Genomic DNA, 56,013 nt, shown 5'->3' with positions numbered 1-56,013 from the left:
TTACATTCCAGCTGAGTGACTGCACTAGCAGGCTCCAGTAACACTCTGTTGTCTTAATCTCTCCTCGTGAAGCTTCCACTTTGTATAACTAATTTCTCATTGGAAAAGAGACTTTCTATAGACCAATTGTTGGGGCATGCACCTGAGATGTGGTAGCCTCAAGTTAAAGTTCCTACTCGTTAAAAATATTTAATTTATAAGAAGTGGAACAGCTCCAATAATAAAGACCTCAGAATAATAATAATGCTTCCTACTTCATAAGGGTGTTGTGAGCTACACTCCATTAAAGATTGTGAAGTGTTTTGAGATCTACCAATGAAAAGCACTTTATAAGAAATAGGTATTATGCCTTTTTTGGAACTTAACCACAAAAGTTAAGGTTTTTGTTTTGTGTTTTTATATATAGTTTTCTGACAATGAAGACAGGTTGTGTAGAGCTGGGGAGTGGGGGAGGAAAAATGCTCTGTTAACCTGCATAGTGTTTTTAAAAACTTATGTCAAGGGCACATAGTACTTTGGACGGGTCCCTTATGGGTTGGATATTTTTCAGATCAAAATAAATTGAAAGGAACTATAAAAGGTGCATACATACAAGAAGCTAAGCAAGAGATCTTAGTACCATAACTTTGGTCCTCTCTCTCACCCCAGGCTCCCCCACTTTGCAGTTTTTTTCTCTCACTCCTGTTGTCCTGTCTGAATTAAGTTGGGATTGTCACCTTTATTTGTTCTGTAAAGGTCACATTTTTCAACACTCTAAGAAACAATATGGAAGACAGGTTTCAGAGTAGCAGCCCTGTTAGTCTATATTCGCAAAAAGAAAAAGGAGTACGTGTGGCACCTTAGAGAGACTAACCAATTTATTTGAGCATAAGCTTTCGTGAGCTACAGCTCACTTCATCGGACGCATCCAATAAAGTGAGCTGTAGCTCACGAAAGCTTATGCTCAAATAAATTAGTTAGTCTCTAAGGTGCCACAAGTCCTCCTTTTCAATATGGAAGACCACTCCAGAACACACTAAATATATAAAAGGGAGCCAAAATATCCTTTCAACCACAGATCCAAACAGTGTTTTAAGAAGCACGTGCACATCCTATTTCTTTAATTACTCTCTCCTACCTATTGTGTAAGCAACACCAGCCTTTTGAGCATGCCAGCAAGTATAATCAGAGCACTTCAGTTGAGAAGTGATGGTAGGTACTCTGTTATAATACCAAGGTTTTTTCTTCTCTTGGCAGAAATAATATTGCTAGCTGTTTTTTCCTGTTTAATCTTCAAGATAACTCTCCTAATGGCACTAATGTTCAACTGAATCCCACAACAAAATTGGGCCCAGTCTACAAGCCCCAATTCTGAATTGATTGACATGTGTGAATCACAAACACCACCAATCAGTACAAGGAATTAACACAATTAATGATCAGACTTAATATCTCAAGTATCTGGGTAACCAAATCAGGTCAGGAATTAACTGAAGCCAGAGGCAAATTCACACATTTCTGGTCATGTCCTAAATGAAGACTTATACAATATGTACGTGGTCTTTACATTTCTTTTGGAAACAAGAATGATCAGAAAGTGACAGTGAGACTTGATGCAAAATTCTTTGAAGAGAAAATTTAAAAAAATACTCATATGGGTTCCTCTCACTTTTAATTTTATTTGGCAAAGTAGCAATTCAGATAGTTTATACTGCATTTATTCAAGCTCTTTAAATCCTCTGCATTTCAACTTCTCTTCTCCAAGCCTTTAAACCAGAACCATTGCTTCCTTCACCATGGAGGAATCTCAACTTCCAGACTCTCTCAATGCTACCCCTAGATTCAGATGAAAGTAATGTGGCAAGCATTACTCCTTCCAGTGGAACAGGCATATTAACCCCCAACTGCCTTAGTCCCAGAAGTCTTATAGCTCCTGCAATGTGGGTCTTTTACACAGAAAATTTTGGATTATGTCTACCACCTCACCCAACGTAGGCTAGCTTGTTACACTTTGTCTAGAGAGAAGAATTTGGATACATTTGACTTCTTATTCTGAACATTAAATTAGTGAGAAGAGGGAAAGTTGAGAATTCAGTAAATTAGAATGACAGTGACCAAAAGGCTAAAAATTAGGATTAAGATGGTGTTATCTGCTGAGAGATTTTATGCTGCTGCATGCATCATTTCAGATATTTCACTTCAATACTAAAAATATATTCACAGTTGATTGTCAATTAGCACAACTTTGACATCAGATGCAAACCCATTTTTCTTCACTGTATTTTCTAGAACAAGCACTAAGTGATCAAGTAACTTCCTTAATTTGAAATTAGTCTCCCTTGTAGGATTAATATTGTGTATGTGCTCCCAAGCTTCAATTAAAAGATATGGGGGAGGTCGTATGTTAGACTTCTAAATATCTATATTAAATTATATGACATATTTTACATGGGAATAGGAGGGACTGACATTCACATGAAGGTAATTTACTTGTTCTTTCACATTTCAGAGCCCTTTCAATAATACCCTTCATACTTTCAATGATTAATTCTATCACAGAAAATATGTCTGTTCGAACAAAAGCAGGCTGAATATTTTTCAAAAAGAAACAGTGGCCTCTTTGAACCAAATTATGCAGGTTCTTATTAATTTAGCTCTGCTTCTTTGTAATATAAAACACAAAGAGCTTAAAATGTATTTTACCACTCAAACGCTAATGATCAGGAGTTGCAGGAAGAACATAGGTTTCAGAGTAACAGCCGTGTTAGTCTGTATTCGCAAAAAGAAAAGGAGTACTTGTGGCACCTTAGAGACTAACCAATTTATTTGAGCATAAGCTTTCGTGAGCTACAGCTCACTTCATCGGATGCTTATGCTCACGAAAGCTTACGCTCAAATAAACTGGTTAGTCTCTAAGGTGCCACAAGTACTCCTTTTCTTTTTAGGAAGAACATATGCATCCCTAAAGCAATCCAAGAGCTATACAGTTTTTAATGTGCTTTGGGTTTTCCTGATGTCATTAACTGCAGCAAACACAGAACATAAAACCTGGGTCTTGAGAATGTTAAAAAAAGCCTTTCAATTACTCTTTAAAATGGATATTTGTAGAGTTTGTAGTGTAGTATATATTTATTTGGTCAGGGTTTGGCGATCCATCAGTTCTTCACTATTTATCAGCTTTTTTTCTCTTCTATAAAAATGTAAGTTCCCCTAAAACATTAATCCAATTTTTTCCATCACTACCTGTAGCTGGAAGAAGAATGTAGATTATACTGCAGAAATTTGGTGTCAAAAGCAACTAATTTTTAAATATGGATGTTAATTTTATTGGAGTAGTGTTCTGCATTTCAAGCAGTTACATTTAACATACTGATCCTGATCTCCCATACAAGAAGCACACAATACCCTTTTTGCTTTTAACTTTATTTGGCAAAGCAGCACTGCATAAACTGTTCAGTGATTAGGACATAGCTTACACAGCATTTGTTATGCTAAATTCATATACATATCAGCAGTGAGCTACAAAACAATACTGAGCTACAAGTTTCCTCTAATTTCTTGACAAGGAAGGAAAAAACTATGTCAGTTATGTCCAACCTGAACCATAGAGTTTATAACAAGAGCTGTCACCTCTGATGTCTTGAAGTTTAATATATACAAATGCCCACTTTTAAGATAATAACGCAGCTGACTGTATCTACTACATGCTAGTCTATGACACCGTGTCACAAGCTTTGAAAAGGAAGTTCATCTCATTTTCTTAGTAACATTTAGCAGACATCTGAACATAGAGAACCTGCCATTGTGTATGTAGTGTTATAAGGTGCACAGAAGCAATTTTACCAAGGAACAATGGAGCTGAAATAAAGTGTTCAAAAAGTATCAGCCATCAAAATTAAAGAGTTCACAAACTGTAGGTCTTTGCATTTTTGCAGAAATTCATTTCTTTAACAAGATGAAATTTAAAAAGGCATGTTAAAAGAAACAGCCCAAATTTAAACTTTCCATCAATTCTTTGCCAGATTTGCCTTAAGCCTCTAAAAAAATGAAATAAAAACACCACACTTTTCCATGCTGATAACAGTATAACAAAATCCAAAACAAGCTGCAATGCTGTTGGTTTTCAAAAAGCTTTTAGAACTGGAGATGGGAAGTCCACTGTAACACTATGTTTGGGTCAAGATGATGTAGCTTTTACAATTCATCCCTGCAGAAAGAAAATAAATGCAGTTATATTCTTTTCCCCAAGGAGTTCACTTTGCAGTTTTGATATTAAATCAATGAATGTGCAGCAGTACTCAAATACAGCAGCAAAACTTCAGAAATCTCTTCAAGCATTTAAGCCACAAGGAAAATCAACAGCAATCCATAGCACCTTATACTACTCAGTAAAATACAGCTCTACTGTGCAACATGGGTCCCTGTTCCTTCTCTGTAAAATATATCATTTGCTTTCACAAACAAGTCAATTACAATATCAACAGCTTAAAAAAAAATACATGACTACCTGTTGTCTGAAGAAGTGACTGTCTTACACATTGGGCCATTTACTGGAGAGAGACTTGTTTGAAATTATGGTCCAATTATTCTCGGTACCTGCACAAAAGGCTGCAAAATGTGAAACCTGAGTTCAAAGTTAAATTTTAGTTGCAATGTCTGGTCAGTACTGGGCACATCTCACTCTGAAGAAGTGGAGAGAACTTGGCACTATCCATACGCTATGTCTCTTTATGTCACAGAGCAACTTTATCAGCTCCTGAAGAAACTACTCAGGCCAGGGCTACCTAATGAATGCCTTCAGCAAATGAACAATTCCATTATCATGAGGAAGTTTGATTACTGTAACAGAGCAGTAAGTTTGCCTTTGCCTTCGCCTTCAGAGAATAAATGCTTCATATAATGGCAAAACATTTGCTCCAGTTATGAGTAGTCTACCTCATTAATACTAGAAAAGGCACACATTGTTTTATTAAGAGCAACTTCACTAATGTGATTCTTGGAAGAATACAATAGTATTTCAATCAATCTACTAATGCAAGCCAGCCCACAAAATATATAGCTACATGCATACAAGCAAGAGTGTTCAGATCCCAAAGAGGATGCATTTGGAGTCATAGCATGGAATGACAGCATACACAACTTCTTAAAGTCAACTGAAAGGCTTTTACCTAGCAAGACTAGAGTTTAAAGTTCGAGTTTTCTCCTGAAGTTGTTACTAATTCCTAAAGCAGTCAGGCAGCTTCAATCCTTACAGTAATTGGCTGGTTAGTTTTGGGTCTCAGAGAAACATTTTAAGTGCAATGCAGATGGATTTAGTGGTACAATTATAGACAATGTTGATCAAATGGCTAAACTCTGCTACTTGGTTTAATATTTACAACGGAAAAAAAGTAGATAATTCTACTATTCTGGCAAAGCCTCATGTGCCTAGTAGTTGATGGGATTTCAACACTGAAAGATCTGCAATATCAAAGCACAAAGGCAGTATTACAACATATTAAGATTTGACATTAACTGTGGCAAGATGATTTTTTTTTTTAATTTAAAAAAAAAAAAGTTCTGTCTTGAAACACTGACAGTGGCAGACAATTTCCCCCGGCCCACATCAATGTAATTTGGCACGATTTTGTGTACTATTATTAATGCATTGAGCATATTTAATTTGAAGTTATTTTGCTTCACAATACTAATGTGTTCTTAGTACTCAAATTCATGACAAATGGAATACTGCAGTATAAATAATTTGCCATTTTATTTTTGTTTTGTCCTATGTTAAGCAAATCCTGAAAAAAGGTAAATGTAACTACCTGTAAATACAAGTAAATTTTAGCATGAAAACACCCTTTAAAATTAGTACTATTATTCATATCTCTGCATATTAAAATCTACATTAACTGAATAAAGTGAAGCAGCTGGTGTCTACAGAGTTTTACTTGATCTTCAATGTCGAAATCAAAGAATGTCCATGCTAGTTCATAGTAAGACATGATATATTTTATGCATTTGACTTGTGTTAGTTATTTTCCAATATTACAAGAAGGTAATGAGTAGGCTATATAATGTGCTGTTGAATTAAGTATTTCAAAAATTATAAAACTAAGGTCTGTTTAACCAGGTAAAAATTCACTAGTTTTTAACTTTCCATTTAAAGTAAACTTAAAGCTGTGCACTTAACTGCACATAATCAAAACAGCATTAGTTGGTCTAAACTTCAAGTGTAAAAAGGACTTTGCAGAGTATCAAGTTTCAACTGAAGTTCTGAAATTGAAGAACTAATTCTTTAGTATACCCCCCTGAACAGTGCCCAGATTGGTACTGTAACAGAGCTTTTTTGAATCTTTTTAGGTCTAGTTTTTATCCCTGCAAGGAAGGAGACTTTTCCCAACTTTCCTTGATAAACTATTCTAGAGTCTTCTAGATCTGTTAGAAAGGGAAATTTAAGTGAATTAGAGAAACCTCTCTCTTCCTTACACATTACTACTGACTATGAAAGCCTTGTACAGTGCTGATAAATCCTCTCCATCTTTGGCATTTACACTTCTCCCAATCTCCCCCACTAGTTACTGCTTAGCAAAGGTATACATATTTAGTTTTTAGACTTTAAAACAGTCTCCTCCTTCAACCCCTGGGTACTGGCAGTGTTGGCATTTTTGAGGAGACTGGAGAATCAGCACATACTGAAACCAGTACTGCCAATCCCCAAGCATTCAAAAGACCTGATCAGGGCCTCAAAAAGTAGCAATGATGTTGGCTAAAAATCCTGAAATTTTAAAATAAATAAATGTTGGTTTCTTCTTGCTTGCCAACACTAAAAAGGCGTATTTATGGTTCATGTTTTCAAGTTTTTGTCTGCATCCATAAGGGCCAAAAACATTTTTTTTTAAATGAAAACTGAGATGATCAGGAAATAACCCGATTCTCCCAGCTGGGGATTTAAGAAAAGCATAAATTATCATGACAGTTGGCAACAATGACCTGAAACAACTGAAATCTGAGATGCAGCTAGCCTTGATGTCTACGGGAAGAGAAATCAGAGGATTTAATGATCTGTCTTCATGTGCTAGGAGGAATTTTAACTAAATTAAGCTTCAAAGGTATACATTTTCTCTTTCAAATCTGCAGTTCAGACCTTTTGATGATTTAATACTAGTGCTTTCCCGTTCTTCGTACCACCGAACGTTTAACTATTTTCCCCTAGATATCTTGCATTTTTCTTAGTTGAATATTACTCTTTTCTGCCCTATTTCTAACCTTTCAAACCCCTTTGCATTTCTGTCCTCATTGATGTTTACAACACCTTCCAATTTAGTATCCTGAGCAAATTTCATTAAATTGTCATTACTTCCCCCTTCTTGATTATTTATGATAAATAATACTGGACCCAACACACATACTTGCAGCATCCTAGAAGCATCGCACAGGCCGAAACATTACCTTTTATCACTGCCCTTTGTCTGTAGCTCTTCAACCAGTGTTCAATCCATGTGACAGTGCTCATATCCAAGCCAATTTGAATTGGCCCAAAAATGCAGTATTTTATAAAATCAGTTTTCATCTACTAGACCTGTCAAGATATAGTATGTGTATGCTTGCTTAAGACACTGATTTTTTTATTAAACTGAAAAAATCTGTATTTTGACCGTGGAGATTCCCCTTCCTCTCGATTGAAAATCCTAACCTCACTCACAAGTGTATAGAGCCTATGGGAATCAAACACACACATCTCACTGAATTTCAATGGAAATTGGGCACCTAATTCCCTTAGGCTTACTGAGGCATTGACAATCATCAACATCTTTCCCTAACCAGAGACAGATGTAAAATTATTAACCTTTTCAGAAAAGGTAATTAAACACATTGCACAATTGGGGTGAAATCCTGACTCCACTGAAGTCACTTTTGCTGTCACTCAGTTAGCAGGAAATTAAACTGTCTCATGGTTTTATTTCTCATTTATGAAGTTACTCAGTTTTGAATGTGAATTCTTTAAAAGTCTAGAATGCTTATTTCCATCAAAATACATTAACTACAAAACAAAGCCAAGCCTGCTATACAGACTCGAACCATTTAGTGCTTATGGCCTTATTATCCCCTAAATCCTTCTAAATTATCTCTTCATATAAACATACTACTAGTAACTGAAGTCCTCTGAAGATAAAACAAAAGGGAGATCCTAATTTAGACATTTCTAAAACTTAAATGCTAGATGTCAAAGCACTTACTCTCAAGTATCTACAGCATGTACTGTAACGAAAAAAATTGTTTATCGAACACAATTAAAAAGTCAAACAGCTTGAAAGTTATTTGCAGAGCTCAGTGTGCATGTGTGCACTTCAGTTAATGAAGCTAACACAGTCACAAGTGTTTCTACTCAGGAGGCAAAGGGGGACTGCTGGTTTATTCATTTGCATACTAATGCCTGGTATGTTTTTCAAGATGACAGCTGTGTTGTGTCTTTGCTGGATCAGGGAGCCAACAAACATTCGTTTGTCTTCTCCTAAAAAAGACTTATTTAGAACTGATGCGAAATTGGCAGCTTGCTGAATTAGAGAATATAATATGCCCAAGTGACATGACAAACTTTAGTCGGGTATGTTTAAAACAGGATCTTTTGAACACCGTTAAAACAACCATTTGGTTGTTTGATTGTTTGAGAAAGAAGGGGGTTATAGTCTCTTCCCTCTCTATTATTTTTAGGCCCAGGAAATTAGGTATTCATTTAGAAGATTAGCTATACTGCTTCCTAATAAGGATCCTGAAGGACTTTCCTTACTTATGGAGTCTTGAATAAATTTGCAGTAAAAGTGTAAGTTTCTCAGTTATTTCCTGACCTATTACAAGTAGATCTACTCGATAAAAACATAGTAGCTCTATGAAGCATAGTGCAAACAAACTCACAGTTCATCTCAAGTATCCTTTTATATTTTATCTTAGCTACCTCTGTAAATCTAGCAAAAAAAAAGTTATAACTGATGAGATGTTTAAATTTTAGGAAGTGTTGTGTTCAAAACAATGTCAATAACACTCTTCAGCACCGACAAAAAATCTCAAGAAGCCATGAGTTCAAATGAAACAAAGCACAACCCATGCAGCATTTTTTTTCTGCTTTTAACTTTACTCAGAAACTTAGCAGAACCTCCTCATAGTGATGTAACAATACAGAGAAGGTCACTTTCCATGGTATGGAAGAGCAGAAAGCAGTGACAGCAGCAAAGGCAGCCCTTGCAGTCTATCTGCTTAAAATCCACACCCTTTCACCTTGTATGCGTGTATCTGTGGAAGAAGAAAGTGGAACAGAAAATCACTTCCACCTGGACCATTGCTTCTCTTTATCTGTTAAAGGCACATATATCACTCCCATCAGAGGCTTCATTTTGACACTGCCATCTTCTAGTTTATCATATTGTTCCAGCATCTGGTTTCCACCTGCAGGGCCGACTGGTAATATCAATCTTCCACCAGGTTTTAATTGGTCTATGAGCTACAACACAACATACAAAGATTATTAGAGTATATATGTACAGCAATCCATCTTTGTGCAGTGAATAAAGTCTGGCTTCTCCAAGTAAACAGTTCTACAATATTTTATCATGGCTAATCAAACTGCATACATAAAAAACTATTTCAACTGTTATGCAATAGATAATGGCCTGAGTTACACAGCCAAAATCTATTTTTTAATCAAACTGTATTTGAATGGGATGATACAACTACTGATATTTTAGACCATTTATAATAATTGCCTGAAATGTAATTAACTGATTATCAGTTATCCAGGCTGCAAATAAAATAATCACTTGTAGTTTGTTGTGTTTTTGTAATTTTGGTTTCTTCATAAGAGCAGAAAATTTATTTGAACAACTAAGTTTAATGGTAATCTGTAGCAGACTCATTACTAAGGCCATGTCTACACTAGAGAGCTTACAACATCACAGATGTACCGATGCAGCTGCACCGCTGTAAGATCTCCCATGTAGCCACTCTGTGCCAACAGGACAGAGCTTTCCCATCAACATAATTAAACCACTCCCAATGAGCAGCAGTAGCTATGTCGGCGGGACAGCATCTCCCACTGACATAGCGTTGGTCCACACTGGTGCTTCTGTCACTTTTTTTCCCACATCCCTGAGTGACTTAAGTATACCGACAAAAGTTCCAGTGTAGACATAGCCTAATTTTCTAAACTTAACAGCTCATTATTTGCGGTTGAGTCAGAACAAGGTACAGTCTAAGACTATGTACATACTATAGCGTAAGTCAGTATAAGTTATGTCACTCAGGGGCGTGAGTAAGCCTCCCCCTTGAGATACGCAAGTTACACTGACCTAATCGCCAGTGTGGACAGCACTATGTCGGCAGGAGAGATTTTCCCGCCAACATAGTCACTGCCGCTTGCAGGGGCTGCATCAATGTAGCTGCACCACTGTAAGCTCTGTAATGTAGCAATAGCCTAACTCTGTAGGGCTGCTGACCTTGCTGAGCCGTCATGACCATTTGATCTCGACTTACAAAGTTATCCCAGAAAGCAAAATATTTAAATAAAACGGTAAATTACAGGAGGATAGTCTCACTATTTAACTACTTGGCAATTCTTGCACAACAGCCTTTCTTCTATAAAATATCACCTCTTTCAATGTTGAGGGAATGTGCTATTTTTCTGAGCACAACAGGTTTCTAGCAGAAATGGCAACAGGGATGAAGTGTCTAATTTCCACTGTAACATTATGGAACGAAGAAGTTTCTTACAAAGTTTGAATGGAAGCATTTTACTAAAATAGTAAACTACACATTTTTGGACAATTCCATTGTTGCATAAACGTTAAAAAATTTAAGATTTCCAACTGCCAACACATAGCATTCCATTGCAAAAGTATCAATCAACATCTCGTGATGGCTAACTTCCCCACAACACCCTAAAACTCAAAGTTCCACAGCATCATTCACTGCAGTTTACAGGGATTTTCAATAATAATTTAAAATTGAAAGTCTTAACTAGCACTTAATATACCACTACCTTTACGAAGCTCATATTAGATCAGTGTTTAACTTTGCCACTTCTCACCACTCTCTTGGAGAAAAGGGAGAAAAAAGTTTCCCTTTTAGAACCCTAATTCCCACCATTTATACTCACTCAAGTCTGTGTATTGTCTCATTCAGTTCTTGCCAGAAATGATGGTGGACTTCTTTTTAAGGCCATAAACGTCACTCCTTAGTCACTCCCCTTTCCCAACAAGGGCAGAGCACGTTACCCTCCACAACACTCTCAATCCTTTCCAACCCAGGAAGCAAGGAACCAGACAAGTATTTAAACTTTACACTCTAATAGCTGATAAAAACCAAGGGGCTCTATTAGTTTATCAAGCCAAAAAAATTCAAAACAAAAACAACAAAAATCCAATACATGGAAAACCCATTTTTAAAATATTCTTGTTTAGGGAAAAAGTATTACAACATGCAACATCTTCATGTTGATTGGAAGTTTAATGAAAGGGATTTTTTTTTTTTAAGAGTCACTATGCCTGTGGATATCCCAACTATATAAATCTACCAGCATTTTAATTAAGAAGCTAATATAGAGAGATTAATGAATCACACACAAAACATAAAAGGCTTACTGCTTGGGGCACAACCGGGGCTGCAGCTCCAACATGAATAGCATCATAGGGAGCTTCTTCTGGATATCCCATTCTTCCATCCCCCACTGCAAGAAAGCAAAACCTTTTAACCCTTTCACAGGGATGCGCAACAGCTGAGCTGAAAATTTTCAAGTTATATTCAGCTGCAAATAAGGGGCTAAACTCCATTTTAAACTGAAGTTCTGGACAAAACTGAGTTGTCATACGAATGTGTGACAAGTCACTTTTTAATGTCGTATTTAACTGCATTATGTACGTAGTATCTTCAATCAATGAAGAATACACACACACACACACCACAGTATCTGAAGAACTGTTGGAGCACTAGAAACCACAGGATGTTTAATATAAATTAAGAAAGTAATCCATTTGCTAAAAGAAGTTAACTGGTTGTGATATAATACAAAAATAGAAATAAGGCGCATCCAGACTACAGAGAATATGGATGCCACCACATCAGATACAGGTTTTATATTTTCTACTATTTAAGAGTGGAGTACCATCATCTTATGAATCATTTTTGCACGTTCTAATCAAAGGTTATAACATTTTCCTTGAGAATAACTAATATTTCAAATATTGGTATTTGGAACTGCAACTGGTATTTTTAATACAGTTTTTTTTTTATTTAAGCAACACAATAGAGCATCTGTAAATTTTATTTCCAAAGAAATTTAGAAACATTTGGATTTCTGCAGTCAGCATCTCACTGTGTATTTAATATGAGTACAGAAGTTAACCAGGGCTGGCCTGACTCCCTAATTCAATGCCCAGTGGGAAACAAGAGTTCACATTTGAGTTTGGGCTCAGTCTCTGGGCTGGAGCACCTGAAAGCTCTGTAGACGCAGTGTGCTCAGTTCGCTATCAGTCAATCTGGAGCTCTGGCAATGTGAAGCCTACTAAAGGGAGAATATTAAAAGTTACTGAGGGATGAAACATGCCTTTCACCACACACATTTTACAAAACAACGAAACAAAACAAAAAAGTTAACTCATACCAACCTCTACCTTGCCCAGGCTCCTACTCGAATATCCAATTTAGGTTAGCTATTTGGGGCCCTGTCTACATTAGAGACTTGAACTGTTACAAATAACTACACCATGTCCACAGTAGCCATTCTGTTTTGGGTACATGAAAGTAGTAATTCTGCCCTGTTTCCACACTAAAACTATATGCTTTTTGCACTGTAGTTGCAATGCCCTCTGACTACCTATCCCATAATTATCAGCACAGACCTTTGAGATTTCGAAAAGGCCTTCTGGAAGTCCTGTGGAAATCGTGGTGGGTCAAAGTCAAATTCAAATAATGTGAGACAATCCTACAAGTCCACTGGCAATGCTGACACCATTTATAAGTCATTCTGAGGCCAACGTAAACACTTAGCTCTTGTTCCTTGCTTGGCAAGAAACATTTATTTTGGCACTTTTGATAAGCAGTCATGAAATACTTAAGGCAGCTATGATGTAGCAGTGGAGTATATTCCAGAAGACTGACTCTCCACTAGCACTAACTGTCCAGTTTTCTGAATTCATTACAATGTAACCACCACCAACTACCATCTTCTCTACTGTATCCATGGCCTTGGAGTCCTGGGTCTCTCCCAAAGAGATCCCAAAATCCCAGCATTGTATCAAACATCTGCTGACTTGGTTTTTTATTTAATTTATTTAAAGTACACCCATTTCATAGAGTCTTTGTTTCCCCATGTCCCTCATAATTTGACTGCCAAGACTTGCTATACTATCTATAGCACACAAAAAAAAAATGGACTAGGTAGTTGGTAGAAGCCAAAATAGCAGGTCCAGATTATCATACAATGGGCACATTTTCTACCCTGAGTGATTGATTGTTGTCCTGGGGATCATTATAAGCCAACAGTCCTTTAACTATCTCATAGCACCATTCATCACTACCAGTCATTTGACCACTAGTCATGCAGTTACGTATGACAGTTAGATGGCCTTAGATCTCCAGTAATGGACCCCAGAGCCTGCAAACTGGCTTTGGCATAGCTGGCAGCACATTAGTAGGATAGTCTTCTTAGGAGATATTTTGGTGACAGAACCAGTGAGGTGCAGAAACAAAAGATGTTGGATGCCGTGAAAACATATAGCTGAGCTGCATCGGGTGGTACATCACTATATTCACATAGTTAAGTGAATTCCAAGGAACTCGACACCTGTGCAGTGGAGTGCAAAAAACAGACCAGACAGGCCACCTAAGCAGCAACTGATGCACTGTATGACAATAATGGGAAAACTATTTGCACTCTTAAGGCTATTACAAACGTGATATCTGTGCACTCTGGCACTGTATCAATGGAGATTACCATGGTGAAAGTTAATACCACAACTAACCTTGGTTGAAGAACATCTAAATGAATTGGTGATGCACCACAGGGAGCATTTGTATATGGAAGCAAGGTGAATCTATAGGCATGCTGTCATAGGGCAACCACATGGTGGTTAGCACATAATTTCTCTAGTTTGGAAAAAATCTGGAATGCCTCCACTTTTTGGAGAAGAGAAACAAAAGTCAGAATTTTTGGAGAGTACTTCAGCTACAGGGGCTGAGTAGAAATAGTAAGTGTAAGGTGTATAGTTTACTAGCAATTTTCTTACAGAAGCACCTAGTGACCCAGCACCAAACCATTTAACACACATATAATACTATATTTTTTTTATAATCGAGACTGCTTTTTCCTTGCTATATTTCCATCGCAATAGTTAAATTCAGATTTGTAGTCTAGTAAACATTATGATTGGGCATTCGGCCCTCATTTACACTGATTTAATTATACTGCCTTGGTATCAATTTATATTACCAATCCCTACAAAATACAGACACTGACAGTACATTTTAGAACTAGTTGAGCTGATTACTATTCTAGTACTTTTTTATTTTTGGCCAGTAAGTCTTTCAACTATGACTGCACAAGCACAGAGTGCTGCACTATAATGCTCTAATTTTGTAAGCAAGCTCATTCACACATACAAAGAAGTGGTAAATACAGGCCTGGTTTTAAAAAGCGTTACACTTAAGTGAATTCTTGTTCAGTTTTTGTTTTACTATAGGAATACACTTATGTCAGAAAAGTGCATTTAGTGCACTGACTGTTTTTTGTTTTTTAAAATGCTAGAAAAATCAAAATCATACAAAGGGAAGGATTTTCAAAGGCCTAAAAAGCGAGTTAAATCTTCAAATTTTCAACTGGAGTCGGACACCTAACGCCCTTTGTGTCTGAAAATCTTCCTCAAAGAAATTAAACCAATCAGGTTTCCAAATGCAGGTAATTTGCAGTCAGCTTTTAGTCAGAATATTAATTTAATTAATAAGTATACCATAGTCTTTGATGCTCACCAATCAGTTTCACTCTTCCTGAAGACAGTAATGTAGGATCATCCTTTTTGACATTATTTATTGAGTCATCTACTAACTCTTTGATATGATCAATTCCTACAACTCGTCCTTGGAGACCAACCTGGAAGAAAATCATACAGTTGAATAGTTTGCTAGTTTTGTTTTATTTTAAATGTCATGATTTCCATTTTCTGAGTTCACTTCTTTAAGTAAGTCTGCTCAGTTAGTAAAGCATTACCCCAATCCTAATAAAGCTACTGCTCAGAACCACTAAGTTCTGTTTTCTAGAACCAGTGTACAATATAAGAAGTGTGCCAATAGTTTTATCAGTTAATTTCTTTGTTGTAGCTACTTTTTTTTTTTTTTTTTTTTAAAGATTTTTTTAAAGGTGGTTTTGTTTAAGTTTGGTATCTTAGAGCATTAATACAGATTTTTCCCTTCACTATTAAACAGCTAAAGTCCTACCATACACAACTATATCATCTACTACTGGCAGCAAGAATTTCAAGAACAAGGTTTAATTTCTAACCTCATTTTGCTATGTCCAGTATCTTTCCTGGAAGATTAAGACTTTCTAGAGAACAATTTTAATTCAAAACCAAAAGCTACAAGAGTTGGTTAAATCTGATTTTGTGGTTCTACTATTATCTAAAATTTACCAACCGAGACAGTAACCATGGTATCTGATCATCCCACAAATTTATTAAGTCTAACATATACTAGTTTCTCTACTCCCCCAGTTGAAAGAATGTTTCTCTTTTTTGTAGGGTTATTGCAGAAAAGCCATGTTGAAGCAATAGGTTTTGCATTTTTCTCTAAAGTCCCAAGATTCTTTATTGAGCTTGCTTCTGAAAGAGACCAGGATGACAGTCACCTAAAGCTTTGTCACCTGCACTTGTTAAGTCTCACTCTTGAGATTTGGAGTTCCATTGATCCAGTGACATGTAGCTGTTGAGGAATTAGGACTTGTCAACATGGGGAAACTGAGCGGCATAGCTACAGTGGAATAATTATTCTGCTATAGCCATGGCAGTATAATTTCCCTGTGTGGACACTATTCCTGAATAAAGGTGTCTTCCTAAAGTAGAGTAATTATTCTGGAATCATTTTATTTTTATTTTATTTTATTCCAGAGTAGAGGGTGGAAGTTATACCAGCATAGCTCTATAGATATGCCCATTTCCCCATGTAGACAAGTCCTTAAAAAGGTATAATATTAGCACACGGACTTAAAACATTAACATATGTTAGTGTAAAAGGATACAGACTTTAATATGTGCTAAACTGATCAAGGCTTACACTAGACCTTTAAACATGTTTGTTTACATGTGCTAATGTAATGTCTTAAAATAATAGTTTAGGCATAGGCAAGGTCATAATGAGGTTGTGATCCCATGGAGAGACTGGTTCCTTGATAGGTGGAAACACTCTTGCTAAGTCCTTCAGAAATTTTATGACAGTCAGGTACCACACGGAAGACTGACCCTCTAAAGGTGCATGATGCACTGAGATCACTGCCAAGTGTACTTTCATTGAACTTAGAGATAGGTTTAGACAGTCTAGAATTATCTGTTAAAATTGAAACAATCAGTACCAAGGCTTCAGAGATTTCCACTTCATCCAGTAAATCTGTCCTCTAGAGACCTTGCTACTATTAAACTAAGATGCCTCCAGTAGGAGAGAAGTAACAATGTTCTATGCTTAATATCCATCCAGTAGCCAGGCCATGGGATAGAGGACTGGGTGTAGGATCTTTCCCTAGGCCTGCGACAACAGTTACCAGCAGTAGTGCCTCTGAACAGCCAGGAACCAGAACTGTCTGGGCCAGGTTGGGAAATTAAAATCAGTCTCACTGAGATCTGTTTGATCTTGCAGAGCAAACTGGAAATAGAGCGACACAGGCAAAGTCTACAATAAGCCTCCCTATCTACAGGATCAGAAAGGCACCCGGCAGGGAGCCCAGGCTCAGTTCTCCTTGTAAATAGAAGCTGTGGCACTTTGTCATCTTGTCTCACAAACAGGTCTATTTGAGAATGGCGCTCCTCTGAGAAGATGTCATGGAGAATGAGGTGTTCAACTTTTCAATTTGATAAGCGTCCACTACTGTGTTCTGCAGACCAAGCAAGTGGACAAGCGAGAAATTTGATTTCTGATTCACCAGTTCCAAAACTGGACAGCTTCCTGACACAATGGGGAAGACTTGGCCCTTCCCTCACTTGTTGATCTGGCACATGGTGTAGGTATTGTCCATCAATATTTGAATGTCTTGACCTCTAATGAGAATCAGGGAAGATTCACAAGCCTTTCAGACTGCCCTAAGCTCTATGAGGTTGATGTGCATTTGTCTCTCTTAGGATGTCCACTGACGTTGTGCAAGCAGGTCCTTCAACATGTGCTCTCCAGCCCAAGTGGAATACCTCTGTCACTACTGTTCAGGATGAAAGGGGAGGTGTGAAGGGAATTGCCCTGTAGACAGACATTAGGTCTTTCTATCATGATAGAGATTACTGGGCCAGGAGGGGGACATGGACAGGATCATAGCCAGGTGATATTTGCCTGGGAAGTATACCAACCTCAGCCATCCCTGCAAGCAGCAAGGTGTAGTTGGAGAGATGCAAACAAGTCTCCTAGATCCAGAGTGAGAATAATCAAGGCAAGGGTTACCATCCTGGACTTTAGCTTGCAAATAAATTTGTTCAGCTGTCTCACATCAAGATGGGTCACAATCAGTCTTCTTTGGATGAGGATGTATAGGCTGGAGAAACCCTTTCCCCAATACTAAGGCAGGAAATGCTTTAGTGCTCCAGGAGAAAGGAGGGGATCTCTTATTGCAGAAGATCCTCATGAGAGTGGTCCCTGAAGAGCAATGGGGAAGAGGTGTTTAGCGGATAGGCACCAGAAGAAGTTGTGTACAGTAACCCAACATTACGGCAATGGTATCCAGTCACTGGTCCAAGGTAGCAAAAAAAAAAAAAGAGAAAGGTGATTCCCAAAGGGGAGAGTTGGCTGTGGTTCTGGAGAAATGGGTCCATATCTCCCAAACAACTGATCAAAATTGGTGTTTTGAGAAAGCGTGAAACAGTTGGGTCACTGAGGAAGACACTCTCCTCCTGTGGAAGAGTTGTGTCTTCCTGAGTGGCTCTGAGGACCTCTAGTAGAAGAACAGTGAGACTGTTCTTTGGGGAGCTGCTGTCTGAAGTGCTTCCTACTAAGAGACAGGCCTGGTCTACACTACCACTTAAGTCAAGTCGCTTTAGGGGTGTGTGAAAAAAATCACACACCCCAAGCAACATAGCTTACATTGACCTAGTGCCGTGTCTATACTGTGCTATGTCGGCGAGAGACGCTTTCCCGCTGTCTTACCTTCTGCCTCTCGGGAAGATGGAGTACTGAAGTCAATGGGAGAGCGCTCTGCCATCGACTTATTGTGTCTTTACCAGACCCGTTAAATCAACACCACTGCATCAACCGCAGCAGCGCTGATTTAGCATGCCGGTGTAGACAAGCCCACAGAGTACAGATCCCAAGGAATTGCACCCTCAAATCACCCTCCAATCCTTTAAAGCATGAAGGGCTTCATCTGTCTTCACATTGATGCTGGCAGACCTGGTGCCAGCTCAAGTCAAGGCCCCAGGCTTCACTGAACACTGACGAATGTATAGCTGGATATCAATCTGGATCACCTGTGTTAGTATTATTAAAATTAGAGTTAGATATTAGAGTTAAGAATGTGCTTAGTATTTTGACTTTATGGAATGCTTGTATGATGCTGCATCTATTAATCCTACTTATGATATCTATATCCCATGTTATAAAGTAATGTTTAAATATTTGCTCTAACTATAAAAATGTTCACTAAAACTGTAAATCCACCAAGTCAGGGGAAAAGCATTACCAAGTATGAAATACTAGTTCACCACAAGAGGTTATCTCCTCCCCAACGAAAGGTCTACAGACATCAAACAAGCCACTGTGTACAAAAGACTTCAGTCATTGCTTCCCCTACGCCCCTGAAGAGGATACAAACATAAGCCCTCATCCCATCCCATCACAGCTTGAATGCTGGGGAAAGGGAATAAAAATGCCTGTTAAGAAGGAACTGTTATCCCTATGCTGCTTGAACTCTGAAGAGCAAAGATTTCTAAGCATAAAGAAGGGGTCCCCAGCTGTCTGGCTTGGGTTAGCGCAAAGAACATATAAAGCTTGCATATTATAGCTTCCTAAAGATGATAGCTGCTAAGACTGGATCTCATTTGTGTGTAAATAACTTATTTCTTTTCACAGTTATAAACCTTTAGATAGTTTATTGTAGGACAGGCTACAAGCACTGTCTATGATAAGAGAGCTAGAGTGCACTTGACTTGAGCTATGTAACTGGTCCTTTGGGACTGAGAGTAACGTGATATTGTTGTGATTTTTGGTGTAAGGGACCACCAATCATAAAGGCAAGCTTGCCTGTGTGGCAAGACAGACCAGAGTACCCAAGGGGACTGTCTGTGACTCCATGTTAAGGCTTATATAGTGCTTTAGAAGTTCACAATTGTTATTTGGTTGGTGAAATCTAATTACAGAACATACAACCCGTTCGGAGTTTGTGCTCTGTTGCTGGACAGTTTGCCCTGAGGCTGGCACTCACACTTGTGAGCTGCTCCAGACAGCCTGACAGAGAGAACTTCTGCTTCATCCAGAAAGGAGAATGACAAGGTGACTGGTCCTATGGGTGTTAATGGGGGAAGAAGAGTTTCCTCCTGTTTTTATTGATGCAGACCTGAGCTGTTGGGGGTTCAGGTACCACCTGAGTAGCACTCATCTTGAATGAATGAGCCTCAGGCACATGTGGCCTATTCTAGGAAGTATTGCCTCCCATGAGGCAACCAAACCCAGTAGGGCCATATGGGCATGGAGGGGTATGGACTGGGAACCAGCGTACCTGCGACGGATGAGGTGCTCAGTGCCACATCGAAGAGTCCTGGTACTGCCAGGGAGAATGAATTTGAAAGGAGCAGCAACTCCAGTTCCCATAGAACCAGGAAGTCTCTCAGTGCCACTACATGTCAGGCCCCCCCCCACAGTACCAACTCTTGTCAGACTCCTGATTCTACCATCAGCGCTAGTGGCACAGTATGGGATGCAGGGTGTACTAATGCTGCATGTGACTTCATTGGTACTGGTCGGGAAGCAGTCAGTGCTGTATCCTGCACTGGTGAGGATTTTGATGGTGCAAGCCTCAGTGTCTCCTCAGGGGTCTGAGACAGCACCGGGTCCTCAGTGCTGCAGGCCATTCAAAGCTTATGTGGTAGCCACATGGGGCACAAAGTCTCAGAAGAATGGTGGAGGGGAGGAGATTGCTTCACCAGAGAGTTAGAAAGTGATCTTCAACTAGAACTCCATGCACTGCCTATGCAGTGCCTCTTCTCCATTTTCATCAACTTTGACTGGAAAACAATGTTCCATGCAGTAAGTCCACATTTGCACTTTTTGGAGAGGAGTGTACAGGGGGATTCAGAAAGCCAGGATCCAATGCCAGCTCCATAGATTTATTTAACAGAAAGACTGACAACTTTGTTTCTCTGTCCTTGTGGGTCCAGGATGTAAATTTGCAAATCATATTTTCTAGGGGTGAGAGACTCCCTGAGTCAGTAGACACATTTGATATGCCTATCATTAGCAGATACAGTTCCCTCACAAGAAGGCCATCTCAGGAAGTCTTTTTTGTTGTTGTTGCCGCCAACACTTGAAGGAGAAGTTAGGGCCACAGCTATGGAATGGATACTATTTTTACACACTCTTCAGGATTTAACACCAACAAAAAAAAAAAAACATTAATCTGTTAACATTGTACAGAACAAAAAAATCTTAACAGCACATCAGTGTAACAGGAGAGGAAAAAGCAATGTTAGGCATAAAGATTCCACACATCTTCAAGACAAGCCATAATTTGACTTCTTTTTCATGTCATCTCTTTTGAAGATTTGGTTCACAAGTCTTGTTCCTTCCGAACACAAAAAATGATCACTTGGGCATTGTAGTTTTAAATTATTAACTACTGAGTTGTACAGACCAACAAAGTCTGGTTTTGGTTGACTGGGAGTAAACAACTTAATTAGCCATTAGTGGACGACAGGAAATAGAAATTGTTAATAGAAGCTAAGGGTTTTTTTTAATTTAACTTAAAGATAAAAACCTAGTACAACTTATTACCCAATCACAGCATAACACTTGCACCCAGTTTAACTATGAAGTAGAAGAATAGCAGATTAACCAAAGATGACTTGGTGATGGGAAACAAAGACTATGTGCATTAATGCAAATTATTCCTTGTACTCTTACAGACTGCTGGATTCCAAACTAACTTACTTCGCAAAGACAAAAGTGTCATCACAGAGAGGTGAGTGAAGAACTTAAACACAGCAGCAATCAAAAAAGCAAACAAAAATGTTAGGATACAGAGGGAGTGGAACTGATAATATACTATTACATGAGTCACAGACATGCCCCCACCAGGTAATAGTGTGTTTAGTTCTAGTCACTTTATCTCAAAAAAGGATATAGATGAAATAGAGGGGTTTGAAACAGGTTATTAGAAGCACAGAAAGACTTCCATATGAAGACACTACCTCGTTTAGAGAGGAGATTAATAAGAGGAGACACAAGAGTAGTATGTACATTAATGAACAGTATAAAGAAGGTAAACTGGATGTTACATAGGTGAGCTGATGAGAAGCGCAGAAGAAAAATTCAAGAGGAAGTTTTTTTGCTCGATGCTTGACATTACTCAAATGTCTACTGAAGAAAGATTTGGACAAATGAAGTACCACAAAAAGACCTGGGATTTTTTGTATAACCTTAGTAAGCTACCAACAGGAGCTTACCAACAGCAGACAGGAACATACTCGAACAATTATATAGACCTTCACTGGACACTAACACATGGGGAATGTTTGGACGTCAATGACAAAGACCTCGGTCAAACTGGACAACATCCATCACATTTTGCCACATAGGAAGCACTCTCCACTCCAAGTTTTCCAATTCACTCATGATGCAGAGCTGAAGGACACTTTTCCAAATGCATAGATAGCTTTGATATTCTGCTCATGCTGCCAGCCACAGCCGTGAGTGATGAGCGCAGCTTTACAAAGCTCAGTCTCTTTAAAACAAATCTTCGATCAACAATGGCTGACGAGAGACTGACATAGCTTGCTATTTTATCGCTTAAAAATTCCACTGGCCAGTCTTTGGATCTCTCTGATGCTGTGCTTCACTTCACGAGGGCAAAGGTGAGAAAAGCGACCTTTTGAACTAAAGAACTAGGGATAACATTCTAAGGCTGTCACCTACTGTAACACTAATACTGGTACACCCAATGTTGATACACAGTTCAATTTCTTCATGTTAGTACATTTCAGTTATTCTGAAATTTAAAAGTTTGTATAAGCTTAGAGAAAACAAAGTTTTTATTTGCTTATATATGACATAAATAAATACAGAATTACATATCCTAATGCACAAATTTATCATCTTATATAACAGATAAATCATGCATGCAAATCGTGCAAAGACATGAAATGGGCTACAAATGCAATAAAAAATAAGGTATTTTAAAGTTTAATAAATGGAGGCGGGGGCTGAAGATGCTCCTCGCCTGGGGCACCATTTGGTCTAGGGCCAGCCCTGTCCGGCACGATCCAAGTGTGGAGGGGCTTAGTGTGGAGGATCCAGGTGTGTGGCGATAGGGTTCTGTGTGGGGCAAAATAGATGCGGGCAGCTCAGTGAAGGAGTCCAGGTGCAGGGTCTATGGGACTCTGCAAGGGGGGTCCAGGTGAGGGTGGTTGAGCCTCAGCGGGAGGAAGCAGGAGGGTGTGGGGGTCTGGGGCATGGCGGGGGGGGGTCTTGGTGGCTCAGCAGGAGGATCCTGATGCAGCTGATTGGGGCTCATGGGGTGACAGTCTGCATGTGGGGGGCTCGTGGGGTGATCCAGGTGCATAAGGGGTGGGACTCATCAGGGTGGGGGGGTGTCCAAATGCAGGAGGGCGGGTCTGAGCTTGGGGTCAGGCATGGGGAAAGTCTGGACGCATGGGGGTTGGTCGGAACGGGGAACAGCTCCCCTTACGTAACCCTTCCCCCAGTGACTGAGGAGCAGTGGCAGCAGGAAGCGGGGTCAGGGGGGGCAGTACAGAGCCAGGGGAGGTTTCTGGGGGTGAGTCTGAGCTGGCCCAGGCCGCTTCATGCAGGGGAAGTGTGCTCCTCCCTCAGCCCCAGCCCAGCCAGGACTAGCAGCTGAGACTGGCGCAGGGTAGGAGCCATCAGCCAGGGTGGGGCTGGGGAGGGCCAGGTGCAGGGGTGTTAAGGACAGAGGGTCCAGGTATGGGGGGGCCTGGATGCATGGGGGTTGGGTGGATGGGGCATCCTCTGGTCCCCCCTCCTTCCTGCAGTGATTTACCTCTCCAGCAGGTGCTCCAGGCACCCAAAATGACGCGCCCACGCTGCTGAGAAGGGATATGTGACCGCTCTTGTGGCTTCCCTTTGCATCCCCATCAGAAAGTCATTTTTCTGCAGGGAAGCAAAGAAATCTGTGCGGGACACAAATTCTGTGCATGCACAGTGGCACAGAATTCCCCCAAGAGTAAACCCTCATACTTCAGACAATAAGACAACTGCTAACTGACTGGGGTTAGGAAGAAACTTCCCTTCAGGTTATTCCTTGGTTGTCCACTATGAGATTTACTGTGCCTTATTCTGAAATATTTGGTATTAACCATCATCAGAATGGGATACTAAACTACATGTTCAGTTGTCTGATATGGTAGGGAAATTTCAACGGTTCCTAAATGGTTCCAGTTTCCTAAAGAAAGATTCAGCTGCTAGAAATCAAGAGAATGTACATTTATACTGTTGTTTTTTCTTTTAAATTTAACCAGAATAACATGAAATATTTATCCAGACTGAAAAATTTCTGTTGGTTCAAGTGGTTAAAACAGTTTGCTCACCATCCGCGAAAAACATGCTGTAAGAATTCCACTTCCAGATCCTACATCAAGGGCTTTGGCTCCTTCATGTAACTGTTCAGATAGCAGTTCTAGAGCATACGCATGCTGACAAAGAAAAACAAAAGGGCATGTATTTTAAAAACTTCATTTTACCCACTGCATATTCACTTTTTCAGAGATTTCAGGTTATACAGGACAACCTAGTGTTGTTATAGGAAACTAATATCAGTGTTCTTCTGCACGACAGCAAGAAAATTATTTTGATGCTTTTCCATCTAACTTTAACACATATTGTTCCCAACTGTTTCCTCTAACAACAAAACAGACTATGCCATCTCACTATTTTTAGGTCTGTAGCATATGGTCTTTTAAATAAAATCATTGGTACAGATTCTGCACTGCATTCCAGACCCTTTGTAACACTCTGATGATAAAGGCCAGAAAGATGTAGTCAGTTGAGAATTCTGCAACACACAAAGGAAGTGTGCTGGCACAGGTGGTGGTTGAAGTCAGCTATGCTCCAGCTATCCTAAGCTTGCAGAGTCTCTTGGAAATTATTTGACAGTTGGAATACGAGAGAAGCAGCCCATAGGTTGCTCTAGCCTATACATCACCCACACAGAGTCAGAATAAAGAAGCCATAAAGAGCCCCCTGACGGCTGCCACACACCTAACATGCCACCTTGTATCAACGAAAAACTTATAAAGCAAAGCATATGGGACCAAAAAATCATTCATTTTTGGATTATTACAGGATGATCAATGTTATCCTATCATTGGTTTTTAAATCCATAATTAAGAGGTCCATATAATGCCATATTTTATGAGCTGAGTTCTCTGCTGCATTGGTACACAGCTCAGGTACAGCAGAGAAGGGGCTGGCAGGAAGCCAACCGCTGCTCCCTGATTTTCTTCGGACCAGCCCTAATTAAAGCAAAAGGGGCAGCTTTTATTCATACTTCTGGCATAATGTTCCTAATGTTAACTGCAGCAAATTAGGAAAAGTGGAGCCTTGTTCTGCCACCCCCTCTACTACCCCTTTTTCCCCCTCATACTAAGCAGCTCAGCCCTGTGGAAGACGACAGAGCAGGCACAGAAGACAGCATAGTTTTACAGTAACCAGAGATTCCCGCTACAGAAGGGAATTCTCCAGAGGGTTTCTCCAATCAATTAGTTTCAGTTCACTTTGCACTGAACTAAGCAGATGCAAGAATCTGGGGCCACATGCAATTCCACAAAGCCATATTTAAAGTTGGCCACATGCAATTTGATCAAATACAAGAAAGAATTTGAAGGCTACCCATTCTTTTATTTTAAGCCCACAAGTAAAGGTGACCTGAAAAGCCTCTGAAAGTAGAAGAGATTAAGGCTCTACTTCAGCAATCATTAACATGACCAACATATATACTCTTGTTATAAAAATCTGCATCTAGGTATTTATACTATAACTGGTATGGAATAAGATTTCAATACTGTATAAATTTAATTTGAGATTACCCATCAACATGGAAAGTGAACAATCTTTTTGCTGAAGATATTGTCACAATAACAACATGTCAAATATTTAGAACTTCAGATTTCTCCAGATGACTATAATTTTTATATTTACACTAGCATGTTCTCCGTTTAAGTTATGGTTCTAATGCATCAGCAATCTAATTGAACAGCCCTCGTGTATAAGATTCTTTCAAGACTAATCAATCTTTTCACAAGTCAAATGTCTGTTTTGTGCAATAAGGGGCAAACTCTCCCACTTCCTCCGTGTGTGTAAAAAGCCTTCTTGAAGCAGAACTAGGGTGGTTCTTCTGCATGAGGGGCAGGATTTTCAGGAGACCACAGTTTTATCCCCACCCTCACCCCATAGTAGGGATTCCATGTGCAGCACAGGAGCTTAGGAGCAGGGTGGGAGGATCCATTGCTGTCTAGTCCTTTCACTTCTCTACCCCATCACAGGAATACTGATAGTGAAGGAATACTCCTTCCCATTCCCCAAGTAAATTTCTGAACAATGTAATATATAAAGACCTATATATTTTTCAGGCCACAAAACCCAACTCTGAATTTAGTCTTGGCAATTGCTATGTCTCACCTAGACTGTCAGACTCCTAGGAAAATTATGAAACTAGTTTTAGAGCTCAGTCACAATAGCAGTGTTGATCTTTTCATTGAAGAAAACTAATTAATTAGTCTTAATAGTAAACTGATTACCTAAAACAGAAGTAGCATTTATTTAGAAAGGAGGAGAACAAAAAATGGGAAGATATGGAACATAGGAAAAAATTTTAACTACTGTTATTTTGTAGCTCTAAGTAGCTTCATGATTCTGTTGATTTGTAGCAGGTACCAACAGCAATGTAGCTTAGAGTATCGGCTGTTAAAAACCTACCCTGCTTTCCTATATATACATGTTCCTTTTTCCAATCACCTTTGAAAGGAGACTTCATTTTTTAGAACAAAAATCTCATCAGCCTATTGAGTTAGGCAAGAACAAAAGTACACCTCTACCCTGATATAACGCGACCCGATATAATATGAATTCGGATATAACACAGTAAAGCAGCACTCCGGTGGATCAAAGCAAGTTCGATATAACGCAGTTTCACCTATAACGCAGTAAGATTTTCTGGCTCCCAAGGACAGCGTTATATAGGGGTAGAGGTGTATTCTAATCACAACTCAATACTGCAATGCTGAAAACAGCTGAAGTTTATAATCAGAACCCAAGTATGTGAGTAGCGCCGTTAGTAAGTTTGGAAAAAAGTCAGTTTAATAAACTGTAAGTTGTCAATGAATGTGTAACTTCTTAAAAATATGGATAGTGTGTGTGTGTGTGTGTTTTAATCCATCAGAGGTCTTCAGGTGTACGACTGCTAAAAAAGGAACAGTTTGCACATAAACACTTTATGCATATTTTTACTTTCTACCTTGCTTACGTGACAGACTAGAGTGGCAATATGGACTCAGTGAATTTAGGCTGAACACTAAGGACAATTATTGATATTGATTTACTGTTACGCAGACTAGCTGTTGTCAAACTTTTAAAAGCTTTATGTTCCACTAAGAATTCAGAAATACTTGGTGCACTACTTACATAATTCTAATCAGCGTAGTTATAATAAATTCTTATTCTGATATTATATTTACCTTTCTGTTTAAAGAAACTTGCATATCCTCTGTTTGTGGGACATGTGCCACCAGTGGTAAGTTTAGTACAGTGTGAGAAACACAAATCTACATTAAGATTCTGGAAAAAACAGTTACTCACCTTCTCATAACTGTTGTTTTTCAAGATGTGTTGTTCACATATACTCCAATCAGGTGTGCGCGTGCCACACGCACAGTCGTCGGAAAGTTTTCCCTTAGCAGCTCCCATCTGGTTAGCTGTGGAGCCCCCTGGAGTGGCGCCTTCATGGCACTCAATATATGACCCTGCCAACCCGACCCCCCCTTTAGTTCCTTCTTGCCAGCTATTCCGACAGAGGGGAAAGAGGGTGGGTATTGAAATGGACGTGAATAACACATCTCGAAGAAGGTGTTATGGTGAACAACCATATTTTCTTCGAGTGCTTGTTCACGTTGATTCCAATCAGGTGACTCCCAAGCTCAACTCCGACCTCACCTCCGGGATAAAGGAAACCGCTGACTGGAGCACCGCCCTGCCGAATGCTGCATCGTCTCTGGTGTGTTGGGTGATGGCATAGTGAGAGGTAAACGTATGCACCGATGACCAAGTTGCTGCCCTGCAGATCTCTTGTGTCAGGACCTGGCCCAGGAACACAGCTGACGAGGCTTGGGCCCTTGTGGAATGTGCTGTAAGAGAGTTAGGACTGGGATCTTGGCTAACTCATAACATATGCGGATGTGGGATGTGATCCAGGAAGACATTCTTTGAGATGAGACCGGGAGTCCTTTCATCCAGTCTGCTACTGCCACGAACGGTTGGTTTGACTTCCTGAACAGTTTTGTGTGCTCGATGTAGAATGCTAGCGCTCTCCGAACATCCAGTGAGTGCAGCCTCTGTTCTTGGGTACTGATGTGACACTTAGGATAGAAGATGGGTAGAAAAATGTTTTGACCTGCGTGGAATTGTGACACTACTTTGGAGAAGAAGGCTGGGTAAGGCCTGAGCTGCACCTTGTCCTTGTGAAAGACCGTGTAGGGTAGGCCGGAGGTCAGAGCCTTTAATTCAGACACCTGCCTGGCTGATGTGATGGCTACCAGGAAGGACACCTTCCACAACAAATAGAGCAGGGAGCAAGTAGCCAGTGGTTCAAAAGGTGAGGACCAGGTTAAGGTCCCCATGCAGGAACCGGTTGCCTAATCTGTGGCTATAGACGTTCCAAGCCCTTGAGGAAACGTCCTACCATGGGGTTAGTGAACACGGAGCGTCCAGACGTTCCTGGGTGGAAGGCTGACCTTGACGGATGCCGCAGCTAAGCCCTGCTGTTTGAGATGCAGAAGGTACTCTAGGATGAATGGTATAGATGCCTGGAGTTGAGGTGTGTATTGCTGAGCACACCAGCAAGTGAATCTCTTCAACTTGGCTAGATAAGTAGCCCCAATGGAAGGTTTCCTGCTGCCAAGTAGAACCTCCCTTACCGACTCCGAACATAGGAGTTCCATGGGGTTTAACCAGGAAGCTTCCAGACCATAGGGAGGAGGGACTGGAGGTCTGGGTAGTGGAGGCGACCATGATCCTGAGTGATCAGATCAGGGCACGATCAGTGTCCACTGACAGCTCCAGAAGCATGGTGTACCAATGTTGACAGGGCCACGCTGGGGCCAAAAGAGTCACCTCTGCTTTGTCCCTGCAGATCTTGAGCAGCACCTTGTGTATGAGTGGGACCGGGCGGGGGGTGGAGGGGGTGGACATACATGAGGTGGAAATCCCCATCTTTGGAAGATGGGATGAAGAACATCTGTACAGATGGACCATTCGTGGTTGCAGAACGATCTGCTGAGGTGATCTGCTAGCTCATTCTGTGCTCCTGGGAGACAGGATGCCTCCAGGTGAATGGAGTGGGATATGCAGAACTCCCATAGTTGGGAAGGCTTCTCGACATTGGGGGAAGAACGGGTTCCACCCTGTTTGTTGATGTAGAACATAGTAGCGGTGTTGTCCATCATCATGGCCACGCTTTGGCCTTGTAGCTGGGACTGGAAAGTTTGGCATGCCAGTTGCACTGCTCTGTGCTCCCCGATATTGATATGAAGGAAGAGCTCATCCCGCGACCAAAGGCCCTGTGTTCGGAGATCTCCCAGGTGTGCCCCCCAACCCAGATCTGACACGTCCGTTAGTAAGGACAAGGAGGGCAGTGCACTGTTGAAGGGGACACCTTCACATACCATCTGAGGGTTAAGCCACCACTGTAGGGACTCAAGTATGTGTCCTGGCACCATCACTACAGAGTCCAGCCTGTAGCTCCCCGGTCGGTATATCTGGGCGAGCCTCATTCTGGAATGCCTGACTACATACATGCAAGCCGCTATGTGTTCCAGGAGACTCAGGCATTCCCTTGTGGTAGTGGTTGGGTACCGCCTGAGGCTTTGAATAATGTCTGTCATGGCCTGGAAACGAGTCTCTGGCAGGAACACCCTTACCTGTACAAGTCCAGCACCGCTCCGATGAATTCTATTCTTTGGATCGGTGATAAGGTTGACTTGTTCACGTTGAAGAGGAATCCCAAACTCTGGAAAATGGACCTGACCAATCATACATGAGACTCTACCTGCTCCCTGGTACGGCCCCTGAGCAGCTAGTCATTCAGGTATGGCTATACCTGCACCTGCCTCCTCCAGAGGAAGACTGCTACAACTGACATGCACTTGGTGAATACTTGGGGGGCTGTTGACAGACCGAATGGGAGGACCGTGAACTGATAGTGTTTGTGGTTGAGCGCAAACCAGAGAAAATGTCTGTGCACAGGTCGAATGGCTATGTGAAAGTACACGTCTTTCATATTGAGGGCAGTGTTCCAACCTCAAAGATCCAGGGAAGGTCTGATCATGCTCAGGGAGACCATGCAGAACTTCAACTTCAGCATAAACTGGTGGAGTACTTGCAGGTCTAAAATGGGTCCAAGACCCCCACCTTTGCCTCGTGGATCAGGAAATAATGGGAGTAGAAAACCCTTGCCCTTTTGCTCCTGAGGAACCTCCTCCACTCCCCCTATGGTGAGGAGCGATTGCACCTCCTGAATAAGCAATTGCTTGTGAGAGGGGTCCCTGAAGAGGGACAGGGAAGGAGGGGTGGGACGTAGGGGAAGAGCAGAATTGGAGAGAATATCCCACTTCTACCAGAAGAACCCAGCGGTCCGATGTTATTTGGGACCAAACACAGTAGAAGTGGGATAGATGATTCAGAAAACATGGGTAAGGATCAGGTGTTGTGGCAAATGTGCCATCCTCGGGTCCATCTTCAAAAGGCCTGTTTAGAGCCTGATGAAGGCTTAGACTAGCTAATATCTTGCTCTGAAGGGGATCAGGAAGGTTTCTGCCTGCTGTTCCTGCCCCCTCGTCTATAAAAATCCTGCCTTGGCCGAGGAGGATATGAGCGTTGTTGTTGCTGGGTTGCCAGCATATGCATTCCCAAAGACTTCATGGTCACCCTAGAGTCTTTCAAGCTGTGCAGTTTGGAGTCTGTCTGCTCTGAAAAGAGCCCCGTGCCCTCAAAAGGAAGGTCCTCCAGGGTTTGCTGCACTTCTGGGATGCTTAAAGCCATGATGTTCTCCTCATGGCTATGCCTGAAGAGAAGGTACGGCAGCAGAATCTGCCAAGACTAGGGACGCCTGCAGAGCGGTCCGAGCTACTGCCTTCCCTTCCTCTATGATGGCGGATAATTCAGCCCTAGAGTCCACAGGGATCAGCTCTTTGAACTTAAACATGGAGGACCATGAATTGAAGTTATACCTACTCAGGATAGCTTGCTGGTCAGCTATCTTCAGCTGGAGGTTCCCAGTGTCATAGACCTTTCTACCAAATAGGTCCATCCTTTTTGCCTCCTTAGATTTGGGGGCTGGTCCTTGCTGTTCCTGACACTCTTTCTCGTTAGCCACAGACACGACCAGAGAGCATGGCTGCGGGTGTGAGAATAAGTATTAATAGTTCTTAGAAGGGACAAAGTATTTGTGCTCCACACCCCTGGCAGTCGGCGGACTTGAGGCTAGGGTCGGCCACAGGTCTTTATATTGTTTTGAACGGTTTTGATCAAAGGCAGAGCTACCAGTGATGGACTTTGGGAGTGAGAATGTCCACCATGGGGTCCTCGGCCTCGACCACCTCCACCGCTTGCAACCCCATGTTGCGGGCAATCCACCTAAGGAGGTCCTGATGTGCCCTATGGTCAATCAGAGGAGGGCCCAAAGCGGACGCCCTTGCCACAGATTCATCAGGGGAAGAGGACGAGGTGGCCAGAGGGGGTACTGGGTCCTCCTGCCCCTCTGGCTCCTTGACCTCCTCTTCATCAGTGCACGCCCTTGTGGAATGCTGTAGCTTGACTCTGCAGCTGGTCCTGTACTGGGGGTCACCTCTTCCACGACTGGTGCCTGAAGGGTGGTTAGGACAGAGTAGCCTCAGATCCCTGAGATGTAGGTCTGTCCCTAGAAGAGTGGGGTGGCCGGTGTTCTGATGCTACCAATCTCGACCCCCTTGAAAAGGTACCTTGGGCCTGATGGTAAGCCCAGGGGGTCCAAAAGGGGCTGCGCTGGGGCTGCAGCTGCCAGGCCGGTGGCACCCTCTTTCGTTGCCTCTGGGACTACGTCTCAAATAGTACGAATCGGCATCAGACTCCGAGGAAGCGGATCCCGATTGTGAGGGCCACGGCAATGCTGAGGGCCCATGCACCGATGACCAGTGCCGTGATAAGGTGGGGAACTGGTGCCTGGGATCTGGTGATGGGAATCGATAGCAGGTATCCAGTGCCAGCAATTGAGGATGAAGGCCTGGTGCCACAGATCGGTGCCGGTCCTCTGCCATCACTGCAGGTCTGTGCCGGTCCTCTGCTGGTGCTGGGGATCTGTGCCGGTCTGGCCTCAGTGCCGAGGAGGGGGAGCGCCGCATCACCAGAGACTCTCTCGTGGGGCTCAGTGCCAGGAAGCAGTGCCACAGTGAAGGCAACTGAGAGCGGTGCCAGGTACGCTGCCGAGCTGGGGACTGTGAGCGCTGCATCGTATCAGGCTTGCCTGTAGACAGTACCAGTCTTATCAGCACCGGAGCCTTGTCCCTCAGAGCTGGGGCCTGTGCAGCCATCATCACAATAAGGTCTCTGGTGGCTTCAAAAGCGTCCGGAGTGGAGGGTGGCTCTAACACCTCCACCTGGCACTGCCCTGCCAGAGAGTCACTAAGTGCCTGACTCAATGGTCCCTTGTGGGGCTCTGAAGTCAATGGCACTGACTCGTGCTGACTTGGTGCCAGGTCCTTTCTGGGGTGCACCATGCATCCCGACAATCCCGCAGACATCGAGGCTGGCAAGCGCCCTCTTTTGGCCTTCTTGTGTCTCTTGTGCGGCACCAGGGAAGTCGAGCAGTGCCAGGCTGCTATCCCTGGGTGCGGTGCTAGGGAGCGCCGGTGCTGAGTGTCTCTTGTGGTGAGTCCTTCCTCAGTACCATGTCGCATACGGATGCTGGAACATACCATTAACAGTTATTTTAATCAGAAATCATGCTCCTTTTTGGTTCTTGGCTGAAAAGCCCTGCAAATTTTGCACCTTTCCGTTTGGTTCACTCCCTCCAGACACTTTAGACAAGAGTCAGGGGAGTCACTGATGGGCATAGGTTTATTACAAGCACTGCAGCGTTTAATGCCTTGGGCTCATGGGATGCCCCAGAGCCCGAGGGGGGTTAGGGACTGGGGAGAGATCCTGCTCCCAACCTACTATTAACTAACTCTAACTATAAATTGTAATGACTAACAGAAGAACGCTAAGGGAGCACTTGCTGAGCAAGTGAGCACTGTTCCAACAGCCGTCATGGACGGTAAGAAGGAACTGAAGGGGGGCCGGGTAGGGAGAGTCGTATACTGAGTGCCATGAAGGCGCCACTTCAGGGGGATCCACAGCTGACCTGACAGGAGCTGCTAAGGGAAAACTTTCTGATGACCATGCATGCTGCGCGCGCACACCTGATTGGAATTGACATGAACAAGCACTCGAAGAACAACAACATAGCTACTATTGTTGTGATTTCTTCACTTCTTGGTGTATACCTCTGAAAAAAATGTTAACTTTTTCAGATATAAAAAAAGCCAAAGTTTCAAAATAGATAGTTTGAATTAGTCCCTACCCTTTGAATTCTAATAGGTAACTTTAGGGAAAGACAAATGGAGCATAAGCTATGAAAATGTTTACTGTTCTTTCCCACAAACTTTATTTCTCAAATAAAATACTATAAGGGCTAAATATACCCACATTAATTCTTAATTTCAAATAATGAAATAAATTATCTGAGAATACTTTAGTATCTGTGATACAACATCACTGCACTGAAGTATCTCCTAGTGTTTACTTGTTAAGACTCAGCCATGAACTGTCTGGGTCTCAAATCACTAGGCAAAATTCTCACATCTCAGTACAACTTCTCTTGACAAAAGAAAAGATAAATTACAACAATTCTGTCTATCATTATATGTAAATTCAACCAGGCAGAAGTACAGGCAATATTACAGTAGTTTACAACATTATTACCAATAGATAGTGTAAGTTGTTAGAATAAGTATACTTTTATTCTGGAGAGTGACTAGATTGCTAATCATCTTCACTAACCATTCTGTGTTATAAATCTAATGCTTACCATGTGTGGGGCACTGATAGTTGCTTGGAAACCTGTAAAACAAGAAAGGGGTAAACCTTCTGATGTAAGAGTTGAGCTAACAGTGTTAGAACATTCCTATCCGACTTATGTATGAACCATCGCATATGCAAGCCTTCAAATGAGACACTACAGCTGCTCTAGCTATGTAGTTGTATTGTGATTTTGAATACAGTACTAATATATAAGAAGGTCTGACATGCCCAATTCTAAACTGAAGAAAAAAGTTCTGCTACTTTCCTCAACTGGTCAATACATACAGCAATGAGGGGTACTGAGAAAGATGAAAGTTTCTATCTTTCCAAACTCTATTTCATTTAGCATCTTATTTTTAGTTTAGTACAAACCTTTACTTTTGTAAAGCTATATTGCATGAAAGCTGCCTATGCAACATTTACATCCGAAGAGCAGCGTTTTCCCTTTCCACTGTTACTCCCCATGTGCCAATCCTGGTTCATAATTTTTTGTATGTGTTTTTGCACCAGATTACAAACTCCCTGACGTAGTGACCGTATCTGTTTGCCTGTAAATCAGCATGCGTATATATAAGGGGAATGAATGAGGGAGAATTGTATTGCATGTATTAACACTTAGGGAACATCAAGTCAATTTTTAATTTGATTTTTAAGATGCACACAAAATGAAGTTGGTTTATGTACAAATATAAAGAAAGCTCAATATGGACTAATCAATAATAAGTACAACTAAGAACTCCCACCATCAACCAATATAAAAGCTGAAAAAGAGAGGAAAAAATAGATACACTTTGATTCATTTACCAAAAGGAAAAAAAATTAAAGGGTCTGAGTGGGAACAAGCAAGTTCCAGAATTCACGATCCTGCACTGAAAAATGCCCTGCCAGCAGTCCCTTCTTTTTTTTTTTTTTAATTCCCTTTTAAGTCAAGTTTAGGTCAGAGTCACATCCGCCGATCTCAACTGCAGTGTCATACAAAGAGAAAGAACATCTCTAATGTAACCAGATCCAAATTATTTAGAGTTTTATACAGTAATGTCAACACTTTAAACTGCAAACTTTCTGAGAGGCGTCACTAAGTAAATGAGCTACTGAAGTCTGCACTAGCCAAATCTTCAAACTAAAAGAGGCTGGATCAGCTAATTGTGAGGAACTAAAAATGCTCCCATATAAACTTTTCAGGCAGTTCTTTAAAATAAAATACTTTCATATTCTTATCACACATGCTGAACTCATACTCTCTGTTATAAAAGTGAGGATAGACATTTTAGATAGATGCTCTCTTACCTATTGATTGAGGAGAGTCCATATAAGGGTTGCATTTTGCATAGTGGCAACGGTCTGTAGCCAACATTACTTCATATACTTTATCTGATTTGATTATTCCATTTTCTAAAAAAAAGGAGAGTTTTATTTACAAAAAACTGAAAGCATGATTTCTTTTTTATAATGATATGTCTGTGCAAGGACACAAAATGTAAAATAAATGAATTCATAAATTGCAAGAAATCATAAGTTATGCATACTGGTCAAAGCTTAAAATGAAGCATAGTACAGGTTAAAGTATGTAACACTTTGAATTTTGAGCTACACCACAAGTTTTTCTAATTATAATAAAATGCTTTCAATTTTGTAATATGTTAAATATTATATATTCATTTTTCAAAGATCTGCCTCCCTCTCCTTCCCCCCACCATCCCCCTGGAAAAATGGAACTTGTTGCATATTTTTACCATTCCCGAAAGAATACTGTAAATCTCTCTAATACTGAACATAAAGTACAATGTTCTGCTAACAAACAATTTATGGTTCCTCTACATACACAGGAAGGAATAAGACCACTTACAAGTGGTAAACTACAATATATTTGCCTATTTGACAAACTGTAATTTATTTTCAAGTGCTGTTTCACTATTTGTCTTCAGAAAAATGTTCCCCTTAAAAGAAACTCCTACATCATTAGGATTCTGACATTTGGTCTTAGCCAGCCCACACGAGTATTCACATCAGAACAGTTATATCTTTGTTGCTCTCCCAACTGAACTGTAAATGCTTTTGCCATTTTACATTCATGTACATTACCAGTTCACTCAAAAAAATTTTTGTTTAACTTGTGATCAAGTTCTTTATTGCTAAATGATTATTTAGCCTTGTTTTGTTTAGTGTTCTGAAAAAGTATTCATGTAATCATAAAAGTAACTTACAAACAACTGGAATAAACAGCATACTTCACAGTCAGTCACTTACATAACAAAAAGATATACAGTTTAAACCAAAAACAAATGTTTTTTAAAATGAAATGCTCTATGAAGCTATTCACATTAAACACGGGGTAAAAATTTAAAAAGCACCTAAGCCATTTTTGAAAATGGGACTTAGGTTCATATAATAGGCGCTTTTGAAAATTATACCCAAGATCTAGTAATCTAAACCCAAATTCTTAAGCTTATAATGGGACTGTTCTTATTAAAGTTACTTCAGTTTTTCAAATCAAGCGCAAAACGTCCTTATAAGGAACCACCTAAACAGCAAAACAAAACTTGCCCAACAAAAAAAGTTTTTCTGTAGATGTGAAAGCACAAGTAAGGCAGCAAACGGAAAATCTCTGCTGTGGCAAAGATCCCAAAAGCAATGTCTTATACAATTTTATTCTTTATTTAGAATACTTCTATGTTTCAGATGGCTTCCTAGCTAAAATTCTTTCCTCCATCACATTACACATATAATGCACTTGGACTTCATTATGAACTGTATACTTCATTGATTCTGTATTAAAGTAAGACTCAAAGTGCTACCAAACCTGCACACAACTTTCTATTCTGGGAATATTACTGCCAAATATCCATATTGACAGGGAGGTTCATATATTTGCTGAGCTGCCATTATCCTGCTATCACAACAAACTGTTAGTTCCACAGATCAGTTATAACTAAACCTAAAACACAAAACACTAGTGTATGACTGACAGGTAAGGGGTGAGAAATATCCATATTCCCATTGAATTAGACAACTGAAATCCAGTAAATATTTAGGAGTGGCCAACTAGGAAAAATATTCCTAAATTTGTACTTTGACCTTTCCATTAGAGACCACAAAAAGGTTGCCACCACTCAAGTCCCTTCTGAGATCCTGTCTTGAAAGCTCATTAACACCTTTGTTATTGACTGCCACCAGCTCAGGTATTGTTTAAACGGCAAGACAGAAGAAAAATAACCAAGAGGGCTCCATGGCAAGACTACAGCATCACTGCATGGGTATTGAGGAGCTTCTGAGATATAAGGTACATGAGTGCACAGGAAAAATCCCAAATATTGATTTCTTGTTTGAGATTGTAATGTTGAGCATGAAGCCTCCAATTTAGAGAAAGTAGGGCTAAGATCACCAGTTAAATAAAACTATTTTAATTAAAAAATGATGGAATGTTAGCAAGTTTGCTACAGCCACCTACACGGATATGCACATGCACTCAAAGGGTTAACTGCTACAAACTAGAAATATATTCTACATTTCTTCAGCACCTTCCATTCAGGGGAATCTCAAAAATGCTTTATGAATGTTAGTTATGTGAAGCCTGATTATTTTATTCTCAATTTATAAATGGAAAATCTGACCTTTCGTAAGTGACATGCCCAAATTCAGACAGTATGCAGGAGAACCAGGAATAGCAATTTGATCTCCTTAACACAAACTGCTTGATTTAACTACTAGATAATGCTCCCTCTTGATAAATATTTTGATCTGAATTATAAAAAGGAACACTGATTTATATAATGGCCTGCAATTCCTCAACAGAATGCTACTCCATTTTTCAAATGGTATCCACTGTACAGTATTAATTAGCCCAGGCTAACATGTCAAAAGATTTTATTAATCACCAGGTAATAGTAGCAGGAGATTTGGGGAGAAATATGCCACAGTATTAATAATTAAGAAAAAACAAGTTTTGGTTTTATAACAATCTTGAGTTTTTGAAGGTATCACAGATTTCCCTTTCTTGAGGCTCTAGGCTCACAGTAAGAGAAAGGCAGAAGCTCTAACGTTTTTGGCCCTTTCAAGGTGTGCCGACACTGCTGTATAGAGCATGCCTCCCAGCCCCGGCAGACAGACTTGTGCTGACTTTGATCAACGTAGTGAGCTAAAAACAACAGTGTAGACATGGCCATCCTGGCCACAACTTGGACTAGCCATCAGACTTCAAGCCTGCCCATCCGTCTGAGTCAGAGCACAGGTGCCTAGCCTGAGCTGCAACATCCACCTGCTATTTTTAGCTCAGAAATTTGAGCAAAGAGACCTCAAGTCTGTCTACTCGGGCTAGGAGGCATGCTCCCAGTTGCAGTATCTCTGAAATACTGAAACGTCAACTCAAGCACCCATCGTTCACCCACAAGGTGACCAACTCCCGGTACCTTAGTTCTGTCTAGAACAATCCCTGCCAGTTCCTGAATCACTCAGGAAGCAAAGAACTCCCATAAAATCTATTAGTAAAAGCATATACAATAAGAACACTTTTTCCAAGACAAGTTATTCCCAAGTACAAACAAGCAAGGCCACTAAGGCCAAAAATATCAACCCAAAACAAAACATCCAAATCTTGAGGGCAAACTGGTAGATAGATGACAGGGAAATAAATGCTGCATGAAAATATATTCAAAGTAACTCTCCTATTTAAAGATACCACACACAGGATTTCAGCTCCTGAAGAGTTAAGAGATGAGAATTAAAAAAGAGTTAAGAACACTAGTAGTGAAAACACTAGAGACAGAAAAAGATACTCTGATGTAAAATAGATTTGGATCTTTGGTGAACTAGTGAGATGCCAGGAGAGTCAAACAGGCACAAAGCAATTCAGATTTCAGAGTAGCAGCCGTGTTAGTCTGTATTTGCAAAAAGAAAAGGAGTACTTGTGGCACCTTAGAGACTAACCAATTTATCTGAGCATAAGCTTTCGTGAGCTACAGCTCACTTCATTGGATGCATTCAGTGGAAAATACAGTGGGGAGATTTATATACACAGAGAACACGAAACAATGGGTGTTACCATACACACTGTAAGGAGAGATCACTTAAGATGAGCTAATACCAGCAGGAGAGCGGGGGGAGAGAAAACCTTTTGTAGTGATAATCAAGGTGGGCCATTTCCAGCACTTGACAAGAACATGTGGGGGGGGGGGGGAACAAACATGGGGGAAAAGTTTTACTTTGTGTAATGACCCATCCACTCCCAGTCTCTATTCAAGCCTAAGTTAATTGTATCCAGTTTGCAAATTAATTCCAATTCAGCAGTCTCTCGTTGGAGTCTGGTTTTTGAAGTTTTTTTGTTGAAGAATTGCCACTTTTAGGTCTCTAATTGAGTGACCAGAGAGACTGAAGTGTTCTCCGACTGGTTTTTGAATGTTATAATTCTTGACGTCTGATTTGTGTCTATTTATTCTTTTACGTAGAGACTGTCCAGTTTGACCAATGTACATGACAGAGGGGCATTGCTGGCACATGATGGCATATATCACATTGGTGGATGTGCAGGTGAACGAGCCTCTGATAGTGTGGCTGATGTGATTAGGCCCTATGATGGTGTCCCCTGAATAGATATGTGGACACAATTGGCAACGGGCTTTGTTGCAAGGATAGGTTCCTGGATTAGTGGTTCTGTTGTGTGGTGTGTGGTTGCTGGTGAGTATTTGCTTCAGGTTGGGGGGCTGTCTGTAAGCAAGGACTGGCCTGTCTCCTGAGATCTGAGAGAGTGATGGGCTGTCCTTCAGGATAGGTTGTAAAACCTTGATGATGCGTTGGAGAGGTCTTAGTTGGGCCTGAAGGTGATGGCTAGTGGTGTTCTGTTATTTTCTTTGTTGGGCCTGTCCTGTAGTAGGTGACTTCTGGGAACTCTTCTGGCTCTGTCAATCTGTTTCTTCACTTCCGCAAGTGGGTACTGTAATTCTAAGAATGCTTGATAGAGATCTTGTAAGTGTTTGCTCCAATCCCTCAGACAGAGACAAATGTGGTTGTATTGTAGAGCTTGGCTGTAGAGAATGGATCGTGTGGTGTGATCTGGATGAAAGCTGGAGGCATGTAGGTAGGAATAGGGGTCAGTAGGTTTCCAGTATAGGGTGGTGTTTATGTGACCACCGCTTATTAGCACCGTAGTTCCAGGAAGTGGATCTCTTGTGTGGACTGGTCCAGGCTGAGGTTGATGGTGGGATGGAAATTGTTGAAATCATGGTGGAATTCCTTAAGGGCTTCTTTGCCATGAGTCCAGATGATGAAGATGTCATCAATGTAGCGCAAGAAGAGTAGGGGCGTTAGGGGACGAGAGCTGAGGAAGCGTTGTTCTAAGTCAGCCATAAAAATGTTGGCATACTGTGGAGCCATGCGGGTACCCATAGCAGTGCCGCTGATTTGAAGGTATACATTGTCCCCAAATGTGAAATAGTTATGGGTGAGGACAAAGTCACAAAGTTCAACCACCCGGTTTGCCGTGACATTATCGGGGATACTGTTCCTGACGGCTTGTAGTCCATTTTTGTGTGGAATGTTGGTGTAGAGGGCTTCTACATCCATATAGTGGCCAGGGTGGTGTTTTCAGGAAGATCACCGATGGACTGTAGTTTCCTCAGGAAGTCAGTGGTGTCTCGAAGATAGCTGGGAGTGCTGATAGCGTAGGGCCTGAGGCGGGAGTCTACATAGCCAGACAATCCTGCTGTCAGGGTGTCAATACCTAAGACGATGGGGCAGGATTTACAGGTTTATGGATCTTGGGTAGCAGATAGAATACCCCAGGTCGGGGTTCCAGGGGTGTGTCTGTGCGGATTTGTTCTTGTGCTTTTTCAGGGAGTTTGTTGAGCAACTGCTGTAGTTTCTTTTGGTAACCCTCAGTGGGATCAGAGGGTAATGGCTTGCAGAAAGTGGTGCTGGAGAGCTGCTGAGCAGCCTCTTGTTCATATTCCAACCTATTCATGATGACGACAGCACCTCCTTTGTCAGCCTTTTTGATTATGATGTCAGAGTTGTTTCTGAGGCTGTGGATGGCATTGTGTTCTGCATGGCTGAGGTTATGGGGCAAGTGATGCTGCTTTTCCACAATTTCAGCCCATGCGTGTTGGCGGAAGCATTCTATGTAGAAGTCCAGTCTGTTGTTTCGACCTTCAGGAGGAGTCCACCTAGAATCCTTCTTTTTATAGTGTTGGTAGGAAGGTCTCTGTGGATTAGTATGTTGTTCAGAGGTGTGTTGGAAATATTCCTTGAGTCAGAGACTATGAAAATAGGATTCTAGGTCACCACAGAACTGTATCGTGTTCGTGGGGGTGGAGGGGCAGAAGGAGAGGTAGCCCAGCAGAAGAATCTGTCTTAAGAGTATGGTTGGATAGATTAACTATATTGCTGAGTGGGTTAAGGGAACCACTGCTGTGGCCCCTTGTGGCATGTAGTAGTTTAGATAGTTTAGTGTCCTTTTTCTTTTGTAGAGAAGCAAAGTGTGTGTTGTAAATGGCTTGTCTAGTTTTTGTAAAGTACAGCCACGAGGAAGTTTGTGTGGAAGGGTTTTTTTTTTTTTATGAGAGTATCCAGTTTTGAGAACTCATTCTTAATCGTTCCCTATTTGCTGTAGAGGATGTTGATCAGGTGGTTCCGCAGTTTCTTTGAGAGCGTGTGGCACAAGCTGTCAGCATAGTCTGTGTGGTACGTAGATTGTAGTGGATTTTTTACCTTCAGTCCCTTTGGTATGATGTCCATCTGTTTGCATTTGGAGAGGAAGATGTCTGTCTGTATTTGTACGAGTTACACAGCCGCTATTCTGAAACCTGTCATTATGCAAGGCACTGAATTTAGCCGTATGGAGTGGAAAACTATCAACTTCATGAAAAAACTCGTACAGATACAGACTTTTTTTTTTAAATCAATTTTCCCCAAGGAGAGCAATAAAGTTTTCCAGACAAGTCTCTTCAATTTGTACTGAATCTAAGCTTTATTTCAAAAAAGTATCCTAGCTCTTACAGTTATGAAAAAAAGACTTCTAACCAGAAGTATTCGCTAATGCAGTGCTGTCTTCCTCTGTCTGTGCAGACAGCTCCCATGTGTCTGTTGTTGTTCATAACTTTTTCAAACTGCAAGATGCAGAAAATTGATCAGAATATTGTCATTTTTAATTATGTACAGAATCCTGTGAGCAGCCACAAAACTGACAAGAATCAAGTCAGTTTCACTCTACTCCTACTTAGGAAAGCTGGAAGCAGAAGCAGAAGACATTGTAATTGCTCACTGAGGAGGAACAACCAAAAGAAAGACTAGCTAGAGGGGTTTAGAAAGGTAGTAAAAATATCCTCAGAGCACCCAGAAAACCAAAGGAGAGTAATGTAGATATCCCCCAAATATGACAGCCAGGAGGCTGGCAGAGGGGCAAAGTAACAAAGACACACAGCATCCTCATAAAAGCCAAAAAAGACAGGAAGTGGAGAAAAATGCTGCTTTGTAGCTGTAAGTGGGGTGCTGGGGAGCTTCAGTTTCAGACACCTCCTAAGCAAAGCCTGATACAACAGGGAAGGAAAAGGTTTGGCATCTCTTCCAGATCCCTAAACAGTTTCTACCTACTACCCTCTCTAGCTTTCATATAGATCTGTGATTAGTAATTTTTTCCCTCCAGCAATGGGTATCAAAACTGTTGCAACCCATGCCTCAATAAAAGCAAGTGAGATACTGATGGAATTAATTAGAAAATGTAAGTACAATAGAGAGAAATGAGGAGGCGGAAGAAAGAAATGGGAGATGAAAATATGTAGTGGAGCAGGGGAAGAGAGTATGCCAAACTGATCCCCAGACTTCCTCATATGGAGTATCCCAAGAATGAAGCCTGCTAGTCTGGGTGAAAAACTGCCTGTGCTGCCACACACCCTCAAATCCATAATTCTGAAATGTATAGTATTTAGAGTGTTATGTATTGCATTTATTATTTTTTCTTTGAAAAGTGCAATTACTAAGGCTGGTTGAATAGCAGAAAAATTTTGACTATATTCATGAATTAATCAAATATTTTATATATTATTAATTTAACTGGTATTTAGCAAATATTCACTAAATTATATTGAACCAACAAAAGAACTGGACAAATAAAACAGATTACTCAGATAAAGAAAAAAAAGTGAAGTGAAGCCAAGAAGAGGAAAGAAGATATAACAAGAGCACAAGATGCATTAGGAGCTTATTTGATTAATGTATTTAATGAATTTCACAGGTGATAAACAAGATATTAACCTTTTTTTTCTTCCTATTAGGCCATTCCAAGTAGTAAGTGAACACATTTTAAAAACGTGTAAGTAAGACGATGACACGAAATGCAGAGCACAACTTTTTCATTCCATTAAATTGGAGGAGTGTAATCTGTTTGTGGCAGCACAAACATTTTTCACTCATGTTAGCAGGCTTAGTCCCTGGGCTAAATGTCAGGTAAAGAATTGGTCTTCATTTTAAGAAAAACCAATATGTGAAAACTGTACTAGAGAAGCAATTTAACGAGCAAACAAAGCATCTGAACTGATGATCAACAGTGAGAGCAGGGAACTGAACATCTATTTAAGGTGTTTTGCCGCAATATTATCCTGTATAGACCACTTGAAAGTATTAGAATATTTGACAATAATTCAAACAGGACTTTGATAAATTTAAGACCTGTATTATGGTTTACATAACATTGTTTATTTTTTCCCCACACAAAAAGACAGTGAATTTACCCATTTGCCATCACTGGATGTATATTTTGGAGGATGTAGCTGTTTGGAGAAAAATTTTACTTTGGATTTCAATGAAAATTATGAAGAACTCCTTACTAAGGGGAAAAACATGTTCATTTTAAATTGGCCTGATGTTACTTTAACTTGTCTTTCATCAATGGCCAGCGTGGATAAAAATCAAGGATTTAAAAAAAAAAAATCGGATTTTTTTTATTTAAATAGGATTTTTTTGATAAAATGCTTTTTGAGGAAAAAAACCTAAAGATAGTTTTAATTAGGATACATTATAGCTCAAAAAAAATCTCATCGTGGAATAGGGATTATAAATTCTAATTCTATAGTATGAGACAATACACTCATGTAATGTTTAAGAAAAGTTTTGTAAATGAGTTCCAATAGTTCATGGATTAGGGACCCAATCTTATGAGGTTCTAGGGGCTTCTGTGTAGATTATTTAGGTTAATCTGTCTATCTACCCAATGGGACTCAGTGCTCAGTCAAGAAGATACCATCAGAGATGCTTAGTTTTGCAGTTCTGGACAAGGAGAAGTCTGGAGATAAATGTGAGAAGGGAGGGACAGGCAGTAGAAACAAAAGTGAAACTGTTTGAGCAGCATATTCCAGAAGTCTTGACGTCTTTCTGAGTGTAGCCTTCATTGATTTGAGATCTACCATACACTTCTCTCACTAGAAGGGAAAACCTATAATGGCAGCAGGCCATAAAATAGACTCAGTTTGGGAATATTTTAATGAAGTTCCTCTGCCTGTGGGTAAGACAGGCATACGTGCAAAATGCAAACAGTGCAACAAAATTCAAGGCTTGGCTGCCTGAATGAAACATCATGAAAAGTGTTCCTTCTCAGGAAGAAACTGCATTGAAGATGATGAAAGGAACATGTCTGAACATGCAGGAGCTTCAGGTTGGTAAACTTTTTTATTTCATACTTCTTTCTGCCTGTCTTCCTTCTGGACTATTCCTGAATTCTCATGTTTGAGCAAAAAATATAGTTGTAACTCTATGGTACTATCATTTTAGATGCAGTTGTGATAAAAAATAAATAGCTGAAATAGGTAGATCTTCCTTTTACAATTTTACCTTTAAAGTAGTATTGAGTGTCAGTGAATGCAATGAGTAATACTACATGAGCAGTATGGTAATAATAATTAAATAACTGCATTGACTTGTTTTGTTTAGGAGAATCTATCCTTAAGACTATCCACCTTCAAGATCACCATCATTTTCTATAGTTTGAGTTATCTGCCAATGACAGTATTTCAGTCACATCACGTATGTCACATAGCCACAGTATATCACCTGTAGCAAAAATAAATAAATAAATACAAGATCTCCATCATCCAGAAACAACCATAGATACATTTGTGATAAGAATCGATGAAAAAATTGCCCAGTTTGTTTATGCAACAAACTCTCCTTTCCCTTTCAGAACCCACACGTCATTAACATGGTTCAGTCATTAAGACCAGGATACAGTCCACCCAACAGAGCAGATGTCGCAGGAAAATTGTTGGATAAAGTGTATGAAACAGAAATTGAGCAGTGTGCAAAGGGTCTAGAGGATGACATTGTTAACCTGAGTCTTGATGGGTGGAGCAATGTCCACAATGATCCTGTTGTAAGTGCTTGTGTGACAACAAGAAGGGAATGTCTTCCCTAGAGAAACAATTGATACATCAGGAAATGCACACACAGCCAAAGATCTCAACATTGGGCTTAAGAGAAATGTTGAACACATGCTGAGTACCCTGAAGCCTATTGCTGTAACCCTGAACAAAATGCAGGGAAATAGCTGTTTTATTACTCAGGCTGTTGAAATTTGGAAGGAACTGAGTGAGATCTTAAAAAGAGAAACATGCAATGACAGAGTTAAATTACAAACATTAAAAAAACAAATAGGACAAGCACTATCTCCAGCTTATTTTCTTGCAAATATTCTCAATACTTGGTACCAAGGTCAAACCTTAACTGCTGAAGAAAAGCAGTTGGCTATGACATAGACATCTAGCAATCATCCCTCCATATGCCAACTATAATAAACTTCAGAGCTAAGGGTGAACCATTCAAGAATTATATCTTTGCTGATGATGTTTTAAAGAAAGCCACACCAGTGAACTGGTGGAAGTCACTTAAGCACTTGGATTCAGAGACTGCTGAAGTGATACACTCACTTTTAACAGCAGCAGCTTCTTCTGCCGGTGTAGAAAGAATATTCTCTTCCTTTGGACTAATTCATTCCAAATTGAGAAATCGTTTGGGACCTGAAAAAAAACAGGAAAGCTTGCTTTCCTTTTCCAGATTATGAACAAACAGGAAAATGAAGGTGAAGACTGAGTTAGCTGCAGAAGCCAGTATTTTAAGTTTCTCATGTTGACCTGGCTGACAGTCTATTTAATTTTTTTTTTTTTACTTTCATTTAACTATTTTAGTTAAAAACAATTTTAACAAAAACAAACCTGATTTTAAAAAACTTGAATGTTTAACTAAATTCAAAAATTCATATGCTTCATTTGTTAAAATATTATACATTTGCTGTTGAAGAAAAAAATCCAGAATACATAACGTTGTTGTTTTAGTTAAATAAAACAATTTAAATGTCTGTCTGGTGATCTTCTCCTCTTAATAGAGCATGGCAAGAAAATCCTCCAAATATTAATTATTAACCTGTTGAATTGGAGATAGTTCACCTCTCAGTGACTTCATAAATATCTGCTTCAATTACCTTTGGTAAATGAAATAACCAATCATTCATTTTCTGATATAGCTGTAAAACTAATCTGAAAAGTTTTCAAAATAAATCGCTTAAAAATGCATAGTGTGTACCTTCTAAATATGAAACCTACATCTATCTCTGAGTTGTGAAGAATATGTATTAAGGTTATAAGAACCAACAAGAATGCACTTTTAATGTAGAAATCCATTATTAAATCGAGTCTTCCTGACTAGTGATTTAAATCAAATCCACCCTGTCAATGGCTGATAGAACCATTAATTTGGTGTTTGGAATTTTCACCAAAGTTTTAAGATTAACACACCAGGTTCACACTGTTTTTATATACCCATTATCACGGGTAAGTCACCTGCCATGGAGGCATTTGCAAAATTATTTCCATTTATCAGATTATATTATGGATTAAAGTGGATCTACAGACTAACACAAAAAATAAGCATTATTTCATTGACTTGATCTGACTACAAAGACAGACATTCATTTCATTCTAGTTTACTGATAGTCTGAGCTAATAATTTTTACGTGAGGGAACCAACAAAGGGAAAAAACTGGGTTTATGTTAATTTAATTTATCTACAAATATAGTCAAAGATTTTTCACAAAAAAGAAGGGAGAATTCTCTTTGGTTTTACACACTATCTCTGTCCATCCTGGCTAATAGTCATTGATGGAACTATCCTCCATGAACGTATCTAATTCTTTTTTGAACCCTGTTATAGTCTTGGCCTTCAAAACATCCTCTGGCAAAAGAATTCTACAGGTTGACCATGCATTGTGTGAAGAAATCCTTCCTTTTGTTTGTTTTAAACCTGCTGCCTATTATTTTCATTTGGTGACTCTTTGTTCTTGTGTTATGAGGAGCAAACAATACTTAATTATTTACTTTCTCCACAGCAGTCATGATTTTATAGACCTCTACCATATCCCCCCTTAGTCATCTCTTTTCCCAGCTGAAGAGTCCCAGTCTTATTAATCTTTCCTCATATGGAAGCTGTTTTATACCCCTCACCATTTTTGTGGCCCTTTTCTGTACCTTTTTCAATTCTAATATATCTTTTTTGAGATGGGGCAACCAGATCTACATGCTGTATTCAAGATGTGGGCGTACCATGGATTTATATAGAGGCAATAAGATATTTTCTGTCTTATCTATCCCAGGGGTGGGCAAACTACAGTCTGCGGCCGCATCCAGCCCTGCAGACGTTTTAATCCAGTCCTCAAGCTCCCACCAGGGACCAGGGTTGGGGGTTTGCCCTGCTCCCCGTGTGCTGTGGCTCCACGCAGCTCACGGAAGCAGTGGCATATCCCCCCTCCAGCTCCTACACATAGGGTGTGACATTGCACCCCATAATGCTTTACATAAATATGCTTATGAGTGTAAATATGACAAAAGAGATTACCATAGAAGTCAGGAAATATGTTCAGAAATCTGCCAGCAACTAAGAAGATGGAAGGTTCTTTGCTGAAGAATCCCTACAATGATGAAATTGCTGCTCTCAAAAGACACTGAAATGATTTTAAGTGAGAAACAAAATCTTCAGATAAGTTATCTTTAGCTTACCTGAGAGCAGAATGACAATTATTTGTGAACAGCCTGCCTATGTTACTGGTAAAAGCATGGGCTGAAAAATCCACTCATTCAGGGAAAGCAGAAATCTCTCAAGTGTCATCAGCTACTCCAGAATCTGAGCTTTCGTTTCAATTGTATATTTATTAAATTATGTTGATATCTCATAGGGTTATGAAGAAAACCTTCCAAATGTGAACCAGGAGGGAAAGTAACAAGAAGCAAGCAAGCAAAGTTATAGAGTTCAGTATTGGGCAGAACCCTGAACGCAGGGATGATGCAGCTTGATGAGAGATCAGATGGGAAGCTAGTGGTGGGGATCTGAGAATGTGTGGGGTGGGTTATGGCCTGAACAGCAAGCACGGCAGGGGCATAATGTGGCAAAGAGAAGCAAACAAGGAATATTATTTTTGCAGCAACATATTGTATTGCTTGGAGAGGACAGAAGAGGAAGAAAGTTGAAAAGGAAACTGCAATAACCTAGGTGAGACATGACTAGGGCAGGGACCAATTTTTAGCTGTGGAAATGGTGAAGAGGTGGCGAATTTTGGAAGTGTTGTATATTGTGAAGCAATATGATTTGGCAAGATCCTGGGTAGGAAAGACAGGAAGGAAATTAGGATGACCCCAACATTGTAAGCTTGAGCGATTGAGAGGATAGCGGACTTCTTAACAGACTGAGAAAAGTGGAAGAGAACTAGTTCAGAATCCTACAAGGAGCACTTCACCCAAGCAGCGATCAATGAACTATGAACTAATATGCAACTCCTCTCCCTTTTTCTAGGATCACTACACGCTTAATACACCAGCAAATGAAATGCTAGTCAGTCAATCTTAAATAACTTTAACTAACTGTCTATTTCAAAAATATTTTCCGTTTACTATAACTTTTCAGTAAATTACACTTACTGGCCTTAAGTTGTCCAGGACTGATCTCTGATCAAAGACGAAATTGCTTTCTGAAAATTTGGGGAAATAATTTTCAGCTACTTTCAAGTGAGAAAAAACAAATTATTAAAAAAAATTCTAAATGGTTAAAAAATGCATTTCTTAAGTTGGTTCTAGTATTGGAGCTGGGATTCAAACAATGGGGAAAAAACAGCTTTCAATGATAAATGCCTTTGAATGTTCCAGCAAAAATTATTCTCATTTAGTAGAGCTGAAATCAGTTTGTTCACAACCAGTATTTCTGTTGTTTGCTTTTAAAGAAAATATGAATAACATTTTAAGCAAAAGGTACAGCAAGCTGTCCATGTATCCATGGCACCGTAATAAGTTAGCTGGATAAAAATTTACAGAAGGTTTACAGTGCATAAGGCACTGGTCTCTACGAAGTCTCGTGTTCAATTGGTGAGCATCTTTAGATGTACTGTTGAGCACTGAATATGAAAGAGGGTTCTGGGGCCCTCCCCATTTAGTCTGCACCTTCTAAAAGGTATGAAACCAGTGGTTATGTCTACAAACCAGCTGGGAAGCAGGATTTCCAGTGTGGGTAAACACATACACTAGCTCTGCTCTTGTGCCCTAAAAACAGTGCGGCTGAAGTGGCTCAGGCTAGCCACTCATGTATCATCCTGCCTGATCCCTTGTCTATATACTTGGGCAACTAGCTCAAGCCACCATGGCCACACTGCGTTTTTAGCAAAAACAACGAGGAGTCCTTGTGGCACCTTAGAGACCAACATTTATTTGGGCATAAGCTTTCGTGGGCTAGAACCCACTTCATCAGATGCATGGATTGGAAAATACAGTAGCAGGTATATATATACACGCACATAGTACATGAAAAGATGGGAGTTGCCTTACCAATTGGGGGTCAGTCTAACAAGACAATTCAATTAACAGTAGAATACCAAGGGAGGAAAAATCATTTTTGTAGTGGTACTGAGGGTGGCCCATTTCAAACAGTTAACAAGAAGGTGTGAGTAACAGCAGGGGGAAATTAGTATGGTTAAATTAGGTTTTGTAATGACTCATCCACTCCCAGTCTTTATTCAGGCCTAATTTGATAGTGTCCAGTTTGCAAATTATTTCCCGTTCAGAATCAGACTCCAATGTGAAACTGCAGAACTTTTTTTGTTGAAGAACTGCCACTTGTAAGTCTGTTATTGAGTGACCACAGAGGTTGAAGTGTTCTCCTACTGGTTTTTGAACGTTGTAATTCCTGATGTCACATTTGTGTGCACTTATTCTTTTGCCTGGAGAGTATCCGGTTTGGCCAATGTACGTGGCAGAGTGGCACTGCTGGCACATGATGGCATATATCGCATTGGTGCGCTAGCTCAAGCGGAGCTTGCACATGAATGTCTACCTTCACTAGAAATCCCACCTCCAAGCTACTCTGAAGACATACCCAGTAAGACAGGCCTCAGAAAAAATTCTAGCCACATTCAGTGTGCAAGCACATAAAGCAAAAACCCAAGGACTGATCTCCTACTATAAATGATTAATATCATTATGGGACAATGACAGTTCTATAGTTAAGGTCACAACTGAGCGAGCAAGCGCATAATTGAATAAAGTTATACTAACATGTCACGTTTTCTCATGCTAACAGCATGTTCTAACATTTAACTCTTTAAAAAATGATTTAAGAACCAGCTCAGCTACTACACACTAGCCTGATAGAAAAATATTTTTCTTTTTATTTATCCTAGCATTATATACATGCATAAACCCACAAATTAACTCAACATCAAGTTTATTGGATCATTTGTGTTTTAAAAGGTACATCATTGTATTGATTACAAAGCTATAAAAATAGAAGAATAAAGTTTAAATAAATACAATACACAGCTGAATTCCTTCACAAATATTAATTTTGAAGCAATGTCTAGAACCCTTTCTTGTGTAGCCTGCTTGCATTTTCCTTCACTGCAAATCAGAAAATACACCAAAGTTATTTCTATTAATAAAATGTGTATAATGGAATTAAACTGTATGCGACTCTGCAGATTTTTTTTAAAGTCTGTTTTATCTATGCTAGGTCAATACAATATTAAGACTTATTTTAATTGCTGTTTCCTATTTAGAATGTCTGGCCGCAATCCTGAAGTTGGCTCCACTTAGATCTCTGCACAAGCACAGAGAACAATAAAGTCAATGGCACAGGTCTCATTGCACATAATAGCTTTGAATAAATCATCAACTCTATAATTCAGATTCTCTACAAAAATACTATTTATGTGGTGTTAAATAGATATCTTAATAAAAGCACTGAAAATAGAAGTACAGCTTAAATCTCTTTACAGCATATGTACTTTTATATTACTATTATTTCAACTTCTTCAAAGTCTAAGTTTCAAAATCCAATTTATTTTTTACACTGGTTGACATTTTTGCATTTCTCTCACCTTAGACAAAGCAAGGCAATGAAGTCCATTTCACCTTTAGGTTCTCAAAGCAGTAAACCCTGCAGGAGGATATGTTTTTGAACTGTTTTTAAGGCTTGAAAAATCCATGTCTACCTTTGAAACGCTTCCCAGACAAGCGAGGAGACTATCAGCGCTTGGAGAGCCAAAACTCATTTAAAAACATTTTTAGCATTTAGAATTGCAAAGATAACCTTCCAAATGATAACCAAACCTAGTGTTAGCTTACTGCATCAGCAGAAGAGACAGCGCCAGTGCCTCTGTAACTCCTCATAGCCTTCCTAATGTAGCCAGTTTCACAGGCTTTATCCAGAGCTCAGTACTCAGTATGAAACTGAAAATAATCTCAGCACTACACTGCGCTGAATGCAGTACCGGTAAGGTATGAGTAGGTTTGGAAGGATTAGATTTTTATCAGTAAATGTCAGTGTGTGTATGGTGAAACTGACGTTTACTAATGGACAAAAAAAATATTTCCAGCAATAATCATTGAAGTTTGCAAAGAAGGAAAGGAAGAGAAATGCTGCTTAACAACTTATTAGAGTTTGATTTAAGGATATTTACTTTAGATATTTTGACACATGACATTGCAAATTTGTGTTTTAATGTTATGAAGCTTTAACTTTTGAATCTCAACTTCTATCACCATTAAATAATTATTGCCTGACAACCCCCATCATTTCCCACAACTGTGAACGTTTACCTTGATGAAATTGAAACAGTGTTTAAAAATAAATGTATCCATCAAAATTATAAATAAAAATCAAATTCTGCCAAGCCTAACTATGAGCAATGACAAAGGTAAACACTAGAGAAAGGAAAGGGGCTCTGAAATAAAGGAGCTAGGAGATATTACCAAAAACTACATTCTTCCCTCCCCATGAAACAGAGTGATTGAAAAACAACCACCCCTGCAGAAACCAGAATTGCAGAAGTAAAACAATGGAGGCAAACTACTAATGCAGTTTACAGAAAAACTGTCTTTCTTGGGGCCACCCCTCACCTCCCAATGTTTAGGGGACTCTGGGAGGGAAAAAATCCTTTCCCCTTCCAGGTGCTAGGAGAGGGCCACTACAAATGTATCAATCAAAGGCTAACATGAAAGACGATCGAACTTAAGCCTATCAGGAACTTAACTCCCTGCCTCCTCTCAATTTGGATCACACACACAAACCAGCCCGCCCTCGGGCTGCAGGTCATTAAAACAGAACCCAGCTGTGGGCATCAGTCCCAACCTTGCCGCACCCAACACAGGAGCAGTGCGAGTCCTGGGAAAAGTGGGAGGGAAACTGCACCTCAGATGGGCACGGGGAGGTGGGGTGACATCAACAGCCACATAGCACTTTCCAGAGGAGCCTATAACCTGGACGGCCCAGCGGCACCAGCTGAGCCCCGCGCTCCCCGAGGAGATGGGGACTGGAATCCTACCAACGCGCTGCCCTAGATTTCACTTGTGCATCGCGGCCACAACCACTCCCCGCCCCCCCCCCCCGCCGCCTCCGCTTCTCTCCAACCCGGCCCGTGCCCCCGGGATTTAACCAAGGGCCACTAAGAGCCACGCGCCAGAGAGCGTCCAGCGACACCGATACAAAGGGACCGTGACACGGTGAAGTAACCGCCCCCCGCAATGGCCTCAGGCCGTTCAACGCTCCCAGCCAGCCTCTCCCCCGCTGTCACTCGGACCCAACGGCTCCCCGCGCTGGCAGCGCCTCCCGCCCCCCGCCGGGGCTGGGTCCGGAGCCACAGCCCACCCCGGCTGCCAGCACGGGGCAGAGCGGAGGAGACACGAGGCGGGCAGCACCGGCAGGCAGGGTGACAGCCGCCGCCGCCGCCGCACCGCACGCCCCCACCCCTGGCGGCTGCAGCCTAGGCCGAGCCTGGAGTGGGAGAGGAGCCGCCGCTGCATCCCCAGGAGCCGCCGCCGCCGCCCTCAGGCTGGCTGCGCGGGAACCCACCCGCAAGGGCGGGGCGGTGCTGGTGCCCCGCAACACCCATACCCAGGGGCGGCGATGGCCCCGCGCCCTCCGCGGACAACCCACCCCCGGAGCCGGGTTCCTCCCCGGCGCTCCCCGCCCCCGGCCCGCTCAGTGACAGTTGGTCTCTCCCCAGCCGAGGACGGAATGTGACGCGCGTCTTGCCGATGGGCCGGTAACGGCCGGGGAATGGGGTTGGGGCTGTGCGCGCCGGGGCCCCTCCCTCGCCTGGCCGGCCCCGGACTCACTGCGCAGGTTGTGGATGAGCTCGGAGTGGCTGGAGCCTCCTGACTTCCAGGCCATCGCTAGACACACTCTGCGGAGGAGGTAGAGAGCCGCCTTCAGCGCCGCGACTGCGCAGAAAAGCTTGCCAAGGAACGACACAACCTCTAGCGCCGACTCAGGCACCGCCTCCTCCCCAGCCGCGCGCCCGCCGGGGGGAGGGGCCGCGCGCCCGCCGCCCCGCGCGCCCGACATTCTCAACGGCCGCCAGCTAGATCTGCGCACGCGCGTCCATAGAAAGGCAGGGAAGAGGTGGGAGGGGTCGAATATCTTCGTTTGGGTGCTGGGTGGGACCGGGGGCAGTAGAAGTCGCAACGTTCTAGCTGCGTCACTGTAGCTGTTGCCCACATATAAAATTATATCTATAGGAGGGGATATGTGGGATCTGTGTGGGGAGAGGCTACATGCAGTCGGTTGGAGCTGTCAGAGGCAGTGAGAGCCACAAGCAGCATGCCGCTGCACAGCCACACCTCGGCAAAGGCTGGAGTGTTTGGGATTTGGGGGGCGTGTGGGAGGGTTGGTTCAGGTCCGTTTTAAAGAAAAGGGCAGATGTGAAGTTTGAACCTAAAGCCAGGCTTCCCCAGAGTGCTGTGGTCCCAGTTCTCGCCTATCTCTCGTTATTAAACGTGGGGCACTTTAACAGCAAGGATGGAGTTCACAGGAGCTTTTTCTATGGCTTCCATCGTGGCAGTAGCTGAGTGACTAATATGGCGATTTCCTGCAATGTCCTTGAAAAACCTGGTTAAATTAAGTTTTAGTATCTTTGGAGTCCATTGTACTAAATACAAAAGTTATGTATGTTTGTAGGTCAGTATTGTATATACCATGCCTGGGGGGCAGATGTGAACTCTGGGAAGTGTTATGAACTTCAAAGGACTGCTGACAATGTGCCAAACAAGAATGGATTTAAGGGACATACAATGTTAAGTGTCAGGTTTCAGAGTAACAGCCGTGTTAGTCTGTATTCGCAAAAAGAAAAGGAGGACTTGTGGCACCTTAGAGACTAACCAATTTATTAGAGCATAAGCTTTCGTGAGCTACAGCTCACTTCTTCAGATGCATATCGTGGAAACTGCAGCAGGCTTTATATATACACAGAGAATATGAAACAATACCTATTCCCACCCCACTGTCCTGCTGGTAATAGCTTATCTAAAGTGATTTCCAGCACAAATCCAGGTTTTCTCACCCTCCACCCCCACACACAAATTCACTCTCCTGCTGGTGATAGCCCATCCAAAGTGATAACTCTTTACACAATGTGCATGACAATTAAGCTGGGCTATTTCCTGCATAAATTCAGGTTCTCACATCCCCCCCACCCCCATACACACACAAACTCACTCTCCTGCTGGTAATAGCTCATCCAAACTGACCACTCTTCAAGTTAAAATCCAAGTTAAACCAGAACATCTGGGGGGGGGGGGGGTAGGAAAAAACAAGAGGAAACAGGCTACCTTGCATAATGACTTAGCCACTCCAAGTCTCTATTTAAGCCTAAATTAATAGTATCCAATTTGCAAATGAATTCCAATTCAGCAGTTTCTCGCTGGAGTCTGGATTTGAAGTTTTTTTGTTTTAAGATAGCGACCTTCATGTCTGTGATCGCGTGACCAGAGAGATTGAAGTGTTCTCCGACTGGTTTATGAATGTTATAATTCTTGACATCTGATTTGTGTCCATTTATTCTTTTACGTAGAGACTGTCCAGTTTGACCAATGTACATGGCAGAGGGGCATTGCTGGCACATGATGGCATATATCACATTGGTGGATGTGCAGGTGAACGAGCCTCTGATAGTGTGGCTGATGTTATTAGGCCCTGTGATGGTGTCCCCTGAATAGATATGTGGGCACAGTTGGCAACGGGCTTTGTTGCAAGGATAAGTTCCTGGGTTAGTGGTTCTGTTGTGTGGTATGTGGTTGTTGGTGAGTATTTGCTTCAGGTTGCGGGGCTGTCTGTAGGCAAGGACTGGCCTGTCTCCCAAGATTTGTGAGAGTGTTGGGTCATCCTTTAGGATAGGTTGTAGATCCTTAATAATGCGTTGGAGGGGTTTTAGTTGGGGGCTGAAGGTGACGGCTAGTGGCGTTCTGTTATTTTCTTTGTTAGGCCTGTCCTGTAGTAGGTAACTTCTGGGAACTCTTCTGGCTCTATCAATCTGTTTCTTTACTTCTGCAGGTGGGTATTGTAGTTGTAAGAAAGCTTGACAGAGATCTTGTAGGTGTTTGTCTCTGTCTGAGGGGTTGGAGCAAATGCGGTTGTATCGCAGAGCTTGGCTGTAGACGATGGATCGTGTGGTGTGGTCAGGGTGAAAGCTGGAGGCATGCAGGTAGGAATAGCGGTCAGTAGGTTTCCGGTATAGGGTGGTGTTTATGTGACCATTGTTTATTAGCACTGTAGTGTCCAGGAAGTGGATCTCTTGTGTGGACTGGACCAGGCTGAGGTTGGTGGTGGGATGGATTTGTGAAAACCTGGATTTGTGCTGGAAATCACTTTAGATAAGCTATTACCAGCAGGACAGTGGGGTGGGAATAGGTATTGTTTCATATTCTCTGTGTATATATAAAGCCTGCTGCAGTTTCCACGATATGCATCTGAAGAAGTGAGCTGTAG

The 56,013-nt window shown here is 41.1% G+C and overlaps 1 protein-coding gene and 1 long non-coding RNA gene across 4 annotated transcripts; one reads left to right on the top strand and one right to left on the bottom strand.

Annotated features, from left to right (window-relative positions):
* Positions 1 to 3,281: 3,281 nt before the first annotated feature.
* PCMT1 (protein-L-isoaspartate (D-aspartate) O-methyltransferase) lies at positions 3,282 to 53,622 on the bottom strand. Of its 3 annotated transcripts, XR_012158081.1 has the most exons (9): positions 53,367 to 53,557; positions 35,032 to 35,136; positions 33,752 to 33,783; positions 23,967 to 24,071; positions 14,977 to 15,097; positions 11,595 to 11,680; positions 9,291 to 9,460; positions 4,487 to 4,587; positions 3,282 to 4,186 (listed from the first exon to the last, which is right to left on the bottom strand). XR_012158081.1 is itself a non-coding variant. In XM_073337628.1 (8 exons), the coding sequence occupies exons 1-7, from the start codon at positions 53,593 to 53,595 to the stop codon at positions 9,281 to 9,283; spliced, it is 858 nt and encodes a 285-aa protein (XP_073193729.1). In that variant the 5' UTR covers positions 53,596 to 53,622; the 3' UTR covers positions 3,282 to 4,186; positions 9,238 to 9,280. The 3 variants fall into 3 exon arrangements, 2 of the variants coding, with proteins under 2 accessions (XP_073193729.1, XP_073193728.1); XM_073337628.1 differs by lacking the exon at positions 4,487 to 4,587 and having other exon boundaries at positions 9,238 to 9,460; positions 53,367 to 53,622; XM_073337627.1 differs by lacking the exon at positions 4,487 to 4,587 and having other exon boundaries at positions 53,367 to 53,556.
* LOC140909113 (uncharacterized) lies at positions 19,163 to 42,173 on the top strand. Its single transcript, XR_012158082.1, has 4 exons — positions 19,163 to 19,680; positions 21,309 to 21,364; positions 36,919 to 37,024; positions 41,893 to 42,173. It is a non-coding gene; the product is annotated as an uncharacterized lncRNA (long non-coding RNA).
* Positions 53,623 to 56,013: the final 2,391 nt, after the last annotated feature.

Source organism: Lepidochelys kempii, chromosome 3 (assembly GCF_965140265.1).
Source record: "Lepidochelys kempii isolate rLepKem1 chromosome 3, rLepKem1.hap2, whole genome shotgun sequence".
Taxonomy (NCBI): Eukaryota; Metazoa; Chordata; order Testudines; family Cheloniidae; genus Lepidochelys; species Lepidochelys kempii.
The sequence above is the reverse complement of the archived record's forward strand: the minus strand, read 5'-3'. Positions and strand labels throughout refer to the sequence as shown.

What these genes read in the sequence shown, in the direction of transcription:
- PCMT1 (XM_073337628.1), bottom strand. Translation starts at nt 53,595, where the DNA reads ATGTCGGGCGCGCGGGGCGGCGGGCGCGCGGCCCCTCCCCCCGGCGGG. An exon ending in CTATCAGTGCCCCACACATG is followed by an intron (nt 24,072 to 33,751) that starts GTAAGCATTAGA and finishes TTTCTTTGTCAG; the next exon opens with CATGCGTATGCTCTAGAACT. An exon ending in CAGCATGTTTTTCGCGGATG is followed by an intron (nt 15,098 to 23,966) that starts GTGAGCAAACTG and finishes ATTTTCTTCCAG; the next exon opens with GTTGGTCTCCAAGGACGAGT.